Here is a 72,089-nt window from a genome sequence, read left to right on the forward strand (position 1 = left end):
TTTAAAAAATGGGCAAAGGACTTGAATAGACATTTCTCCAAAGAAGACATACAAGTAGCTAACAGGCATGTGAAAAGATGCTCAAAAAAAAAAAAAAAGATGCTCAACATCACTAATCATTAGGGAAATACAAATCAAAACCACAGTGAGATACCACTTCACACCAATTGGGATGGCTGTTTCATAAATATATAAAACAGGCATTGGAGAGAAACTGGAACTCTTGTACATCGCATTCTGGTGGGAGAGTAAAATGGTGGCACTGTAGAAAACAGTACAGATGTTCCTCAAAAAATGAAAAATAGATCCAGCTATTCCACTTCTGGGTATATACCCCAAAGAGTTGCAAAGTAGGGTCTTGAAGAGATATTTGCACACCCATGTTCATAGCATTGTTCACAACAGCCAAGATGTGGAAACAACCCAAATGTCCATCAATGGACGAATAGATAAACAAAATGTGGTATACACAGATATACAATGGAATAAGATTCAGCTTTAAAAAGGAATGAAATTCTGACATATGCTAAACATGGGTAAACCTTGAAGACATTATGCTAACTGAAATAAACCAGAAACAAAGAGAACAAATATTGCATGATTCCAATTATACGAAGTATACAGAGGAGTCAAATTCATAGAGAAAGAAAGGTAGAATAGTGATTACCAGGGGCTGGGGCAGAGGGTAAGGGAGAGTTACTGTTTAATGGGGACAGAGTTTCAATTTGGGATAATGAAAAATTTCTAGAGATATTGGTGATTTTGCACAACACATGAATATACTTAATGCCACTGAAGTGTACACTTAAAAATGGTTAATATGATGTTATATATATTTTACTAAAATAAAAATAAATAAAAAACCAATCTGTCACCAGATTGGTACAACTGTCATGTGTCAATACCAGTATCAAATAATCTTGTTCGAAGGCTGGAGAGAAAAAATGTGAAATCTTTTCAAGGTAGAATAACTTATTCTAAAAGACTCCTGGGGACTTCCCCGGTGGCGCAGTGGTTAAGACTCTGTGCTTCCAATGCACGGGGCCCAGGTTTGACTCCTGGTCAGGGAACTAGATCCCACATGTGTGCCGCAACTAAGAGTTCACATGCCACAACTAAGGAGCCCACCGGCTGCAACAAAGACCTAGTGCAACCAAATAAATACATAAATATTAAAAAAAAAAGACTCCTGGATACAAGATAAATATGCAAAACAATTAGCAACAAATCACGAAAAAAGGTATTTTAAAAATATATTTTGTAGGTTCACCATTCTTAAGATGTAGAAATACATTAACAATGGAAGAAAAACCGAGTAATATTCAAAAATCATAACTTTCCTTGGGCCCATCTCAGAGCTATTACAAAGGAACCAAATAAACTGAATTCTAAAGGGTAATAAACCCATCCAAGCAGAGAAAGGGATGCACTGAGCATGTCATATTATGCTGATCATGGAAGAAAAAGGTGGGCGCCATTGGAGATAAGGAAGAAGAAATGAACTAAAATTTTAACAAGTTTTTAAAGGCCAAGTGTGGGCTAGTGTGTCAATTTTGACAGCAGAGAGGACCAGAAAAGGAGAACTCACACTCACTTGCAAGCTCTTTTCTGGGTTGGGCCTCCAATGGTACAGACCAGGAGGATGGAGAGAGCCACCCTTGGCGGCACATGCATGCAGGAGTGATAAGCTGCTCTGGGGGAACAGATGTGAAAACCCACCTCCTTCCCAGGAATCCTTCTCTCCTCCACAGCCCAGGCCAAAATCTATTCTAAAGCCACTAAGGAGGACATGAAGTATGCTGCTGTAATGTTTTTCTACTGTACATGAAGTGGTATAATATATTTGAAGGTAGACTGTGACACATTAAAGACATGTATTATGAACTCTAGCACAAACACTAAGTAAACCAAAAAAAAGTAAAAACAAAAGAATAAGTCAGTAGGAGAATTCCAAAAGAAGGCAGTAAAAGAGGGGAAAAGTCATCCAAAGAACAGATGCAACAGAGAAAACAGCAAGAGTATAATAGATTTAAATGCATATCTACCAACAATTACATTAAATGTAAATTGTCTAAACACTCCCATTAAGAGCAAATGATTTTTCTTAAAAAATCCGACTATATGCTATCAACAAGAAACCCACTTTAGGTATAAAGACATGGACAGGTTAAAAGTAAAAACATGGAATAAGATATGCCCTGTAAATTTTAACCAAAAGAAAGCTTAAGTGGCAATATTAATACAAGATGAAACAGACTTTAGGACAAGGAAGTGTCCTTAGGAGTGAAGAGACACATTATATAATAAAAAAGAGGTCAATCCATCAAGACATAACAATCATAAATGTAGACACCCAATAATAAAGCTTCAAAAGAAATAATTCAAAAATCGACCAAAAAAAAGGATTCAAAGTAGACAAACTCAGAATTTAGTCGAAGACTTTAACACTCCTTTGTTGGTAATTGATAGGGCATACATAAAATCAGTGAGGATATAGAATACTTTAATACTACTATCAACCAACTTGACATGCTTGACATTTACAAAACATTCTCCCCACCAAGAGCAGATAACACATACTATTTCAGTGAATGTGGAACATCTACTAAGAGAGACTATTCTGGGATCTAAAACAAGTCGCAATAAATTAAAAAGGATTGAAATCATATAAAATATGTTCTTTGGCCACATGGAATTAAATTAGAAATCAACAACAGAAAACATTTGGGAAATTTCCAAATATTTGGAAATGAAACAATGCACTTCTAAATAACATATATCAAAGAAGAAATCACAAAGAAAATTAGAAAATATTTTAAATAAATGCAAAAATACCAAATTTACCAATATACCAAATTTATGGGATGTAGATAAAGCAGCATTTAGGGGGAAACTCATAGCTTCAAATGATTAGACAAAGAAAGATCTCCAATTAATAACCTAGTAAGCTACCTTAAGAAACTGGGGGTGGAGAGGTGGGAGCAAATTAAACCCAAAACAAACAAAAGGAAAGAAGTAATAGTAAGAGGTAAAATCAATTATGTTAAAAAAAAATCAATGAAACCAACAGCTGATTCTCTAAAAAGATAAATAAATCACTAGCCAATCAGATCAAGAGAGAGAAGATACAGACCAACTGGAATGAAAGAGGAGACAACTCTATACAGATCCTCAGACATTAAGTGAACAATAGGAAATATTATGAATAAATTTATACCAGTAAATGATAGTTTGGTAAAATGGACACACTCCTTGAAAGTGACAAACTACCAAAAGCTCACTCAAGAAGAAATAGATAACCTGAATAGCTCTACGTATGTATCAAAAAAGTAAGTTCACAGCTAAAAAGAAAGAAAATTCCAGGCTCAGATAGCTTCTCTGGAGAATTCCACCATCGTTTAAGGAAGAAATAATAACAAGCCTACACATGCTCTTCCAGAAAACAGATGAGAGTATACTTCCCAACTCATTTTATGAGGCCTCCATTACTCTGAAACCAAACCCAGACAACAATATTATCAGAAAACAAAACTACATAGCAACATCCCTCATGAACACAGACATAATATTAAAAATTGAATCCAGTGATAAAAATGATCATTACCAAGTAGGGTTTATCCCAGAAATGCAAAGTTGGCTCAACATTCGAAAAGCAATCAATATAATTCAATATATCAATAGGCCAATAAAGGAAAGTCATGTATATCTCATCTCCATAGACAAAGAAAAAGCATTTGGCAATATTCAACATATAATAAAAACTCTCGGACTTCCCTGGTGGTGCAGTGGTTATGAACCCGCCTGCCAATGCAGGGAACATGGGTTCGAGCCCTGGCCCTGGAAGATCCCACATGCCGTGGAGCAACTAAGCCCATGTGTCACAACTACTGAGCCTGCGCTCTAGAGCCCGCGAGCCACAACTACTGAGCCCGTGTGCCACAACTACAGAAGCCTGGGCGCGTAGAGCCTGGACTCCACAAGAGAAGCCACCGCAATGAGAAGCCTGTGCACCGCAATGAAGAGTAGCCCCTGCTCACAGCAACTAGAGAAAGCCCAGCACAGCAACGAAGACCCAATGCAGCCAAAAATAAAATTTTAAAAAAAAACAACAAAAGAAACCTCTCAGCAAACCAACAGAAGGGGACTTTCTCAACTTGATAAAGAAAAACTGATAGCTATCATCATCCTTAATGGTTAAGACTAAATGTCTTCTCTTTAAGATGGACTAAAGCAAGGATGTCTACTCTTATTACTATTTTTTTTTTTTTGTGGTACGCGGTCCTCTCACTGTTGTGGCCTCTCGCGTTGCAGAGCACAGGCTCCGGACGCGCAGGCTCAGCAGCCATGGCTCATGGGCCTAGCCGCTCTGCGGCATGTGGGATCTTCCTGGACCGGGGCGCGAACCCGTGTCCCCTGCATCGGCAGGCGGACTCTCAACCACTGCGCCACCAGGGAAGCCCATTACTCCTTTTAAAAGGAGTGTTTTGCAGGGAGCTGAGCCGTTATAGAGGCAGTGTGCACCTCGAGCAGTGAGAGTGGCACTGCCTAGCTCCTTCCTTGGAAACTACACTCAGCATCAAGCCACCAGAGCTGTGAACTGTGTCTGTGAACATCTGCACTTTACCTCGATTTATTTTGTACATGTTAGCAAGATATGTCCTAACATAACTGCTTTTTCACTTTATGCCACTTCGGCTTATGAAAGGTTTCACAGGAATGCTCTACTTTCAGTGGGGGAAGCCTGTATATGGTCAACTAATTTTTGACAAAGGTGCCAAGGCAATTCAGAAGAGGAAAGAGTCTTTTTAATAAATGGTGGTAGAATAAGTGGACATTTATGTACAAAGACAAAAAAACTGTTACCTCACATTACAGACAAAAATCAACTTGAAATGGATCATAAAACTAAAATGTAAAACTAAGCTATAAAACTTCTGGAAGAAAATATAGCAGAAAACCTTGAGTTAGGCCAAGATTTCTTAGGACACAGAAACCACAAATCATACAAGAAAAAAGCTGATAACTAAACTTCATTACATTAAAATGTCTGCTCATCAAAAGGTACTGTTAAGAAAATGAAAAGACAAGCCAAAATATGAGAGAAAATATTTGCAAAACACATTCCTGTAAAGGGTTTGTATCCTGAAATACAGGGAACTCTTACAAGTAAATAGTAAGAAAATAGCCCAGTCAAAAAAGAGCAAAAGATCTGATAATTCATCAAATGATAGATATGGATGGCAAATAAGCACATGAACAGATGCTCAACGTCTAGTCCTTAGTGAACTACAAATGAAAATCACAATGAGATACTACCTATTAAACGGCTAAAAATTTTAAAATGACATACAAAGTGCTGGTGAGGATATGAAGCAACTAGACAGAACTGTGTTGGTGGGAATGCAAAATGGCAGAGCTACTCTGAAAAGCAGTTTGGCAGTTTGTTAAGAAAAAAAAAATTAAACATATACTTACTAAACAACTTAGCAAACCCATGCCTAGATATTAACCCATGAATAATGAGAACATATATCCACACAGATACCTATACATGAATGTTTACAGCAGCTTTATTCCTAATGACCAAAAATTAGAAAAACCCAAATGTCACTAACAGATGAATGATAAACAACAGAATACTTCTCAGCAATGAAATAGACTACTTGTATGTCTACAAGGATGAGTCTCAAATGCATTATGTTTAATAAAAACATCCAGACACAAAAAGCTCCACTTGTTTACACTTATATGACATTCTGGCAAAGGCAAATCTACAGGATCAGAAATCAGACCAGTGGTTGCCAGGAGGCAGTGAAAGGGGACTGACTCCAATGGGACAAGGTAAAAAAATCTGGCATCATGACACCTAACAGTGCAACTCAAAAGGGTGCATTTTACTGCCTTTAATTTATACCTCAATAAGCCTCAATATAAACTTGATATTTAAAAAACGACAAAGATAAAAGAAGATAATCTACAATAGCACCAAAAAAGTATCAGAGATTTAAAGATTTACTTAAGAAACAAATGAAATTACCCTGAGATACATATGCAAAATGATATAGGTACATGATCATTTACTGCAAAATTCTAATGGCAAAGATTGGAAACCTAAATCTCCTTTATTACTGAAGTTGTACAATCCATTTATTGAGAAGCCAAAAATAAACTGAAACATCTATGGTTTCAATAAGGATTTTCAACAAGGATTCCAAATGAGTTTCAAGGAGGATTCCAAGACCATTCAATGAAGAACAGTCTCTTCAACAAATGGTGCTAGGACAACTGGATAAAGAATGAAGCTGGAACCCCACCTCACTTCATATACAAAAATTAACTCAAAATGGATCAATAACCCAAATGTAAGACCTAAAACTATCAAACTATTAGAAGCAAACATAGAGGTAAATCTTCATGACCTCAGATTTGGTAGTAGATTCTTAGATTTGACACCAAAAGCACAAGCAACAAAAGAAAAAATAAGATAAACTGGACTTCATAAAAATGAAAGACTTTTGTGTATCCAAGGGACATTATCAACAATGTGAAAAGACAACTTAGAGAATGGAAAAAAATATTTACAAATCTAATAAGAGTTTAATATTCAGAATACATAACAAACTCTTACAACTCAACAACAAAAAGACAAATGACCCAATTTAAAAATGGGCGATGGACTTGAATAGACATCTCTCCAAAGAAGATATAGAAATGGCCAACAAGCACATGAAGAGATAACATCATTGGTTGTTAAGGGAATGCAAATCTAAACCACAATGAGATACCACTTCACATCCACTATGAGGCCATAAAAAAAAATCCCCAAACAGAAAACAACAAGTGTTGGAAGAGGGTGTGGAGAAATAGGAACTCTCATTTGTGGTCAATGGGAATGTAAAATGGTGCAGCCGCTGCAGAGAACAATTTGGCAGTTCCTTGAGAAGTTAAACATAGAATTACCATAGGACACAGCCATTCTACTCCTAGATATACACCCAAAAGAACCAAAAACTAGTATGCAAACAAATACTTGTTCATAAATGTTCATAACAACACTATTCACAACAGCCAAAATGTAGAAACAACCCAAATGTCCATCAACAACAAATGAACATATAAACAAATTGTGGTCTAGCCAAAGGATGGGTTCTCATTCAGCCATAAAAAGCAATGAAGTACTGATACATGCAACAGCTTGGATGAACCTTGAAAACATTATGCTAAGTGAAAGAAGAAAAACACAAACCATCACATATTATATAATTCCTTATATATGAAATATCCAGAATAGGCAAATCCATAGACAGAAGACAGATTAGCGGTTACCAAGGGATGGGAGGAGCAGGAAATGGTGTGATTTTTAATGGGTATAGGTGTTCTGCTGGGCAGATGAAAAAATTTTAGAGGCAGTGGTTGCACACTGTGAATGCATTAAATGTCACTGAATTGTACACTTTATAATGATTAATTGTATGTTACGTGATTTTCATCTAATAAAAAAGAAAAAGATGTACTGGTCTATCCAATGACATATATATTTATAAAAAAGAATGGGGGCTTCCCTGGTGGCACAGTGGTTAAGAATCCATCTGCCAATGCAGGGGACACGGGTTCGATCCCTGGTCCGGGAAGATCCCACACACCGCAGCGCAACTAAGCCCGTGCACCACAACTGCTGAGCCTGTGCTCTAGAGCCCGCAAGCCACAACTGCTGAGCGCACATGCCACAACTACTGAAGCCCATGCACCTAGAGCCCGTGCTCTGCAACAAGAGAAGCCACTGCAATGAGAAGCCCGCGCACCGCAACAAAGAGTAGTCCCTGCCTGCTGCAACTAGAGAAAGTCCGTGCACAGCAACGAAGACCCAACGCAGCCAAAAATAAATAAATAAAATTTAAAAAAATAATAGGCAAAAGATAAATATTCTGAGTCTTTAAAAAAAAATGAATGAAGCTATTATGTATTGATATAAAATTACAAAAGTAAGTCTTTAAGTTGGAAAAAGTTGTAGAGTATGTACAGTAGGGGAGAATTTATAAATATGTACTTATTTACTTGGATATGCATAATACACATGAAACTGGTTATACTGGTTGCCTTCAGGGAGCAAAGTTTGAATCCTTGGATGGCTGGGGACAGGGTGAGAAGCTAATTTTTATATAAGCTGTTGTACATATATAGTATGAATATATATATATATTTTCTGTATATATCAGACTCATAAATAATAAACATAAAAATACACACAGGATAACTAGTTTATGAATGACAGTGGAATAATTTTAGTTATCCCTATAGAAAAATCAATTAATAACTCCTACTTCACATCAAAAATAAATTTAACGTGTACTAGAGACCTAAACGCAAAACACATTTTAAAGTACATTTTAAAGTACAGAGGAGAATCTTTATATCCTCAGGGCTGAGGAAAACTTCTTAAAGTAGTTATGGAAAACACAAACCATGAAAGTTTAATAAATTTAAAGTAAAAACGTCTAAATAGTAAAAGACATTATAAATAAAGTAAAAAGACAACCTGAAGTGTGACACCAGTTACTTGTGATGCACATGACCAAAAATAAATTGTAGGATCCAGAATATTTAAAGTACTCTCAAAATCAAGAAAAAACACAAGAGAATGGATAAAGGATATAAATATGGACTTCACAAAAGGCCAGTAACATGAAGAAATGCTTATCCTCACTGGTTATTAAGGACGTGCAATTAAACCACACATGAGATTCGTTTCATATCCATCCAATTGGTAAGTACAAAATCTGACAACTGTCAGTAAAGATGTGGAACACAGGCACCCTTGTATATTGCTTTTGGGAGTTTACATTGGCACAATCATTTGAAGAGTAATTCTGCGTTATCCAGAATAGTTGAAGATCCATGTAGCTTATGACTTAATTCTATTTCCTGATATGTACACTAGAGAAACTCTTGCACATGAGCATAAGTAGACATGTACAAGAATATTTATAATAGTGGAAACCTGAAAAAACCCTAAACATCCGACAGCAGGAGAATGACTACATGGCGTTATGTAGTATCCACATGATGGATTACTCTAAGCATAGAGCTATATGAAGGTAATCACTAAAAACAATGCAGATTAGAAAAAACAAACTATCAAATGATATCAAAATTTATATAAAATTCAAAAGCATTCTGTAAAACCGTACTATTCTGGCAATCAAACTTTTCTGGCAACATACATTATTATAAAAGGCATACAGGGGATTTCCCTCGTGGCACAGTGGCCTGCCAATGCAGGGGACACAGGTTCAAGCCCTGGTCTGGGAAGATCTCACATGCCGCGGAGCAACTAAGCCCATGCGTGACAACTACTGAGCCTGTGCTCTAGAGCCTGCAAGCCACAACTACTGAGCTCGCGTGCCACGACTACTGAAACCCGCATGCCTAGAGACCGTGCTCCACAACAAAAGAAGCCACCACAATGAGAAGCCTGTGCGCCACAACGAAGAGCAGCCCCTGCTCGCCGCCAACTAGAGAAAGCCCGTGCACAGCAACGAAGACCCAATGCAGCCAAAAATAAATAAATAAATTTATTTTTTTAAAAAAAAGGCATATGGAATGATAAAAATCAGAATAATGATTATCTTTGGGAGGAAGGAAGAGGATTGGTAATCAGGGAAAGGTACACAAGGCTCAAACTCTTTCATTAATGTTTTATTTAATTAGACAAGATCTGAAGCAAATAAGGCAAAATGGCAAATATGACCAAAGGGGGTGCTGGGTACATGAGTAGTCATGTTATGCTCTATACTTTAATGTACACTAGAATTATATCGTAATTGAAAATTAGAAAAAAAGATCAGAAGAAAAATTTCCAAATGATAACTATTATCTCCTAGTGGTAGGTTTATAATTTTATTCTTTTCACCTATGTATACTGTCTAAATCTTCTATAGTAAATGGGTATGGCTTTAATAATGGAAAAAAAATCAATGATTTTTTTTTTTTAATCGATATTTTAAAACTCACTTGGGGACTTCCCTGGTGGCGCACTGGTTAAGAATCCACCTGCCAACGCAGGGGACATGGGTTCGATCCCTGCTCCAGGAAGATCCCACATGCTGCAGAGCAACTAAGCCCGTGCGCCACAACTACTGAGCCCGCACAACACAACTACTGAAGCCCTTGCACCTAGAGTCCGTGCTCCGCAACGAGAGAAGCCACTGCAGTGAGAAGCCCGCGCACTGCAATGAAGAGTAGCCCCTGCTCGCGCAACTAGAGAAAGCCCGCATGCAGCAACAAAGACCCAATGTAGCCAAAAATAAAATTAATTTAAAAAAATAAAATACTGTTAAAAAAAACCTCACTTGATAAATGCAAGTCTGCTCACTGTCCACTAGAATCCATTCCTTTTCATAATAAACACACTCACCCCTCTCCAAGTTCCAAGTTTTGGCTGTGCACAAGACTGCCCAGCTAGAGACGGCCGTGTAACTTAAGTACTTGCTAATGGAAAATGAAAAGAAATAGGGGTTTTCTCTTTAAAACTAGTCATGATCCCCTCCCCCCACCCTAGCTGAATCGGGAGTGTAATCCCAGCAAGCCTGAGTCTAACCATGCACACAGAAACAATGTCCCCCAGGACGGTGGAGCAGTAACATTTTAGGAATCTGGGGCTCTCAACCACTTCATCAAATACTGCAGCCCACCTGCCCTGCAACATTTGCCTCCTTTGGCCTGTATGAGACAGCAACTATCTTATCTGAACTACTTTATTTTTGAGTCTCTGTTGTCCCAGATTAGCCAGTATTCTAATTAGTTATGGCAGGAAAGACCACTTAAGGGTTGTATTTTCCATTTCTTCTACTGAAATTACCATTTAAGAACAAAGAACTATCCACCTTTCTTTAGAAAGGCAATCTAAACTACACTAAAAATCAGTGGCTGAAGCTCTACCAATTAATCTAGAAATTCAACACAGTATTGTAAATCCCAACAAGATTTTTCATGAAATATCAATATGACACCCTAATGATTAAATTCATATGCAAGAAAGGTACAAAAATAGCCAAGAAAAAGTATCAAAAGAACAGAGGAGATTCACCTTGTATCAAAATATATTTTAAACGTACAGGTATTCAAAGTGTAGTATTAGCACATACATGGTCAAACAGATAAATGGAACAAAGTTCACAGACAAACTCATATATATATGGAAATAAGCAAAAGCCATAAAGGAAAAAACTGAATAAAATTGACAACACAGGTTATAACTTCTATGACCAAACAGACATATACACACACCAAAAACACCATAAACAAAATTAACAGACTAGCAATAAACTGGGAGAAAATACTTACATATAATGTATGATAAGTATACGAACTATTTTTTTAAATGCTAATAAATCAATATAAAATTACCCAACTGAAAATAGGTAAAGGACATAAACAGGCAATTTATAGGAGAAGAAATACATATTAACAATAAAAATGGATGCTTAATCTTACTGGTTATCAGGGAAACACATAAAATGAAACTCCATTTTTCACCCATCAGATTAACCAAAACTTAAGTCTGATAATGTCAAGTGTTAAAAGAGAAAAAACCAGTATTCTCAGACGCTACCCACCATAGTGTATTAGAGGGAAAATTAGTTCAGCCACTTTGGAGGACAATTAAAATTAAAAGTGCACAGAACTGGACTTCCCTGGTAGTCCAGTGGTTAAGCCTCCGTGCTTCCAATACAGGGGGTGCAGGTTCAATCGGGGAACTGAGATCCCACATGCCATGTGATGCAGCCAAAAAAAAAAAAAGCACAGAACTTATCCAGCAATTCCACTATTCCACTACTTGGTATTACTCTTGAAAAAGTCATGCACATATGCAGAGACATATAAAAGAGTGTTCACTGGAACACCACTTATAAGAAAAAAACCAGAAGTAACCAAAAATGTTCACTAACAAAAACGGCCCAAGAGCCACTCCACAGAAGAACATAGAGCAGATTGAAAGAACACAGTAGACACATACCTACTAACAGGAAATGTTCTCCAAAACGCAACCTGAAATTTTAAGTGCAAAATGCAGGCCTTTTGAAAAACATGTTTATATTTCTGCATTTTGCCATGCCCCCCCAAAGTTATGTTACCTTCATACTGGATATACTTAAATTAATGATCTTAGAAAAGGGTAAAAATTGTTATAATTGTACAGATATGCCATAAAGAAAGGTTAAAAAAAAATCGGCATTTGTAATCAAATTTGTACTTGCTCTTTTCAGAAACAGACCTGCAAATCACCAGTTCACCATAGGGCTGAACTAAGCAACCACACACAAGCTTTCAACACAGATGAGTTAACTGCTCAGTTTACACGTTTACCCCATGTTTGGACTGCCTGAGTCCAAATGCCAATGTCAGTTCTGAAAAAGTCAGCCACTTAGTTTTCTGTACTAAATTAAGTACCCTAATCAATTTGCAACTTACAAGTGACCTGTGAACTAATAAAAATAGAGCTAGTGCTTACATCTCTAATTACAAAACAAGTCAAGCAATATAATAAGCAACTGAAAAAATGCAATAAACTCAAAATAAGGGTGTTGAAAGGACAATAATCAACTTGGTCTTAAAAAACTTTCAATAAGAAAGTTGAGGAACCCTAGGCAAATGTATGGAGATTAAAGTCCAATATTTATTCATACACATTTTGAAAAGTTAGTGAATGGAAATGAAATTAGGATTTGTGCTACCCCAAGAATACATGCATACATTTTTAGGTTGCTGACAGAAGTGCTGAACTGAGAAGAAGCTGGGGACACAAACAAAGATGGCTTTGGCTATAGACTACTGCACTCTAAGTCCCAAGGAATTATTAGCAATCATTTGCTATTTTGAACTAATTGTTTCTTCTCTTCCATAAAGCAGATGGTCAAGACTCGGTAGCATGGTTTCTAAGATGTGCTCACACATCAACAACTCTCCTTAACTGTTCCACGATCTGCCTTCATGGTAGCAACAAACTACACAGAAAGGAAGAAAAAAAGATGGTAACTTCATCTAGCCTCTCCAAATTTCCAAAGGAGAAAAAAAAATTGATGTCCAAGTGACCGTGCATTTCAGTGTGGACATTTTTAGAATAGTTTGTGGCACTCCACATCACACTGACTGGGGCATGCCTCTCATTGCTGCTTCCCAGGTGCCACACCTCAGGAGATATTTTAAAGGAGCATATTCCGTCTTCAAGGAACATGGTACACAAATGGTTTGGAAGGGGAAATACTTTTATAATGTCACTGTCAATAAGAAAAGTCAGCGCTTTCCCTTCCATCAAGAAGTCTGAAAAACTGTTAACCTATTTGAACAAACTAGGGTAATTCACAGCAGAAACGAAATAATTAGCCAAAAGTTTGTTGTTGTTTAACTTTCTAAAACAGAAAAGATCATTTAAAACATTTCTTGTCCTACCCAAATGATGAAATACAGAACTAATGCTTCAAAGAGTAACTATATTAATGAAACATCAACAAGATACAGATAAACATTTTAATTGATTAAATATATTATTTTCAAGATCTTTTTGAAATCGCACTTGTAATATACTAACCAACAGCCAAAGGCAATAAAAAAGTTTAAAACCAAAAATGTTCTGACATGAACATGTGACAGGAATTGCCGCTATGTCAAGTAACATACACTGCTCCCAAGAACAATATTTTTGGAGGATAATTCATCTTAACATGTGCAAGGAAAAATCTGTAATCAAAGGCTGGAAGAAATATATATTAGTGCCTGCTTTTTAAAAGTTTATTTTACATTTTAAATACAGTGTTTTCTCATTAAAAAAAAAGCCAGGAAGTGCCTAACCCCAAGGTTTCTATACCATGTACACATGAGAGCTGATGGACAGCTTGACAAACCTTCTGGTGTAACAGTACGGACATCCATAAGCTGGGACTACTGAAATCAAAATTAAAAAACACACATTAAGCATCGCTTAGGAGAAAATAATCCAGTTTCTGAACAACCAAAAGAGAACAGAGTTAGATATGTACAAAACCAGGTACTGAAAAACAGAAAGAAATGCAGCACACAAAAAACAAACAGCCCCATATGTAGTGAATTGTATACACTGCAGCTAATCAATGGAAACCCTCCTACGAGAAGTGATTTGTGATTTGAAATTTTAAAAATCTAAGTATTTCAGTAATAACATATAATAACAGCATTATGTGTATATTGCCATCTTTGTGATTTTTCTATCTATACCACCCTCCCTTCTGAAAACAAGAATCTCCAGACGAGTCAATCACTCATACAAATTTGAGGCAATTAATCCATATTTGTTTTCAGTAAGGAAAACAAAGATGTACCTCTTTCCATCAATGAAGACATAATACAGATTAAAGCTATAAAAAAATTTAAGTACCGGCATACGCATTTCCAACTCTTTCTCGTAATTCCCAACTGGAATCATGTAGGGTGTATGCCTAAGTAGTATCAAATCAAAAGAAAACGGACTGTCTCTGGCAGTGATTTCCATATTAGTGCAATGTTATTCCCCATACACTGAGTTATATTTAAATGATTTTATATATTTCAATTCAGTAGGTGTCATTTTAAGTTTACAAAATCCCTAACTAGATGCTTGTGTAGAAAACAGTTTCAATTTGAGATGCTCTATAAAGCCAAATCAAGGCAAAAATGAATTAATTTTGCATTGCTCCTGGTAGTTATGAATACCAGATTAAGAGAAAAGGGCCAAGAGTTTGTGGAGGCTTGCTAAGAGGGATGTTTGAAGTGTTCTATGCATCTTGATACTTCAATTATCAATCAGGTTTGAACATTCTATATTAAGATTATTCAGAAAATAATTATCTGTAACATAACTCCGAACTAAATAGCTGCACCCAAAGCAAAAACAATCTGGGTCATTCGGAACAAGATCAAGTTGAGGCAATTTCTTTTTCTATTATAATCCGTGAGGTCTTAAGTTTTTAAGTTTTAAAAATGGTGACCTTCGATCAAAGTCAGATGTACCTCATGTAGACTATTAACAAAGGATTTCAACTCAGAGGGCACTGCAAAGGAACTAAGTGCTCTCATAAAACACAGAGCAGGCAGCAATGCACTAACCATCAGCCAGGTGGGGTCAATGCTGAGCTATTTTATTTCGGAGACTTTAAAAATTTAACATGTAGCTCATGTAATGTCAGTATCCACTTGTGACTCTGCTGGTCAGCACCAAAGGGCTGGATGAGTCTGAGGAGTCCCTTTAACCCCAAAGTACTAATGCTCAAGAGTTTCAAGGAAATCCTGATTCCCAAGAAGAGTCACAAACCATCAGACCAAAATCAATAGGGTAAACACAAACTGCAATGCTCCACAAAAGTCAAAAGATATTTTCAAATTAAATGCCATCTTCTGCCCAACCCTAGACTCCAGACTCTGTAACATCTTTATCTAGTATAATAGACTCTGTAGTAGACCGATTTTGACCTCCACAAAGAGTACGAGTTGTCAAACTTGAGGAGGTAGACTCCTCTCCCTGGATATTGGTGGCTGCCAGCATACACCTCTTCATGACAGTCCCGTCGGTACACAGGCACAATCTCGTCCAGTAGAGGCTTGTTGGCATTCTTTTTGGCTTTCTCTTCAGAACTGATGTTTTCTGTGAGAAAGAATAGAGACATGTCACTGTGAACAGATCCAGGAAAACCACATTTGCCTCAAGCATCTTAAACTCCATCCTTTCTTTGAGAAACTGCTCATTAGGAATTCTCTCAATCCATGCTACAACTTTCTGCAGGCAAACATGTGTTGATTCCTTCTATACCTGAGCAGCTGCTATGTGTACCAAGCACTGTCTGGGCCCTGGAAGCCCAGTGGCAAACATCTGGTGGTGGCAGCAGTCAGCATCCTCTCTCCCTCTCTGTACTCAGACCATTGCTCCTATTTCTGAGCCCCACTTTTCCCCATCCACTTCCACTCAATTCCTAATTCCTCCCAACAGGTGGAATCTCACTGATCTGAGTGAGACCACGGAAAATGTTACTCTGATCCTCCTCTTCTCAACAATATGAAAGTCCTCTCTTGTTTTAGGAAGGTGGGAAGGGAGCTTATGAGGACTATTATTTTCTATTTATCTGAAATATAAAGAGTAAAATGAGAAAGCCACACTAGAGAGGTAGACATTCACAGACACTCTGAAAATTCAATTATTTTCACTAGGCCTGTGAAACCCAGGGATGATCTCAGTGGCAAAAAATAAGCTCTGATTCTAGGTTTGCCCCAGTTAATAGTTTTCTGAACTGTAACGATATGAGGTTAGGAAGAAAAAAAAATACCTGTAGAAACCTATAGGAATGAGAACTATGAACCAGTTTAAAAGTCTCAGTTTAACATATTAAATATAAACAGCTTCAAGGAAAATAGATCAAGGGAATACTCAGCATAGACTTTAAAAGACTTTCAGGTTTACAACATGACAGAATGAATTACAGAGACATGAGTCAATTATGTGACGCCTGTCAATGGGCCACTATTAGGAATTTAAACCAGGAAGGTGTAAGAAACTCTCACAGTCTAGAGGAGCTTAAGGAGATGTGGTGACTGTAATGTGGCATCCTGAATGGGATCCTGGAACATTAGGAAAAATTAAGGAAATGTGAATAAATATGGACTTTAGTTAATAATGTATCAATATTGGTCCATGAGCTATGATGAACATACCACAGTACAATGCAAGGTGTTAATAACAGGGGAAACTGGGTTGTCGGGTATATAGGAACTCTTTGTATTATCTTTCCAATACTTCTGTAAATCTGAACCTATTCTAAAATGAAAAGTTTATTTTAAAAAAGTAGATGAGGGCTTCCCTGGTGGTGCAGTGGTTGAGAGTGCGCCTGCCGATGCAGGGGACACGGGTTCGTGCCCTGGTCCGGGAAGATCCCACATGCCGCGGAGCGGCTGGGCCTGTGAGCCATGGCCCTGAGCCTGCGCGTCCGGAGCTCGGCAACGGGAGAGGCCACAGCAGTGAGAGGCCCACATACCGCAAAAAAAAAAAAAAAAAAAAAGTAGATGACACTTATAAACGGGCCCAAGTCAGATTTGCTTTATCACAGCAATACTACTTGAAAATTAAATGTCCTCCATTTGCAAATGCGAAATACAAGCCATTCAAATTATACACTATTGCCCATAAGAATATCCATGAAACAGATTATCAGGCCCCACTAATTCAAGATCCAAATTTTGTTCAAAATCTATAAAACTAAAGGTTACTGGGATAGACGAACAATGCATCTTTCATCAATCTAAGCAAAGACTTGAGCCCTGGAAACAATCAAGTGGAGAACTACAGCAGGATGATGGATTACCATTATGTTTTCTTCAGAGAAAAAAACTCCTCCATCTTTCTACCTTTCAAGACCTAATGGAGAAAAACTAAAGCAACAAACAAAAAAACTGGACTCCCCTTCCATCTTAAACCAAGCTAAAAGGACCCCCCATAAAATAAAATACACAGTGTGGATAAGACATGGTGGCACAGTAGCCTCCATAAGGAGGCATATGGCTAAAAGCCATTTGTGAGATAAATCTTCAAAAAGGAGACAGGCTCACTCTTAGGAAACAATCCTGGGGAGCAATAAATCCTCAGTGTTGCACTTTTTTTTGGGTTTTTTTTTGGCCACACCACACAGCTTGCAGGATCTCAGTTCTCTGACCAGGAACTGAAAACCCAGGCCATGGTAGTAAAAGCCCGGAATCCTAACCACTAAGCCACCAGGGAACTCCCCTCACTGTAGTTACTGTTAATGTAGAGGTTTTAATGGGTTAGTTTTAGTTGCAAATCATTTTATGATTAGGAACAGCACAAGGACAGGTAATGCCATTTTCCATTTGAGGGCTATCATACATTAGAGCAAAGGTCAAGGATGTCTTACCTCTAGTCAGGCACTGGACCCCAGGCATTTTTACCAGTGCTCTTCCCAACAGCAATAACCCCAAAATGATAATCAGCTGAGGGCTCAGACTAGGAAGTAATCTCCTTTAAAAGCTACCTGGCTTACAATCCAGGAGAAATATATTACCTCAACCCATTTCTTAACAGAGAATTCTTCTTACTATTCACAAAGTACAGTAATTTGCACATGCAACAAAAACTTCCCTTCCCTTGACAGGTATACACTAATATGTATAAAATAGATAATAAGAGCCTGCTGTATAAAAAATAAATAAAATTAAATTTAAAAAGAAAAAAAAAACCAAACTTCCCTTCCCAAACATTTGCAAACCATCTGATTTTAATGAGTCCCCATGTGCATCAGAAAGGCTAGTAAATGGCTTAGTTACATCCTGATGTTGCTGAGGGGCACTTAAGACAATGGTAGTGGCACCTGCCCTGCAATCTCAGGTCTCTCTCTCACCTTTTCTTTTTTTTTTTCCTCATTCTTACATTTTTTTTCTTTCTGGTTCCGTTAGTAGCATTTATGGGCAATGCTTTACCTTGCTGGTGGTACTTAGAAATAAAGATTTGCTGAAAACAAAATGCCATGTAAGACAAAGTAGCTCCTAAATGACACTGGCCCATGTGTGTGTGTTGCCATACACGACCTTAAAGGGCCTAGACTGTCTTGGTGATGTAACTGAACTTGTATATCAAAAGCTGATTGAACTTTTAGCCCCCCTCCATGCACCTTCCAACAACTACCTCTTTAAAAATATCCCAATGGAGTCTCTGTGATTACCAACACTCTTCAAGAATAAGCAGTTTGTTTACAAGTCACCTGAAAGGTTAGTTAGGGCCAGAATTGAAGGTGCTTTTCCATTCTCCCAGTCAGGGCACTCTTTCCATATTACTCTCAGTCAAGTCAACAAATACTTAAGTGCTTACTAGGTGTGTACAAAAGCCCTGCGTTCTAACTTTTCTGGATAACAAAACTGAAGAGACCATCTTCTCAATTAGTAAGCAATACATTTCACAACCTACTTCCTAGACCAAGATAGTTTAGACGGTCATTGGAAACACTCTATTTTGTCTAGTTAGAGAAAATAAATCTTAGAAAAACAACCTAAAAAGCTGATATCAGAAATATAAATTTAAATAAATTCCAGAGTTGGCAGAATTTCTTGCTTGCTCTTCTAGAATTTTTCAAAATGGCCTTGCACATTTGGCTTTTCAACACACAAGGCTGGAAGTAAAACAGCATTCAGAAAGCGGTAAAATAAACTGTCAAACAGACCTTCCTGGTGTTTAAAAAAAATTCATGTTCAGGCCCCAGTCCCTTAAGAGGCTAGTTTCTCTCACAATCTTTTCAGCCCAATGTCCCACTAACGAAGCGACTGATTCCCATCCAGGAAGTGTTAGTTAGGAAGCATATGGCTGGCTGACATCTGAACTGCTAGCATTTTTGCCAACACACAACCCAGCTACTAAATATGGACCAATGGCTCTACCTTCTTCCTCCTCGTCGTCATCGCTGGACTCACTGACATGCACGCTGACAGCAGTGTTTGGAGAGTCTGTCCATTCAAAATACACCCCAAACCCAATGTCATAATTGTCTGTAGCAAATTCCCAAAACAGATATGATCCTTCTTCATGGGTGGGTACTCGAACAGTGACTACTTCTCCTCGGCCCACTGTAATCACAGAATCCGCATCCTGCCGAATCTTCTCTTTAAAGTCTTTGATCTGGGGTCGTGTCCACATGGATGGAGCTGCTATTACTGGAAGAGATTCTAAAGGCAACAGGAATTACAAAGGCTAAAGAGGATGAGCCTTCACCAGTAGACAGCAACATCTGCACAGGATGACCTGCTCAGACACGTGAGGGCACCAAATGCAATCTGGTCTACCTCAGATTGAGGACTTTAAAAGCCTCCCCATGGAAGTCTCCCCGCAAATTACTACATTTAACAATGCCACAGGTATTTAGAGGTCATCATACCACTTTAAGTAATAAATGCAATCCATAGTCTTAAGGAGGATTTTTCCCAACACTCTAATTGCATAAGGGCATGACCATGAAGAATGACCTTGGAAACTTCCTAGCTGGAGATAGGGAAACATGCTAACAAAGAAGAGAGATCTGGACTTGAAATAAATTCATTTTTGGATGTGAACAAAGAAAGCTGGGCTTTGACTTCAGTCTCTCTGTCAGAAAAAAGTCTTGACCTCAGAGTAAACCAAAGTTCTAGGGGAGGGGCTATTCTAAAAGAACTCAAAGAAAGAGAAAAACTTGGATAGGAATGGAACCGCTAGCGAATGAGTAAAAATGGGTGAAGTCTTGTTACTGAGCAGTATCTACGTGTACTCAACAGGTTTTCCAGAGTTATTCACAGAGCCTTTGACAAAAGATTCATTTGAAAATACTGGTGAACTCTTAATAGGAAAAAAAAGGGGGGGCTGTGTGAACCAAGGTATTTCAAGGTCTTTTCTGAAACTATTTTCTGTTACTTGTTCTAAAAAGAACAAGGAAGAACTCTGAAATCAACTTTCTTATGAACCACATCACCATCTCTGACCACCGTCACTGAAATGTTCTCTTCTTCCTTTTTACTTAGTGAACTCTTACTCTTGCTTCAGATCTCTCAGCTCAAGTGTCCCTTCCCCCAGGCAAACCTCTGGTGACCTCTCTAACTAGGTCATATCCCCCATATTATGTGCTCTCACATCATAATAGACCTTTCTCTCCAGCACAGTACCTACCATAGCCACAATGCTCATTTTATGTGTGTAATTTTGTTTCACCACTGTAGCCCAACACTCAGAAAATCTTCAACCAATTGCTGAATGAATGAATGAGCTGTCCATGAAAAGGTAAGCAGACCTTTGAAAACCTAAATTCTTATTGGTAACATGGTACTTTTGTCTCAAAAATATATTGTAAATATATGGTAGCCAATCTGCAAGATGGCCCCCAGTGATCCTCTCCTGTGGGTATTCATGTACTTGTAAAGTTACCACCCAAAATGCATCAGGACCAACAGAATATGGCAGAAGTGCGGATGTATTACTTCCAAAGCTAGGGCATAAAAGACACTGACGCTTTTGCCTTGTTTTCCTTTGCATCATGTGCTCTGGGGGAAGCCAGCCACTGTGTTGAGATCACTCAAGCAGCCATTTGGAGAGGCTTCATGGGGCAAGGAATTGAGGCCCTCCTGCCAACGGCCAGCACGAACTTGCCAGTCATGGGAGGGAACCACTTTGGAAGCAGAGCCTCTAGTCCCAGTCAAGCCTTCACGTGACTGCAGTCCCAGCCGACATCTTGACTACAACCTCATGAGAGACCAGAGCCACCACCACTCAGCTAAGCAGCTCTCAAATTTCTGACCCGCAGAAACTGTGAGAGATAATAAATGTTTATTATTTTAAGCTGCTAAATTCAGGTACAGTGTGTCACACAGCGACAGATAACCAATATATACAACAAGACAACCCAAAGTGTCCAAAGGACATCTGATTTGCTCTTCTAAACTATTCAAAGAGTCACCAGAAGCACCAGATTCAGACTAAAGAGTGAAAAAGCATTCAATTCTCACAAATATGTAATTGCTCTCAAAAGCAAATTAACCTGACTTCCTGACTTTTGCTTTTCATGAAGTCTGAATTACAGCATGTGGATGGAAGAGCACATATGCCAAACCATACCTTTTGGTCCATTCTCCAGGGCTTCTTCTGCAGCTTCTGGTTCAAGCTCTTTTTCAGAGTTGTCAGTGTGGGTTTTGGCCTGTCCATTCACTGACATCATATCACTTGGCGTAGTTGTATTCACTTTTGATGATGCAGGCAAAGAAGCCCCAGCTACTGCTACTTCCTGTTGTTTCTGTAATGCTGCCTATAAGTCAAGAAAAAGTGAAGATACACTGACCAGGAGGGCTAATAAACCGGACATTTGCCCTGAAATGCATTTTGACCCTATGTTTTTGCCCCATCAAGTAGCTCCAAGAAATTACTAATAAACTTTATCAGTTTTTACCCTATCTATAATGAATATTAGTATCACAATATCAAACTGATAGCTAAAAATGTCAAAATATTAACGTGGACAAAAAAACTGTAACTGAGGATCACATTTTTGTGACCTGAGGATCACTAGAAAAACTAACCAGGAAAAATTAAAGTAGGTAGAAATAGTCAACCCAAAATAAAATTATTATAGGTAAAAACTGAACACAGTAACATCTGTTCTCAAAATTGATAAAAGAAAATCTTGATAAAATTCAGATACATAAAATTTGAATCAGGAAAATTAAACTTGGTAGAAATAAATGGTCACAGAAGAAAATTCATAAAGGCGGAAGCTATAACTGGTGAAACCTGATAAGGGCCCCCAAAGTAACCAACAAATCCAAATATGGACAAAAGTAATCAATAAATTAAATCTTCACTGTAACCCATATACAGAAAAATTCTTATCACGATTAAACTACAAACTGTTAATCATGTAAAAAATATTGACCTAAAAATTAAACAGGCTTATAAAATGGAGTCTGAGGTCAAAAGACTTTCTTAGGGCTTCCCTGGTGGCACAGTGGTTGAGAGTCCGCCTGCCGATGCAGGGGACACGAGTTCGTGCCCCGGTCTGGGAAGATCTCACATGCCGCGGAGCGGCTGGGCCCGTGAGCCATGGCCGCTGAGCCTGCGCATCCGGAGCCTGTGCTCAGCAACGGGAGTGGCCACAACAGTGAGAGGCCCGAGTACCGCAAAAAAAAAAAAAAAAAAAGACTTTCTTAATGAAAATTCATCACTGTTTACATAATTATGATTAAAATATGTATATTCATAAACATGAAATCAAAATGTCCTCTGAGTCAAAATGGAGAATAAAAACATCTTAAATCTCAAGGACAACTACTTTAGGACATTCCTCTCCTATCAAGATGAATAAATATTAATACTACTAGAAATGCCTAAGTATTACTTGAGTAACTTTTGGGGGAACTGTGAATTATAATGTACATATAGAAAAGTATACAAATCATAGATGTACAGCTTGATCAATTTTCATTAGCCAAACATACACATGTAACCAAAGCCCAGATCAAGACATTACCTGTGGGTCTTCCCTGGTGGCGGCGGTGGTTAAGAATCCGCCTGCCAATGCAGGGGACATGGGTTCGATCCCTGGTCCAGGAAGATCCCACATGCCGCGGAGCAACTAAGCCCGCGAACCACAACTACTGAGCCTGCCTGCTGCAACTACTGAAGCCTGCGCACCTAGAGCCCATGCTCTGCAACAAGAGAAGCCACTGCAATGAGAAGCCCGCGCACCACAAAGAAGAGTAGCCCCCGCTCGCTGCAACTAGAGAAAGCCCGCGCACAGCAACGAAGACCAAACTCGGCCAAAAAATAAATAAAATTAAAAAAAAAAAGATATTATCTGCATGTCACAACCCTTCCTGGTACCCCTTTCCAGAAAGTCCCCCAAGGGTAACAACTATTCTAACTTGTAATATTACAGATTTGGCTTTGCCTGTTTTTGAACTTTACATACATGAAATTGTATAATATATGCTCTTTTTTGTGTCTGGCTTCTTTTACTCAACATTTGTTTGTGAGGTTCATCACAAGTAATTATAACTATTTTGTTTGTTTGCATTGCGACAGGATATGCCACTGTGAAAATACAAAATTTATTTATCCAATCTACTGTTGAGTATTGGGGCATTTCAGTAACTTTTTAAACTAAAAAAACTAAGTTATAATAAGTAAGCATACATTTACAACAGTTAAAAAAAAGAAAGAAAACACAGGGAAAAAAAGCCTTTATAATATAATTTCATGGTTTAGGGATAATGATATATTTTGGCATATCTGTATATACATTTCATTTAACATATCATTTACAAACCAGTTATTTAAACAGCAACGCCTCTCTCTGCTGCTAGTGCAGGTTGGCAAAACACTTAAGAGTTTAAAATACCTTCTTCCAAGGCCTAGATTCTCAGTAATTTCCACATCAGTTTTCTAAAAGAGTACCAGCTTCAAGAAAAAGGGCATATAACCAAAACAAGTCAGCACACTCAGAACATTCACTGCATGACAGGAAAGCAAAAAAAGCATTTCTGTTGATGATCAATTGGTCAGCTCAACTGGTCCCTCTCCATTTCAAGCCTTTCTTGAAACTCTCTAGCAGAATGAACAACTCCCTATCCCAGGATCCCACTGCCTATGAATATACATCTATTACATAAAATAGACTGTAATCATGTATTTACATAATCTCTCTTCTATACTCCAGGAAGTTTTTAAAAGAACAGAAAGGCACAGGAACAATGTAACAAACACCCATGTAACCACACCCCCAAATTAACAAGTGTTCCCATTTTGTTATTTTGCTCAGTATTTATATAAAAATTAATACTTTATGGGACTGAAGTTCCCCTTGCTCCTTCCCCAGTCCCTCTCCTTCTCTCTTTCCAGAGACAACCAATCAATTTGATAAACTTGAGTTTGTTCACTGCAATCTAAACTATGGCTTTCCAATTCTGTTTCGAAGATTTTTGGTTTTCCCCTATATGACTGACTTTGCCGTGACTAAGTGATAGCAACCTATAAGCAGGACAGTGTGTAATGAGCTAGCCTATTAAAAAATTATCTCAACGTCCATCAAAGAAGCAGGAAACGGGGAATGACATGCTAAAGTAGAAACAGGCTTTAGAGGACAGAAAAGAAATCCCTCCAAAATACCACTTATCTTGTAACTCTAGTTTGACATCCTTTTCCTCTTCTCATGGATTATACAAAACCTGCAGTGCCTTTTAGCTGCTCACTAAATGCTAAAGACTCAGGGGAAAACGTATTTTAGGTGAGGATATTAATTTTCAAGGAATTTAAAGAGCTTGGCAAAACAACAAAGATTACTTCACCTAACAAGAAATATGGAGCAACTATAATGCAACACTTCTTTTTTTTAAAAAAAAACATTTTATTAAATTTACAGAGCAACATAGTTTGTGTTTTTTGGTTTTGTTTTGTTTTGTTTTGTTTTATTTTGGCCTTGCCGTGTGGCTTGCGGGATCTTTGTTCCCTGACCAGAGATTGAACCTGGGCCCCTGGCAGTGAAAGTGCCGAGTCCTAACCACTGGACCGCCAGGCAATTCCCTGCAACACTTTACTTCACTCAGGTATTTGGACAGGTAGTAACTGCTTTATAAGTGAAAATTAATTAAATACGTAAACTTAGCTACGTTAACTTTAAGGAGGCATTTTATGCCTCTGCAAGATGTAAAACAATGAATGTAAAATCAGTTATCTTCCCTATGTACCAAATACTTTCACAGAGTAACTATTTTCTCATTTTATTCCTCTGATAGTCCTGTAAGGTTAACAAGACAAGTACCAGGATTTTATAGCCCATTCTTACTGACTGGGAGAAAAGGCGGAAAAATCAGAGCAATAGGTAACTTGTCTGAGATCAAACAAGATAATGGCGAAGCCAGGACAGAATCCAAGTGGTGTGTGACCTCCAGTCGCATGTCCTTCCCCTAAACCACATATTCCTATGTGGAAGCAAAGCCTGTGGGGGCACTAATCACCCAAGTCCTCATGGTTCCAGGACCACTATTAGAATCTACGTCAAACTCACTGGAATAACACTAGGTCCATACAAATCCCAAATACATTTATGACAATATAATAGTGGCCACTTCATTTATTGCTTCAATATCATATGCTTCTTTTCATAATTGCCAGTGCAATGTTAAAATCTCCCTTAATAAAGGTCATCTAAAAGTTACGTTATACCTGAGAGGCTAACTAATGCAAAATTCATCAGCAACTGTTAAAAAAGAACTTGCGTTCCAATGAAACTAAAAACCCTGTCTATGGCTGAATTCGGGGGTTATCTATCGTACCTGTTGCTGTGCAAGCTGGACTTGATACAACTGCTGCATATATTGCTGATAGTGTTGCTCCTGCAACTGGCGGATGAGAATTTGCTGCTGTTCGTAGTTCCCTGGATACTGTTGGGCTGCATACTGCTGGAACTGCACGGCAGTCTGCGAGTTTAAAGCTGCCATTATCTGCTGCCTAAAAACATTAAAAAATATACACTAGTCTGACTACAGGAGATTGATTGTTCATGACAAAATAAAATGTCCTTGTTATTGATTTTTATAATGCATAACTCTTAAAAATGACTAAGGTAGTAATGTATACCAATCAACATGTGTCCTAGGTCCAGAGAAAGAATAAGAAAATAAACTTGGCCCCTAATCTTTCACATAGGTTTTTCAAGGAAAATTTGGGATGAAGAGGGAGAATAAGCATATCATCATCACCACCATCATCATCACCATCATAACTGCTAACATTTATTGTGCCCTTACTATGTGCCATGCAGTGTTCAGAGCACTTCCATGTACTAACCCACTTAGTTCTCACAACCACCCTCTGAGGTAGGGTTTCACAAAGCAGGAAATGGAGGAGTTCAGTAACTTGCCCAAGATTACACTGCTAGTAGATGCCAGAGCCAGGATTCAAGTCTAGGAAGTCTGGCTCCAGCCTATACTCTTTAAACATGATGTTGTAAAAGGATGGGTTGTCATCTATGGCAGCGATGAGATATTTAACTGTTGGCCATGGTTTCTCTACCTAAATACATGAAAAGGCAGAATAGCTAAAAGATGTTACAGATGGCTCTGGCAAGTATAAAGAAAGCCAGTGAAAATCTGAGTGCCCTTGGCATTTAATGTAAAGCCTGCCTTAAAGAGGAATACTGAAGATAATAACTGGGCACACTTGGTTTAGAGATACTGATTTCTGTAAACTATTACTCTTCTTTTTTTTTTTTCCAGAGGAACCACATGCTTAACTCAGTCATGTGACCAAACATAAACACCTCAAAGCCATCTCTTAACAGATAATAACAAAGCAGAATCTCACAAACTCCTGAATAGAACATGACACTGGGTCCATCTAGGGCACCCCTCTCCCCTCAAAAAGAGTAGCAGTCATAGTCTCTCTCGAAGGCAGACTGAGGCCCTGGGTCAGTTTGAAGCTTTTCTGAGGAACTACTCAGAAATAATGGGGAGAAAACAATGGACCCGCATGTCCTCTGGTTTAATCTATATTCCATGCCACATCTAGAACCCTAGGCCTTCTTCCCAGTGTTTTATGGGCGTTAATCCCTTTCTCCTTATTCCCACAGCTCCCTCTGGAAGAACCAATCCCTTCTGAGACAGCTGCTTTCACAGCCCTTACTGAATAAGAAATGGCTTCAGCTCCCAAGTTCTGTACTAGGAGGCTAGGAACAGACACCCGACACAGGCTGAACCAACTAGATCCTTTGGCCTGGGAATTTGTAACTGGGTCTTTCATATGCCAGCCAGTCTCTGTCAGATGCATGAAAACAAAGACCACATAAATCTTGGCTAGGACAGCCTTGCACATGACAAAGCAGAGTGACAATTTGCAGAGAACAGGAAGAATGAAACAGAGACATAGCTGAGAGAAGCAAAGACAAGAGACTGTGTGGACCCAAAGACAGAGAGCAAGCAAGCAACCTCAGCTCCTATTCTAGTGCCTGGGTTCTGGGAGCAAATTCCAAATCCTTCTAATACATTCTTCATTCGCAACCAAATGATGCTTAAGATGAGGCCTTCCTTGGTAATACATCATTGGTACAAATGGCAAGCAGCTAATGCTGGTCGACTTCCCAGTCAAACAAATCAGAGAATTATTCCAAGGCACACAATGGTAAACGGTCAAGCACAACAGTGTGGCAATACATTGCTCGTTGTGAAACACAAGCCACACAACACGCGTACTTTTGCTGCTCCAGCCGAAGCCTCTCTTCTTCTATCCGCCTCCTCTCTTCTTCCTCCCGTCTAAGTCTTTCTTCCTCTTCTTGCCTACGTTTCTCCTCCTCCTTTTGCAGACGTTCTCTTTCTTCCTCTTCACGCCGCCTTCGCTCTTCCTCCTCCTTCCTACAAGGTAAAGGACAGAGGGAATGAACCCTAAACAAAGAATCCCGTTTAAAAATAATTTAAGACTCTTTCCCAGTGAAGACTGACACAAGCTTTGTAGAGAATCATGTGATAATTTTATCACAATTTGAAATACATATACTTCATGAGGAGAAATTTATCATATGGAGTCAATCTCAAAATATACAGATCACAGCAAAAACAATGACTGCTTCACAGCAACAGAAAAAGGAGTCCATCAGTAAGGTACCACTTAAAACATTACGATACCCTGAAACCTCCCTTCTAAGATATGCTCACAGCACCACAAGTTTTTCCTTCATACTACCTGCTGTGGTTGAACTTAAATTTGTGTGATAAAGTTAGCAATACATCTGCCTTACTCATTAAGTACATGCTCCATAAGGGCAGAGACTGCCCATCTCACACTGCTATATCCTCAGGGCTTACCACAGTGTGGGAAAGAATAAGCACACAATAAATGTGTAGAGAAATGAATAATCCACCCTGAAATGCCATGTAGCCATAAAAAAAGAATAGGACTACATGGCCCAATATGTAAAGACATTTAATATATATGTTTAATGGAAAAAGCAGGTAAATAAATAGAAGAAGGCCTGGAAAAATATACCTTAAATCTGTCCGCTATTATCTACGGAGAGGAGAGTGAGACTAAAAGTAAGGTGGGAAGGAAGGTTTTCAGTTTGTGCTTCATATACTGCCATAAATGGAAAATCATTTATATTGCTTATATTCATGTATAATTTCTGAAATTTAAAAAAAAATTAAAGCTTTTAATTTAAAAAAAGAAAAGAACAGTTGGGGATCGAGGTGCAGCCCTTACCCAGCTCTTGCTCACCACCACAGCCCCTCTCCCGAGGGAGAGCAAACTCTATTGCGCTAGGAATGGAGGCCATATAGGCTGAGAGTTGTGAGGAGTGCAGGGAGGTTGCAGATGGGATGAAAGAGAAGACTTCTGAGGGGTCTCAGAGGAGACACCATTTCATGGCCCTCCATGAGAAGTGCGTGCGTTACCCCTTTTCTCCCCAAACTTCTATAAGTGATTAACACACCAGAGCCACAACCAAGTCTCAAACTACAGCAATAACATGACCTACTTTTTATATGTCACAGATAGTACACAGGGCAAGATGTTCCATAAACCAGAGCTTAAGCTTCAGGAAAGAGGAAGTCTAGTCTTAAATGCTTTAAAAGAATTCTACATGGACCTCATCTCATGACAAAGGTGTATTTTTAAAAGGAAAAATACAGTTTTACATGTTGAGTAGTAACTTAAGTATTCAATTTATCATTAAAAAAGAACTTAAGGGACTTCACTGGCGGTGCAGTGGTTAAGACTCTGTGCTGCCAATGCAGGGGGCCCAGGTTCAATTCCTGGTCAGGGAACTAGATCCTGCATGCTGCAACTAAAAGAGCCCACATGCTGCAACTAAGACCCAGTGCAGCCAAATAAATAAATAAATATATTTTTTTAAAAAGACCTTAAAAAGCAATATATACTACTTCCAAAGACACAGCTACACCTCAGTGATCCAATATCACTACACAATGGACTGCAGCACATAAATCAATTCCAGTAAAGGAACCTCATTCCATTCTCATAGGAATCAAACTTTTTCTCTGGCTAAAAACTATCTTCCTTTGGATAAGTATCTTCTGGAAATGTATTAAGGTATTTTCTATTCGCTTAAAGAGAAATAAATTATACCCAATACTCTGTCTCTTGGTAACTCAGGAGTTATAACTGCAAGCATAAAAACTGTACACGTCATAATACAGTGATAGAGAGTTTACTTTCACATTAGCCCTGACTGCCACAGTTTTATCATTCTTGCATCTATTTTTCATGGTTTCTGTCTCCTCCCTCACTGTTAGGCTATTTTCTGTTCTAATGTTATTTCCAATCCAGGTTAAGGTGGGAAACCAGAGAACCAACTGTTTCTAAAGTAAGTATAATACAGTCTGAGGGAAAATTGGTGTTACAGCATTATTTTCATTACCTAGAAATTTTGGACTGTCCAAGTTCTTGAAAATATAACCTCTAGATAAATAAAGTGCTGGGGGACTTCCCTGGTGACACAGTGGCTAAGACTCCATGCTCCCAATGCAGGGGGCCCACGTTTGATCCCTGGTCAGGGAACTAGATCCCACATGCATGCCGCAACCAAGAGTTTGCATGCCACACCTAAGGAGCCTGCCTGCTGCAACTAAGACCTGGTGCAGCCAAATAAACAAATAAATACGTATTAAAATAAATAAAGGGCTAACTGTAATTCTGTTGAGTTCACAATCATGACAGAGAATCCCATAAACATACAAACAGCACGTTCAACAGCTCCCCATGCAACCTCTGGAAATAATAAGCCATCTGGAAGCCACAGCCAATATGAAATGCCTATATGAGGCCTACCATGTAGCACAGCTAATAACCATGATATGGAGTATGTATATTCTAGAAACCCAAGGGAGGCAGCAGCAAAGGGTGTATCAGACCAGAGGGTAAGGAGGAAGGGAGTGGCTGAGCTTACTGTGCTTGCCCAGAAACCTAGTGTAGCAACACAAAAGGAATGCTGCCATGATGGATGGGTGGTTACTTTTAAAGGTATAGCCAGACGGAAGCAGCCAACCCTCTCCCCTCAAAACTCATAATAAAAACACCTGCTCACATCAGAAAGTTTGAGCAATTGCCATAAGAAGTGGGGATCCAATGGAACTAAGACACCTGATTTAAAACATTCCATAAAGCAAAAGCATCAGTATACTATGCATAGGCTGCTCAAGGATAAAGTATTCTGTGCCTTCAAACTTCACCTTTTTTTTTCTTGCTCTTCCTTCTCTATTTTGTGGGATGCAACATACGTTGAAAAGAGATGGCAACACCTATTCAGGAGCTTGACAAACTCTACCATGGCGTCCTCTTTAGACATGTTTCCCAGGGCTGCCCATTCTCTCCTGTGAAGAATAACAAGAAAAGTTACTTCCTCTTCTTAATAGAATGAGAATTTGATTTAATTTAAACCTAAATATGAACAAGTCTCAATTATAACTAAAATGAAGAATGATTCTACTATAAACAAAAGGTTCAAAACTTCAACAAGCATATAGTGATTTACTAAATTAGATATGCCACATACAAACCAAACTTACTGTTGTAAACCACAATTTAACTGCACTGCTGACAATTTCCATACCAGTAAAAGGTATCAAAGTTTTACTTTTCTTATATCATAGTTTAGCCTTAACTGAATAAAATGCTTAATATATTCTTTCTTGTCACAACTCTGTATGTCCCAATAAGGGAATCAATTACTACATTGTAAATGGCTTTTTAAATATCATTTAGGAAGAATCAAATGAAGCTGTACTTGTCGTATGTTCATAAACAGATGAGTAAACTTCTTCCACAATATTTAGCCATAAACATCTCCGAGCCAAAAACAGATAAACGTCTGAAGACTCCAAAAGCTGCAAGCAAAAATGTTTGTTTAGTTCTTATTCTAAAGCTAACGAGCCAGTTATATACATCTTAATCAATTTACTTTGTACCCTATTCAACATTACTCTCATTAACTTCATTATACAATAAAACACCGTTACCTCCTGTCATTGCCCAACACATCAAAGAATCCAACCTCAGGACAAGTGTCTGGATTATATGGACCCATAAGAACCTGCTTAGGCAGTGCCACAAGCTTCAGTTTTTCTTCGTAAGTTGGATGAAATGCTTTGCCATCTTTTTCTTTAAGAAAAATAAATACAAAGAAAACAATTAGCACTGGCAAAATACATAATTTTCAGGATTATATGTTGAAATTTTGCTGTAAGGTATATCACAAATTGCCTGTGATATATATAAACCCCACTATAGGGAGATTTTAATTTCAAGTACTAAATTTTAATAGTCAAAGCCAAGATAGAAACACTTTATGCTGAATTAATTTTTTAAAAATAAAGCTTAAGTACTGATATTTATGTTAAAACTACTACAAAAAGTAAATCAACTACATTTAAATTGAAAAAAAAGCCGCTACTAAAGAGAAACCAATCTGTCAAGCTACAGTAGGGACACACATGCTAGTGTACCACTTGACATATTTTACAAATGTTAAAAATGTTCAGCAATCATTTCTTAGTTTAAAAAATAATTTTATATCAAGCACTTTTAACATAAGAGACAATTACATATACTTTGAAAGGCTATATTCAAAAAGTATCCATCCCACTGAGGCACTATGATGTGGTAGAAGCGTCTTTGGAATCAGACAGCCTAGGTTTAGATCTCATCTCAGACACTTCCTAGCTGTAGGACCATTTAACCTCTTAGTCTGTTTACCAATAAAGTGAAAAGTCCCCTGTTACTTCAGAGGTAACAGGATAGTATTAACGGTAATAACTGTTAGATACTTTTACTTCCTTCGTATTATGGCTGGCTCTGGCAGATTTCCAATGGGCTATTATGAGAGAAGCCAATTTGACCCGTAGAGACTTAACTACCACCGACAACATTCCAAAGTAGTATGAAACTGGGTAAATGGGAAGTCCTTATAGAATAGTTCTACTTCTTTGATAAATGGTAGGATTAATTACTGGTTGATTCTAATGATAATAAGAGATTACCAAATTTCAAAACAAACAAAACAGGAGGTAGAAAGTAGTATATTTTGCCTACAAATTTTATCCATGTACACAGAGGTCACCAAAAGAAAATCACTGATGATGAGAGAAGAATATGGTTTAAAAGGATATGAACAGGAAACTCAGAGGAGAAAAAAACCAGAAGTTGCCAATAAGCATGCCAAGATACTCAATTTCACTAGTCAAGGAAATGGAGAGTGAAATCATTAGCTACTAAGATGCTTTCTGCCATCAGATAGGTTAAAAAAATGCCATCAGATAGGTTTAAAAAAGTTAAGTAACATCAAGAGTTGGTAAGAACAGGACAAACAGGTACCCATTCTCATACACTAATGTTGAAAGTATAAACTGTTACAGTTATCTTGGAAGGAAATTTGGCAATATATTCCAAAATTATAAGTAGATGCTCTATGGTCCAATAATTCCAATTCTCATCATCTACCCTTGATAAGCACTCCCAAATACACAAAAGGAGGTGGATATAGGGATATTCTTGCAGCACTCTTTTCTTGTTACTGTAACCAAATTAAAAGTTCATCAGTAAGGGAACAGCTAAATAATGTGTCATATTCAGCCTGTGGTATAAATGAAACACATAAAGGGAACACTGTTAAATGAAAAAAGCAAGCTGCAGAAAACTACATACAATCATAGCACAAAATATATATCCTCAATTCTAAGTACTTCTGCTACCCACACTTTAACATCTCTAAAATCAGACTAGCTTTTACAATCTATTGTAGTTTACAGTTATCATTGGCAGTTTTTCTTTCTTAAATTACTTAAATAAGATTTTCTTTCTTAAATAATAGTAAGTCTTAGAATTGATGAAATACATCATGTCAACATACCACATATATATTCTATAGGTACATTTATATGAATGTAAGTGCAAAGAAAAAGATCTAGAAGGAGTCACACTAAAAAGATAAGAATGAGAAAGTGGGAGGGGGCTAAGATCAGGAGTGGTGATCATAAAATTGAAAACTGGAAACATTTTATAGTTCTTTTTCTTTTCTTTAAGCCACACCGTGCGGCATATGGGATCTCAGCTCCCAGACCAGGGATCGAACCCGTGTCCCCTGCCCTGGGAGTGTGGAGTCTTAACCCCCAGACTGCCAGGGAAGTCTCAAAACTAGAAACATTTTAATCTTTCAAAGGAAAATATGTGGAAGAACAAACTAAACTGTTAAGAGGTACTGCCTCTGGGGAAGTGATTGGCAAAACTGTGGGTGGGAACTGAAGAGAATTATACATACGTACTTCTATCTGCATTTTTTTCAACAAGAACGAATTCATGTAATATTTGGAAAAAAGACAAAACTGTGGCACTGACCTTACTTATGTAATAAAAATCAAAACAACTCAGAAACCTGCGGACCTGCCATCTGTCTTTGCTACTGAGCAAACAGTATCACTAAACAATTAGCACCAAGAGTAGGAATTTCCTCTAAAGCTTTTAGAACAGAATTATCCATAGGTCTATATTTACCAACTAAAACGCAATCCTCATTTTAAAATCTAACTCTTAGAAGTCTATTTCAATCAATGATGGAAATTATAAGCCCTTTTTTATATTCATTCATTCAACTTAATAAATATTTATTGAGCCCTTGTACGCAAATCATTGTGCTAGACACGAGGATTCATAGCCCTCCTGGAGTTTACAAACTACTGAGCTCAATTAAAAATGTATAGCTTGGCAATACAGTATATAATTGTGTTTAGGTGTGTATTTCAGGTATATATATACTGTAAACAAATTATTAAAAATTATATTGAGATAAAGGAACAATTATTTTAGAGTTAAGGAAAAAATAAAATTATGTCAGAGGTAATAAGATGACTTGTTCCAACTCTTTAGGTTGGGCCAGTAGTCACGTTTAATTCGAACATAGTATATAATCAAAATAAAGCAAAACAGATGAGAGCTTACAAAACTGAAATACATCTTTACATTATCTTTCATGTAAAACACAACAAGCCTAGGGACTTCCCTAGTGGCGCAGTGGTTAAGAAGCCGCCTGCCAATGCAGGGGACACGGATTCGAGCCCTGGTCCGGGAAGATCCCACATGCTGCAGAGCAACTAAGCCCGTGTGCCACAACTACTGAGCCTGTGCTCTAGAGCTTGTGAGCCACAACTACTGAGCCCGTGTGCCACAACTACTGAAGCTCATGTGCCTAGAGCCCGTGCTCCACAACGAGAAGCCACAGCAATGAGAAGCCCTCGCACTGCAACAAAAAGTAGCCCCTGCTAGACACAACTAGAGAAAGCCTGTGTGCGGCAACGAAGACCCAACGCAGCCAAAAATAAATAAATTAGTTAATTTTAAAAAAATAAATAAAAAATAAAACCCAACAAGCCTAAAAGAGGTGCTCCTTATTTCATTCACTTCCCAATGAATCTTTTCTAAATACAGCCTTGAACAATTATCTTAGCAAGAAACACGGTGTTATACCTGTTCACTGCTGCATTATTTAAAATTAAAAACCTAATTATTCAACAATAACGCAATGCTTGTAGTAATCCACTGAACAGATTATACAGCTATTAAAATAACAATATAAGGGCTATATAGCATTTTAGAGAATATATTTATGATGTATTAATTTAAATAAGTAGAATAAAAAATTAGATACTAGGTTTATAACTATGTAAAAATGGGTGATTACACATATAGATCTTTCTTTTTAAAAATTACAGTTAAGATTTTTCTTACAAAATTAGCTTATCAGAACTCTGTATTCTAAGATGTTAGGGTGCTAAAAAATGTGAAACAATAGTGGCAACTTTTTACCAAAAAGCCTTTCTCCAATTTTAAAGATGCCCATAAGCTTCCTTTACCATCTACCTTAATTTTGTACATATTAATCACCAAAAGTTTTCTTATGCTAATTATGTCTCAGAGAAACATAGCACAGACAACTTTCTTCTTACTTTCCCCAAAAGTGATGATCTGAAAAACAGCTCCAACCTTGATCTTAGCCTATTAACTGAAAGATTATTATTTAGAAAGTTTTTGTTTTTTAAAACCAAAAAGGCACCAACCTAACTATTCATTTTATTTTGAGCCTTATAAAAGAAAAATATGCTGCTGGTCATTCAAGAAAAAAATAGGTGTAGTGAGCCTGGGAAACAGTGGAGGTAGAGTGCATAGCAGAATATAACTTCCTTGTTTTGTTCAATCAGGATCCCTGAGATCTTGTTTTGTTTTTTCCTTTAAAAAAAAAAAAAAGTCTAAATTCTATGAAAGTGGTTGCTTTGACCCAAATAAACGTCAATAAAGATAAAGTCAGATGGAAACTTTATTCACTGGAAGACCGAACACTTTTCTGAGTAGTCATGTAATACAGCAATTTTCAAACATACACACACAAGAATTCTTATTTGCTTTAGGGAGATGATCTGAAGCTAACAGATAGGACTAGTGGGTATGAAAAAAATATTTTAAAAATATGACTACTATAAAGTTATTCTAATGGAGGGAGGGTCCATTTCTTATGAGGTGATAAATTTGCTCCTTTATTTCAAACTAGAATCGGGGCCCATGGGAGAGGGTGAGTCAACAAGGAAACTGTACCCGTTATTCAGCAAGGTGTTAGGCTAACCTTGACCCTAAAAGGTGACTCATCAACGGGGGGGGGGGGGGGGGGGTGTTCAGGATTGTTGGATGTCATTTTAACGTCTGCCCTTTTTATGCCTGACGGAATTAATTTTTCAAAAGGGGAATATGTTTTTAAGTGTAAGTTTCTGTCAAGCACTCATAAATTTGTTCACCACCATGAATGCCAGCACTAAGCACACGCTTTGTTAACAGGCACTCACCACACCAAAACCACACCCAACAAATCTCTCTAAAGAAGAAACTGACTGTACAGGTCAAGTTCTGTGAAAATGAGCAAAACAGTACATCCAATCTTGCGAATTTTACTGGCCTTTCCATAGAATCTTTTATGCATTTGCTAGTTTTAAGACTTGCTCTATAATCCTTCCTTTAATACGTATTACTGAATCTTCAATTATTCTTCATTATTCTAGCTGGGAACTAAATCTGTCTTAAACACACACACACACATACAAACCAAAGAAATGGAAACACACCAAAATGTTAATACTAATAATTATTTCTGAAAGATTGGATTACAGATTTTTTCTTTATTCATTTTTATTTCCTCAGATTTCCAATGTGCATATGTACTTTTATATCAAATACACATATGCTTTTTTTCTTTTTTAACAAACCTTTTTAAAAAGTCAAGGCAACTTATTTTTCAGCCTTTGGGACGAGATTAACAGATCAATTATTCTCTCCTGAGGAATATACAAAACCCAGAAGGATATACTAAGAATCCCAACCACCTTTAGTACAGGACAGCCCACACCATGTTGACATTCTAAACTTCAACGAAAACAGAAAATGAAAACCCTTCACAATCAATATCATTAGGCAGACTATTATAGTATCACAAAAAAGTTACTTCTCTCCTACTCTTCAGATGGCTCTAGTTCACACACCACGAAGGTTTGTTTTATTTAGTTTTTCTGCGTTAGATGAGAATAATTTTCTCCTAAATTATTTCTTTTTTAAAAAATATATTTTATTTATTATTATTATTGTTTTTTAACTTGGCCTTGTGTCACGACTTGTGGGATCTTAGTTCCCTGACCAGGGATCGAACCCAGGCCCTGGCAATGAAAGCACCAAGTCCCAACCACTGAACAGCCAGGGAATTCCCTCTCCTAAAATTATTTCTGGTTCCAAGGGCATTAAACGTAGTTAGCAGGAAAGAAGTTATAACTACCATAACTGCAATAGACAGAAAAGCCTTGCTGAAACTCAAAGATCTTTAGCCAAGACCATATTCCCAAAGGAAAGCTCTTTCAGTCCTGCCGGTAAGGAAGAGAGGCATCATCCTCGGTCCCTGCACTTACAGAGTTAATTAGTACAAAGTCATTAAATTCAATCAATTTGGAAAAGCGCTTTCTATGGCAACAAAAAAAGACAAATATAAATTATGCTGGCAAGAAGCGGCAGAGCTATTTTTCAGATGCAAGTGTGTGAAAACACATCAATGAAAGGCAGGAAATGACCATCGATACTACCTGGAGAAGCGTGCGTACAGAGCTAGCCACTTTCAATCAAGTGGACTAAAAGGGATCACTTGTTGGCATCTGTCCAGCAACAATTATATTAAAAAGTTTATTTTCTATAAAATTGAAGACCAAAAGTCAGGTTAAAAATCTATTTTACCTAAAGGAGACAGACTAAAGCAGGGATTGGCAAACTAGACCAATTCTGCCCACAGTTGTTTTTTAAGGCCTGTGAGCTAAGAATGTTTTTTATCTTTTTTAAGAATTGTTAAACAACAAGCAGAAATAGACAAACAAAAAACAAAGAATATGAACACAGACCATATACGGTCCTTAATGCCTAAAATATTTACTATCTGCCCCTTTACTGAAAATGTTTACTGACCCTGGACTAAAGGAAGAAATAAATGCAAAAGCCAAATGATTTCTAAATATTTTAAAAATTCGAATATAATTAAAAGGATTGAAAACATAAAATTCAACTTCCAGTTAAACATGGTGAACTGAACACACACAGTTACATCTGATCCTCAATGAAACCCCACTAAAAGGAAAAAGGAAGCCAATTCAGAGAACCCTGGAAAGGCTCAGGAACTGAAGGTACCAGGTTCTTTAAAAGCTGAAGTCTAGATAAAAATAGGGGTTTTGGTTTAAAAACTATCTAGGGACCTCCCTGGCAGTCCAGTGGTTAAGACTCCACGCTTCTAATACAGGGGGCTCGGATTCGTTCTTGGTTGGGGAACTAAGATCCCACATGCCTCGGGGCGTGGCCAGGAAGTAAAACAAACAAATAAATACACACACATATATATATGCATATAAATAAAAACTATCTAAAAAGCAGGTACCCCTACCTCCCATTTTGTTTGGCAATCCCAAGCAGGCAGATGGCTACCTTGCCCCTACTTAGCAGAGGTCTGGATGTGTACACTAGAGAACACGAATCACAGATACTCCAGGTAGGAGAACACCAGCCTGAGAGTGAACTGCAGGACTAAAAAGAGAAATGAAATGAAAGTTACGCTGGTAAATGGTAAACAACTTCCACCCACCCTCCCTTCTCCTGTCTAGTGCCTAAATGCAGGCCAACTAGATTCATACACTCCAGGCAGGAGACAGGAATATTTTCATGAAAAACTGGCACAAAATAAAAGACTTACACATACTAGTTTGAAAGACACTGATGTCGAGGGTTCCCCGATGAAACTTCTGCCTCATTACCTACAATAAAAGCTTGTACTCAAGGTTACAATTGGCTCTCCAGTGCCTCATCCTTTAACAAGAATGAATACCCAAGGATCACCAGACATTTGAGAAAGCTCCCAACATGGGGGGAAAAAAAAGGCTGAAAGAAATTTCCAACAGGAAAAGAGAAAGTCTAAAAGAAAATAAGGAATTCCAGGAGAAGGAATTCCAACACCACAGAGAGTTGAAGGTAATTTTCAGGATGACAGTGGGCAGAGACTCACAAGGTAGAAAGCTAAGACTGAATCAAAAATTTGAGGATATCTAGGAGAGATGTCTCTTAAAAAAAAGAGTTTACCTGAGGACAGAGAAAAAAATGATAATTACCTCTAACTACACAAAAGACAAAGAGTTTGCGTAAGAACCAAAATATAATCAAAGTGCATGATCTGTCTCAGGTATGAATAACACAAATAGAAGCAACTGACACTGATTTAATCACAAATGTGATATTATAAAATTAAGAATTTGGGAAGAAGGAAGAGAGAGGCATACATGTATAAGCTACTTTTTTCTTTTTCTTTCTTTCTTTTTTTTTTTTTTTTTTATTAAAGAAGCAGGGACTTCCCTAGCGGTCCAGACTCCACATTCCCAGTGCAGGGAGCCTGGGTTTGATCCCTGGTCAGGGAACTAGATCCCTCGTGCCACAAGTAAGACCTGATGCTGCCAAATAAATAAATATTTAAATAATAATAATCAATAAATTAAAAGCAGCAGCAGGAAAATGGAGACAAATACCAGAAGAAACAGTTAAAATAATGGAAAGTGGTTGCCTTGGGGGAGAAGGTCTTGGAGATGGGAAAAAAGAGAGACGGAGTTGGTTATTTTTCCTTATAAATTTTATAGCACAACTTGACCTTTTAAATTGCTTTGATAAAAAGGTAAAAGGAGTAAACTCATATGCTCAATTTCAGTAATCAGCTCAGAAGACATTATAACATGTGGTAGGCATAGTAATACCCCCCCCCCAAAGATATCCACATCTAATCCTCAGAATCTATATCCCAGTGAATATGTTAGGTTACAGGAAAAAGGGGAATTAAGATTGCAGCTGACCTTATTCTGGACTACCCACGTGGGCCCAAAGTAATCACAAGAGTCCTTATAAATGGAGGGAGAGCAAGAAGAGTCAGACGGAGATTTGAAGATGTTAAGCTGCTAGCTTTGAAGATGGAGGAAGGGGCCACAAGCCAAAGCATGCAGCTGGCCTCCCGAAGCTGGAAAAGGCAACAGATTCTCCCCTAGAGCCTCCAGAAGGAACAGAGCTCTGCTGACACCTGGATTCTAACCCCGTGAGACCCATTTTGAGCTTCTAACCTCCAGAACTATAAAACAGTATGTGTTGCTTTAAGCCACTAAATTTGTGGTAACACATTTTCCCAATAGAGAAATGGCTTCTAGATTACATTTCTATTAAATTCATAAGTATCTAACTTTACAGTTCTAGTAAGACAGCATAAATAATTTGATAATAGCGTTATAATCACAGTTACCAAGTCCAAAGCTCTGAAAGATTACCCTTCCATCTGAAATTAATCAAACAAAAGGTTATTAGTCTCACATGTCAACTGTCAGAGTAAGTTTACTGAGAAATATTTTTCTCTTCTCTCTGGAGGTGAAGATAGAGGAAGGTAACAAATTATTTCAATGTTCCTTCTAGCCTTTATTTGATGAAATGAAAGCCAATAAAATCTATGGGTTGGAAAGGATATTAAAGATAGACGACTGAACTGCACAACCAAAGTTCAAATCCTCTCTACATAACCACTTGCTCTACAATAATTTGTTACTGGACACACTATATAAAAAGGTGTATATTGTAACATCAATAGTCTAAAATGTGAGGGAGGGAGAAGTGAAAGAATAGAGTTACTGTATGCTATGGAAGTCATCAGTTTAACCTATATTTTTATACTACAGTATAGTATTTTATAGTATAACTATATTATATAAGCCGCACGGTAACAACAAAGAAAAAACCTGAAGTAGATACATAAAAGATTAAGATAAAGAAATCAAAGCATACCCACCTAGTTACTGCTAACGTATGCTTGAACACTTCCTGATGATGGGAATTCATTGTCTCAAACAGCCTATTCCATGTTTGGATAGCTGTGATTTTTATTTTAGGTCTTTATTCTGAGTAGATCTGTCTCAATTTTATCCACAGGGTCTATTTCTAGTCCTTGGCATTAAATAAAACACATCTAACAGATCAGACCTCAAAAAAAGCCACAAAATACTATACATCATATTTGCCCTGAGTTCTCTATTCTTTAGGCTAAATATTCCCAGCTTATTCACTCATACATACCTCCTAAAGACCCAGCTCTGCTATTATACTAAGTATATAACACAGACACAGATAACCTTTCTTAGCCTCAGTTTTGCTATCAATAAAATGGAGATAATAACTTCTCACATTTTTTGTGAGGGTTAGAAATAATGTGTTCCAAAGTCTTGATACAGTGCCTGAGTAGAGCAGACACTCATTAAACAGCAGCTATTACGATAATGATGGCAGGGATTCGAATTCCCACACTATACAAGTTGCTCTCTTCTGAATGAGCTCCATTTTGTCTTTAACCCTAAAGAATGATGCCTCAAACTGAAAGCAGTATCCAGGGACTGTCTGAACTGTGTGGAAGATAGCAGGACCACCTCCCTCTTCCCTCATTGCAGATACAGAATTTCCCCCAAAGCAGCCTAAGCTCAAATCTGTTTTCTTTCATGGCCCTATCACTGTTGCCTGGCAGAGAATACACTTTGAATAAAATCCATCTTCTAGAAATATTAAAATTAAAACCACACCTCGTCCATGTTCAATTGAGAAATAAACTGATACATTCTTATACTTATAATAAAGTATAATAAATGCAGTATTTCTGAGTTAATGAGTATGAAACTCTGGAAACTGTCTAGCATGTACAAAGTGCTTAATAAAAGTTGATCTCCCCCCCATTAATTCAACACACTCTCTAATAAATTCTTGGTAATCTCTCCTCTTCAACAACATAAGCAGTCACAGAATACCAACTGCTAGGTACTCTGCTAAGAGTTTATATATATATATATATATATATATATATATATATATACACATATATACACACACACACACACACACAATTCTTATAATTCTTACAACAATTTGAGTAAAGGAAGGCAGATTTTAAACAACTGAGTGGCAAAACTAGGAAAAAGTACCCCAGGTAGTGTTCACTCCAGAACTCAACTTCCTAAATACTGAGCCAGAGTAGCTCTCGTTTTAGCTAACTGATAAAAGTAAACATTACCTCCTTCTGGTTGTTGGTTACCAAAGTATACTCACTTTGTAAAAATTCATCAAGCACCATTTATGATTTATATACTTTTCTGCACGTGCAGTAAATAAAGGGGAGGCCTCAGGCAAATGTTAAATCATTTACACTAAAATATACACATATACAAAAATATATACAAAAAATACACATATATAAACATATCCTTGAATCCAGTATTCAAAGGAAAGTTTTAGTTCAGCTCAAATCTAATATGAAATAGCAAATTAAAAAAGCAGATGTTTAAAAGGCATTACTATTCTTGGCGGCTATAATTTTCTTTCTTATAAGTGTCTCTTAGGTCTATTACATCCTCCTACGCTACACATGTATACCTAAAGATAAAGACAATAAAGAAAGAATGGAAAAATAAACTCAAAATTTAATAGATATTCAATAGTAACAATTAAACTTGAAATTATCTGAACCTAGTCCACTTAAGTCCAGGAGGCGCACACTAATTATTATGTTACCAAAGAATAAATTACAGTTGTACAGTATTTTAAAACATTAATGGAGCCATTTATAAAAGTTCTTGGAGATGCATATGTTTCAAGAGGACAAAAGGAAATGGAACTATTCAGTATGTACATATGATTGCTTCTCTGCTATCAGCAACATAACACAGTGTAATCTACAGCAATGCTAGTGGAAATTCATTAACAATTCCACAGAGAAACTGAGTCCTAGACTTAAGTTCCTCCAAATTCAACTACAGCTTCCTTTCACACATCACACCCTCAAAAACTTATCACTCCCCTCACACACACACACCCTAGATCTGTCTACTGAAATAACGACCAATCCAGTAGCAATGAGCGTCCACTGCTAACACCTAGATTACGGCTCTTCAAATGCCACTTCCCACTAAAGGAACCATGTCTCTTTGGAGAAATGGCTGATTCCTATGGAGGCAGGAAATGTATACGATGAATCTGGAACATCTCATCATACCAGATACCAAGGAAGCTATAGAAGACTACTAGTCATGTCAAAGGAACTTAGGAGCCAATCGTAAGAGGCCACCACTTGCTAAAGATCATACAATTTGAGCCTCAATAATAAGAGCCTAAGTAAAAAAAAAAAAAAAAAAAAAGGTTTACATGCATGAGTATATAACATTTTGAAAACTGTCACCTTTTGAGGCTGCTAAGGGAGACAACTCATTATTTTGAAACCTAATAATGGGAAAGAAGCATTTTCTTTCTTATTTAAGCTGTACCCCAAACCAAATAGCATGTGAGGAAAAGTATTACAGTGAAGGAAAGACAATTAGAATATTACCATTTTTCAATTGCTAATGAATCACACATCCATTTTCAATTTACCAAGAGTAAAACACAATCATTATGTTGGCTAAATGCAGGCCTCTCAAAAGGTCTAATAATGTATTAGTAGCAATGAGATTTAGCATTTATCAATATTTTTGATGGGCACATTTACTTCAGTCCTTTGGAGGGGATTTTTTCGTAACAACCAAAATTGGAAACTGGGTAACAATGTTATGCAGGAATTTAGAGCAGATGATTCTCCCACACTTTACCTTTCCAGATCTCTGAAGAGATTCTCGATAAAGTGACCATGAGCAGAAAAACAATATCTTTCCATTAGCTCTTAATATTTTCAAGCAAATATATTAAAGAAGTTCTAAAACGTGGTAAGGCAACAAGGTAGGTAGGAACACCATCAAAAAGCAAGGTTCCTATTTGCTTTTCATCTCCTATAGTGGGAAGAACTGCCTTTGGAATCAGACAGACCCAGGACCCACTCTGCCTCTTACTACTGGTAACTAACGGGCCTATAGGGCAAGTTTCTCAACTAAGAAACCAGGATAACACCCCCATTGAAGGGCTTGTAGAGGATTACACAAAACAGTATATATACAGCTCTCAAAATAGTACCTGATATTTAGTGAACATCTGGCTCAATAACTGGTGGCAATTATCACTCTGGAATTTTAAATCAATGCAACCATCTACCAGCTTAATGGAGTGAGGCAACAAAGTATTAGAGAAGGAAAAACTCACCCCCAAGAACTCTAAAAACTGAAACACAACTCCCCAGGTTAACTCTATCCAAGAAGTATAAAGGCTACAATAAAGCCAGCTGATTCATTCCTTAACCTAAAGAGATAAGGAAACCAGCTTAATCTTCCTAAAGTAGAACTGGGCAACTTTGCTCCTCCTTTTAAAAACCTTCAATGGTTCCTCACTGTCTGCTGTCAAAAAGGCTATTTACAATAGCATTCCAGTCCTTCCACGGATCTGACACCAACTTACCTTCCCAGCTCTCTCCATCAAACTACAGTACCTACTTTCTATTTGCCATTTCCCCGACACGCTTCTTGCCCTTTCATGGCTCTTGGCCTTCCCCCTTCTCTGGAATGGCATTTGCTCTCTGGATCCTCCACATTGTATTGCAGTTGCCACTGGGTCTTTAACTCCTCTTTTGGACTCTAAGTTCCATAATAGCAAAAGGGAATATACTATTCATTTACAGTGGTAACCTTATATAAAACTTGATCCATAATAAGGATTCAACAATGTCTGGAGCTTAGATGGTAAAATGCTAACTTACATTTTCCAGTATTTTCATCTATTATTTTACTTTTATCTTCAAAAACTAAGAGGGTTAGCTAATTGACACAATGGGTTCAGTCACTGGCCTATGATCACTGTGACAGGGATAGAATGAGAAACAGGGTTCCTAATTCCCAATCCAAGTTATTTTCAATGGAAAAAGATACCCATGCTTTCAAGATTCATATTTATTCCACAGTAAAAGATAAAGTGTAATGTTATTTCTAATTCATGTGAGATACAAAACCACAAAATAGTGATTTATTAAAGTCCTTGCAAGACTGATAAAAATGACAAGTATTATGCTGGAAAAATTCACACATTAAAACAAAGGCAGCCAACATTCGACTCACCCTACTTTCCATAATTCTTCTGACTGTTTTTAGATCCTTCCCCCCAACCCCAACTCAGGAACCTCATATACTAATAGCTTCTTCATTGCTAACATGTAATGATCCATGCAGAAAGGGAGCTTTTGATTGCTAGACTGTTATTTCCCCTTTTAAGTACCTGGATATTGCTTTGAGAGCTTAACTTAGGAACTTAGTAAATCATAACTATCAATGTAGCTTTCTTCTTTAAGGTGACTGATAACTAGGTCCCAAATTACAGGTTCCCCTAGGAGTCCTACCACTCAACAAACATGTTAAGATAATGTTAGGTTTAGAGCACTAAACCTTAAATCTGAGATGTCAAATTTCATTTAATCCAGCCATATTATATCTCTATATATAAACAAACTGAGTCTGGAAGACAAAAGTTAATTGTCTAGGAGTACATGGTAAATAGAATCCAGAGGGATTCCCTAGAGGTCCAGTGGTTAGGACTTGGCGCTTTCACTGCTGTGACCCGGGTTCAATCCCTGGTCGGGGAACTGGGATCATGCAGGCTGCGCGGCACAGCCCAAAAAAAGGAATCCAGAGCTTCCTGACTCCCAAGCAATGCTAAATTTACTGCACATTAAGAGTGTTTTAGGGACTTCCCTGGTGGTGCAGTGGTTAAGAATCTGCCTGCCAACGCAGGGGACATGGGTTCGAGCCCTGGTCTGGGAAGATCCCACATGCCGCGGAGCAACTAAGCCCGTGCTCCACAACTACTGAGTCTGCGCTCTACGGTCCGCGAGCCACAACTGCTGAAGCCCGTGCACCTAGAGCCTGTGCTCTGCAACAAAGAGAAGCCACCTCAATGAAAAGCCTGCACACCACAAGGAAGAGTAGCCCCCTCTCGCCGCAACTAGAGAAAGCCCGCCTGCAGCAACGAAGACCCAACACAGCCAAAATAAATAAATAAATAATGGGGGGGAGAGTGTTTTAATCTTTCAAAGAAGACATTACTACCATTTTCAAATAAGACAGACTCAGAAGATAAAATTATCCATTTATCTTTTTTTGTTAGTTATATGGTGAAAGTTAGTATTAGAAGTTCATTCTTTTCTATTCTTACATGTTATTCTGCTACAATATACTTTAATCTTATTGTACACCGGAAAAGTAAGTTCCAAGAATAAAAATTTTAAGTAAAATGTAGTTATATGAATTGTACAGAAACCACCAGATTTTTACATAAGTGGTATCATCACCTCAGGAAACTCTAAATTCAAGCCAGTGACCTAAGGGTCAAGTGATCCAAAACCCATTAGCCATTACCAATTCCCCAAGCTGGCACGGAGAGCTGAACTCATCATGCAATGACGATGAATATTTCAAGGGTAAACTTTTTAATAAAAAAATGCAATGAAGGGGAATGACCAAATATTCTGGAAAATTTATAAAAGACTTTCATTAGTTTGCACAATTAGAGTCATTTTCAGAGAAAACAAATAACTTTCGAATGTATCACTACTTTCAACGACTCAACTTCAGCTAGTAAAATATGTACTCCAAAAGGTACTCTCTCTGGGAAAAGTGTCATAAATATGCTGTTCTGGAATGTATACGGAACCTAGCAACCATGTCTAAAGTTTCATTTGCTGATGTTTCTCCTTGCTCATCTACCCCACAAGATCTAAGTATCTCTTCTCATCAGTTTTTCCCACTGACAAGGTCATGTGACTGGTACCACCACCATGTGACTACGTGAATCACCCAATTAAAAAAACCAAAAAAACCCACAAAACCCACACACCACAATCTAGCTCTAAGACAAGATTTATTACAGTTAATTCTGTGAGAAGTACAGAGGGTACTTTTAGGCCTTAATCTGAGAATTCACTCTTGGACATTGCTTATAAGGTAAAATTTTAACGATCTAGAAGTTACTAGTTACATAGTGAGCATCCCTTCTCTTCAGAGTTTGACAAGCCAAGGGGGATTAATACTTTACTTCTTTCTCTCTGCCACATCAGTACTGCCAGGTGATCAAGTCCTAAGCTCTCCAGAATGAATGGAAAGTATATATATGAAACCCATGGAAAGATTTCCACTGTGGAAAAAGGGCAAAAATCGGTGGTTCTGACGTGCCAAGCCATAACAAACAGGAAAAGGAATGCGACAGTTAAAAAAAAAAAAAAAATCCCAGAACGGGAACCTCTGGGAAAGAGAGAGATGGCTCATTCTTCCACCCAGGCTCCTGGAAAACCGAGAAGCTAAGTCAGGTAAGATGCCCCGGTAACCTCGGGGAGGCGGGACCCGGACTAATAAACCAAGGTTCCAGGCCCCTACGGGTGGGACCTAGTGGCCAAGCGGGTAGTGACAAACTTCGGGTAACCCCAAGGACAGAGCCCAGCTCCGGTCACCGCGGTCCCGCACGGGTGGGTGAGGACGAGACGGGTCCAGTCTCCCCGGGGCGGGGCAGAGGCGGCGGGGGTGGGGCCTGCTCGGCTCACCTTTGAAGAAGCGCAGCGCCAGGCCATACAGCTCCTCCAGGCCGAAGCCCCAGCGCTGCTCCAGCCGCCGCGCCTCCTCCGCCGCGCCCCCAGCCGCCGCCTCCCCGGGCTCCGGCTGCTCCCCTGCGGCGCCCGGGCCCTGGCGGGACCCGGGAGGCGAGGGCGGCGGCAGCGGCGGCGGCAGCAGCGGGGCGCCCTCCGCGCCGGGCCGCTCCTCCGGGTCCGGGCTTAGTGTGAGCCCGTCGACGGACACCTCGAGTCGCTCTGCGTTCAGCACCGCCGCCATCTCCGCCTGCTGCGCCTCCTCGGCGAGGACAGGCGGTGGCCACGTATCGACTTCCTGCTGACCTCTGACCTCCGCCTACCGACACCGGAACTTCCGCCGCTGAGTAGAATCTAGGGCTCCCGGGCATGGTGCTCCGCCCCCCCGATCCGTCGGTCGGCCCCGCTGTGCCACCACTCGCTTCGACCCCTAGCCCCGCGGGTCCCGAGCGCCCCGTGCCCACCTTCACCCAGTCCCCCTCCTGCCCTCTTTCCTCCCGGAGGGAGGGTACTACAGCCCAGCGGCCCCCGCCCCGCCGTTCTTTCCGGCGGCTCGCGGTGTCCGGCAGGGGAGGGGCCGAGCGGGGTCAGAAGGACCCCGAGTAAGGTCTGTGATGGGAGGGTGACTGCTGGTGAGCTCCCTACCCCTCCGGTCAGACCCTCCGCATTGGTAGAGAGTTGTGTGGTTGGCGGAACTCTGGCAATTCTAAGGAAATGCCGAGCAAATGCCTTTTTTTTTTTAAGAAGAAGAAACTGAGGCTGCAGAGAAATTCCGTGGCTTTTGAGACTGTCGTGGAAGGGCACATCCTGGTTTTTTCGGGAACTGAAGCTCCTACAATTTGTGGGGCCCTCATTAAGTAAAAAACACAAAAATTACGAGCAGAAACGTAGGAAAGTGAATATATATTTAGAATGAGAAAGAACTCAGAAGTGACATTTTGAAAAGTTAACAAAACTCACAAACATCACACAGATAACCATAAAATTTTTATTAACTGCCTGGCACACTTCTACAGGGCGTCCAAAAATCCAGAACATTTATTATTTTATTTATTTTTTAAAGATTGAAAAAGCTCTTGACAACATTATGTATGTTTATCTGTGTTCCTAGACTTTATGGGCAACAGTTACGATAATTTTCCCCACACTTTTTGGCTGTATACTTTTGATCAGCTTTTCCTATGATAATTATTTTGTAATGTTTTCTATAAGGAAAATAGAAAAATCAGTCTTTAGCATGGTGATCCTTTCTTTTTTTATTATTAATTGCTTATAAATTTTAGCTTCACAACTTATTACTGAATTACTGTGTATTTTTTTAGGGTTATTGTCAAATTTGGGAAAACGTGTCAAGTTTCTCTCACATATGAGCTATAATATTTCAGGACTGTCTGGCTGCTTCAATGGCAATTTTCTGCCTGGTTTTTACTGGATCTCCAGCGATTTTCAGGACAAGATTTATCTGCTATGTTAAGACAGAATCTCCTCCATTAAGATGAATAAAACATGTGACTTCACATAGAGACTCACTACAGTACAACTGCAAGTTTGTGTCCCACAAATACAAGAGTTCGAATATATTCCATTCCATACAAACAAAAATAAGTATGGTGCACTTATAATTGTATATATGACATTACTTAGATTCCTGATGAGTGAGAACCTCTATTTTAGGTTAGGCATTGAGAGATTTGATCCCCTACTAGAGTCAGAAGGATTTTTTACTTCTGACAGTCGGAAGGATTTTCTATGGGCTAGTTTCTCCTTTTCTTTCAAATCTTGTTTCTCCTCTGCTGCCCATGGCATCACATTCCTGTGCCAGGCATCACAGAGTTCTTTTGCCCTCTAGTCCTGCACCTCTGTGACATGGTGCTGGCTGAGCTGGCATAATGGGCAGTAGGTGTATTCCAGAAAGCCATTCCTACACCCACAGTGAGTAATAATTTAACAGTAGCCGGAAATGACTGCAAACCATAAATGCACGCTAGTAAACCCAAGTGAAATGTATCCCTAATTCAATCATTGTTCCCTTAGTCAGGTCTCAGAAAAGCCAGTGGCCATTCCTGCACCACTTAATGCAGAAGAGAAGTGATGGAAGTCTGAATACAATGTGACAGTGGTCTTAAATATCTTACTTTAGAAACTTTTACAGAAACATTTGATCTGGTAAATATATTGCCAGGGCCTCTCCAAGGGCCTTGGAAGTGGCCTGTGCAAGTGAGGGGCCCTGAAGCTTAAGCTTCATTGATCTACGGTAAACCCACATCTTGAAACAAACTCTCGTACTCTAAGCCCAGTGATTTTTTTTCACTTAGCTTGGATCTTTAGATTTAACTTTTTTTTTTTTTTTTTGCGGTACGCAGGCCCCTCACTGTTGTGGCCTCTCCCGTTGCGGAGCACAGGCTCCGGACGTGCAGGGTCAGCGGCCATGGCTCACAGGCCCAGCCGCTCCGCGGCATGTGGGATCTTCCCGGACCGGGGCACAAACCCGTGTGCCCTGCATCGGCAGGCGGACTCTCAACCACTGCGCCACCAGGGAAGCCCTAGATTTAACTTTAATTATTATTTTTTAATGTTTTGTTTTGTATTTTTGGCTGTGTTGGGTCTTCGTTGCTGTGCGCAGGCTTTCTCTAGCTGCAGCGAGCGGGGGCTACTCTTTGCTGCGGTGCACGGGCTTCTCATTGTGGTGGCTTCTCTTGTTGTGGAGCACGGTCTCTAGAGCGCAGGCTCAGTAGTTGTGGTGCACAGGCTTAGCTGCCCTGCGGCATGTGGGATCTTCCCGGACCAGGGCTTGAACCCGTGTCCCCTGCATTGGCAGGCAGATTCTTAACCACTGCGCCACCAGGGAAGCGCTAATTACTTTAAAGATATGCGTATCACTAGGCCTAACCTCCAAGAAGTCATAAGTACACTACATTTTTGTATTCTATCTTTAGTACTCAATAACTTTTGAGGGTGATAATGAGATGGGTAAATATAACTCTACTTCCTGGAATTATAGATTCTGTTTTCCAAGTTTTCTACAATAAGCATTTCTTTTGTAATCAGAAAAAAAAATTTTTTTTTAATTTAGTGTAAATATTAAAACCTACAGAACACACCTAGGAAGATGGACAGGTAAAATATGATACAGTGGTAATTATTGACATTTTATTGTTTTAGAGTTTAACATATTGAACATTCTTGAAAAATCTGCACATCCTCTAGATCAAACACATAAACCTCTTCCTAATATAACCATCAAAGAATGCCCTGTAGGTAGTTGCTCTTAGTGACCTAAAACAGATTAGGAAATATAATTTTCCTTTAACAACTCATGGTAGGAAATGAGTTCCAGACATTCACTACAAGAGGTCAAATTTAATGTGTATGAGAACCACACAAGGGTATCGTTAAACTGCAGATTCTGACTCAGGAGGGAGGCCTGAGAGTCTGCATTTCTAATAAGCTTTCTGGGCTGATACTGCTGTCCACAGACCACATTTTGAACAGCAAGAGTCTAGGAAACTCTTTCCACGGCTTTATGGAGGTATGACTGACGTCAAATAAACTGCAAGTACTCGAAGTTTACAATTTGATGAGTTTTAGCGTACACGTATACCTGTCAGACCATCACCACAATCAAGATGACATGTCCTTCACCCTTTCTGTAATGCCTCCCTCCCTCAAGCCATCTCAGTAGGTGTTTGTTAGAATGTGTTTGTCACAGTAGAATTTGATTTCTATAAACAGTTCAGAGAAGCTACCTCTATTTCCCCACTCCTGTCTTTTATATGTGAGGAGACACAGAACCAGCAAAAACGTATATTTTCTGAAACCTTTCAAATATCTTCCCCAAGTCTGTTCCTATACAAGAGAGCGCTTTTCAATCAACCAACTTTGTTGTGTGAATTTCAGTTAAGCTCCATCCCTTTCAGTCATTTGCCAGATGAAGTATTACCATTGCTGAAATGCTTTTGAAGTTTCTTTCCTAAAATCAACCTTTCCCTTTGTTCCCTCCACATATTTTCATCTTCTCTGAAATACGGTTAGATCACCAGACAAAGACTGGGTTGAATTATACATTCCCTGCTTTATCTCGTGAATTCATAATCGGTCCTTGGTAAAATTTTGCAGTTAGTCTAATTTAGTAATGATAATTACTGCACTTTAGTAATGATAATTATTTTGTGCTCCTTGACTGGAAGCACCTGGAGACCAAAGGCTGTGTCCCTGGACTCCCATAGTCCCTAACACAGGACAGGAAACATGGTAGGCACTCCAAATATCTTACTGAGTAAATGAATAAAGGTATAATTACATCTATTACATGCAATATCAGTTCAGCTCAACGTACATTTAGGGAGTGCCCCCTATACTAGACATTGTAGGAAGTACACAGATGAGAGGCTGTGGACCACAAAGGAATCATGGTCCAGTAGGTGAGATCACGAGAGAAGCATTTATATTACAGGCGGGCTGCCAGTACTGGAACGCGCTCACCAACTCAGCGACCTTGAGCAGGTTACTTAACTTCTGCTTCCTCCTTTGTAAAATGGGGATAATAATAGTAACCACCTCTCAGGCTGTTGGGAAGACTGGATGCATGAATACACGTAAAAGCACTTAGAAAAGGACCTGCTAGGCACATAGTGAGTGTTTAGTACATTTTGGCCACTGTTATGTACAATGTTCCATTAAAATGTAGACGAGAGGGAATTCCCTGGCGGTCCCGTGGTTACAGCTCCACGCTTTCACTACCAAGGGCTCAGGTTCAAACCCTGGTCGAGGAAGTAAGATCCTGCAAGCCACGCAGCCAAAAAGTTGTAGAAGAAAGATTGCACACTGGAGGCCCACTGGATGAACCCTGCCCACTAATGTCTTTTACTTGGCTTGCAAGAGTTGGCCCCTGTAGTGCTTTAAACCTGAATGGGTTGGGCTTCCCTGGTGGTGCAGTGTTTGAGGGTCCGCCTGCCGATGCAGGGGACGCGGGTTTGTGCCCCGGTCTGGGAAGATCCCACATGCCGCGGAGCGGCTGGGCCCATGAGCCATGGCCGCTGAGCCTGCGCATCCGGAGCCTGTGTTCTGCAATGGGAGAGGACACAACAGTGAGAGGCCCGCGTACTGCCAAAAAAGAAAAAAAAAAAAATCTGAATGGGTTGCTAGCATTTCAAAATCTGGAATATTTTTTTAACAGAATCATTACTTTATTTTATTTGTTTATTTTTTGGCCTTGCTGCACAGCTTGTGGGATCTTAGTTCCCTGACCAGGGATGGAACCCAGGCCCATGGCAGTGAAAGCGCCGAGTCCTAACCGCTGGACCGCCAGGGAGTTCCCCCCAAATCTGGAATTTTAATGTAAAAGTCCAGATTTCTGAGTTGCCTTTAAAAATTAAGAAATTTGGTGACACTGAGCCTGGCATTGATGCTAGACATCCATGAGCTGGAATTATGTAGAGGCTGCCTTCTTAAGAAGGGACACATGCTCTCGAGTTTGCGAGAATCCCCCCAGCCCATGGTGATAGACCCTGTCCTTGATGTTTATCATGGGCCTGTAGCTGGTGCTTGTGATCATTTTACACCAACTCTATTTATATTGTTACCTGCCTGGCCACTGTAGGCATTTGGGTTTGGAACTCCCTAATGCAGAAGAAAGAGAATGGCATATTGCCAGGAGGGTTTAGAGGTGGCTTCAGAGAGGAGATAAGTATGATCATTGTGCATGTTTACATTTGAAGAAAGTAGAATTCCAGGCAGAGGGAATACCATTTGCTAACTTCCTGAGGGTTAAGAGAGACCAGCATGTTTGGTTAGCCTTGGAGGAGTGACAGGAGATGAGCCTGAAGAGGTAGGAGGGGTCAGATGTGCAGAGCCTAGAAGGGTAGGCCAGAGATGGTCCTGAAGATGATGGGGAGCCATTGAAGGATTTTATACAAGGGAGTTTCACAAATAACTTGGGCGGCAGTGGAAGGAGAATCTGGAGGGGAGGCTGGCAGTAGGGAGCTCAGAAAGAAGCTGTTGTTAGCCCAGGAGAAGACCATGTGATCCTGAAGAGGAGCTGCATAGGGAGATGACAAGGAAGAGATGGATTCTAAAGAGATGTACAACAGAGCCAGCCAGAGTAGGTAAGGCAAGAGACTGAACCTGTCACTTTTTTTTTTTTCTGGTACGCGGGCCTCTCACTGTTGTGACCTCTCCCGTTGCGGGGCACAGGCTCTGGACGCGCAGCCCCAGTGGCCATGGCTCACGGGCCCAGCCGCTCCGAGGCACGTGGGATCCTCCCGGAGCGGGGCACGAACCTGTGTCCCCTGCATCGGCAGGCGGACTCTCAACCACTGCGCCACCAGGGAATCCCGAACCTGTCACTTTTTAGGTGTTGTGACCTTAAGACCATTTTCTGGACCTCTATGTCTTTATCTATAAAAGGTAGAAATTGTTTCTGCCTTGGTTCCATCACAAGATGTTGAAAGGCCTAAATTAACTTATATCTGTGAAAGTGCTTCAGAAACTGTAAAATTCCTGAACAGATAAGATATGATTGGTATAGCTGCTGTTATCATTCCTCTCAGGCCTTCACATCCAAAACACTCTTAAGGGCCACTTTCCATTATGAAATGATATATATTTCTTCAGGTTCAAAAGTAAACGTGAGTCTAATAGAAGAAGTCAGACAGGGATGACTAGTGTACAGTGTAAATCTATCAACTGTGGCAGTGTGTATACATTTATGCGCCAGACACCTAACATTCATGTAACAGCTGCAAAGGTATTAATGGACATCAGATTAATAAAAGAGCATTTTTCCTTTATTATAGTCAAAAAAAAAAAGAAGTCAAAGACATAGACATTTGTATCTAAAAAAAACGCTTCCGTAATCCCATTAATGAGATCTAATCAACATTAGCAATGAAAGACAATTTTCATTGCAAATAATAATATTCATATAATAATAATGATGATGATGATTATAAAGTAATATCCTCCACTTACAGTAAGAAGAAGTTAAATGTTTAGGAATGGAGGCCCCTGATTCCAAGGATCTGTTCAGAAGATGCTCCGAGACTAAGGCTTCTGCTTCAGGGGCTTTTCAGCCCCACCTGCTGGCTGGAGGCGGTAGCGCTGCCCCAGCCGGGCTCACTCTCCACGCGGGGTGCTCCTGGGACTGCCAGGCTCGCCGCTGCACCCGCGGCCCTGTAGCCATCTCTTGGGTCGGGGGAGAGGGATGCGGGCAGCGAGACGAGCAGCTGCTGGGGCCCCGCCTGGGAGCTGGAGAGCCAGAATGAAGCCTGGGGCTTTGGGCAGGTTTGCCCAGATGAGGAAAGTTTTTGAAATTAATATAAAAACCAAATTTTGATCAGCCATGCTAGAGGAAAGACTGAATTATCTTTCCATTCTCTCAGTAGAAAACTAAGTTATGAAATTGGTATCATATGGCGAACAAGAAGTATGCAGCCAAAAAAATGCAGGAAGAAAAATAAGCATAGAGTTGTATCGGGGAATCAAATAACAGTAATAGCTGTTGTTACGACTGTGTCATTTCAGTTTTGTCACACTAATCAGCTCTTTTAGCATTCGTGCTTCATTGTGGTTTCATTTCTCATTATAATTAAGCATTCGTTTTTGTACCTAATTTTTTTTTTTTTTGTGGTACATGGGCCTCTCACTGTTGTGGCCTCTCCCGTTGCAGAGCACAGGCTCCGGACGCGCAGGCTTAGCAGCCATGGCTCACGGGCCTAGCTGCCCCACAGCATGTGGGATCTTCCTGGACCGGGGCACGAACCCGTGTCCCCTGCATCAGCAGGCGGACTCTCAACCACTGCGCCATCATGGAAGCCCTGTACCTAATTTTTTTATCCTTTTTCTTTAAGAGCTCCCCTTCCCCCCATAACTGAACAAGCTTCAGGCCTGGCTGTGCCCTTGCTTGGGTGTACTGGAGGACTGCTCTCCAAAGAGCATAGAACTAAAGCCAGGAGACCAGACTTCAGGGTTGGCTTGGTCACTTGTGGTCCTGTATCTCGGATCCAGCCTGAGCCTCCTTCCAGCTCCAGCACACACTCGTGCCGCGCAACCTTCCTTTACCTGCACGTGCACTTCAGCTCCCTGGTGGCCAAGCCAAAGACTGACTGAGGTTTCCTGAGGGACACTGGCCGTGGCTCGGGACTGCTGCCTTCCATTTCCTTGCACAGTGCCTGGAAGTCTTGGGTTGCTCTCCAAAAAAGTGGGAACACACCAAAAAACTGGCAAGTGCAAACAAATAGGAAGAATGGAAACTGGGTCCCCAAGGGCTGACAGGATAACTGGGGCAGGGGGACACAGCTGCTTAGTGCGGTTTGGGAAGACTTCCTGGAGAAGGGATAATTTTGAGCCTTGATTAAAATCAACAAGCAACAAGAGCAAGAAGTACAGCTAAACGGATGTGGGAGAGGGAGGCTGAGCCTGGGAAAGAAGTATGTCAAGGAAGCAGTGATTGTTCTCCTTACATATCCCAATGACTCATGTGGACGAGGGGTACTTCTTCCACATACAGGGACTGGTCTTTATTCTCAGTTGTGCTCACAGGCCTGGCCCAGCCCCTGGCACGAGGGAAACAACCAATTCATGTTTGTTGAATGAATGAAAGAGCATGCAAAAATAAGGAACATTATAAAGAAATTTTTAAAAAAAGAGCATGCAGATTTCATAGCAATGCAAGGAAGTTACAGGAACAAATTTTAGCTCAATAAGAGGAAAAACTTTCTAAAAATTAGAACTTATCATTGAAGGACACCAATAATAGCTACTGAACATGTTGTATGTGTCACGGACTAGGATAGACTCTTTATGTACATTTCTCATTTAAGCCTTACAGTAGCTGCTTGAAATAAGCATTATCGTCCACATTTAAAAATGAGGAAACTGAGTTACAGAGGTTAAGCTACGTGCACAGAGTCACAAACCCTCCTTCAGAGCCAGTGGAGGAGCCTTGACTTGCAGACAGGTCTGTCTGACCCCAAAGCCACAGCTGACCGTACCCTGAAGGTTTGCCAGTGCTTCAAGCATCTTGCTGACCTGTGAGGTCCTTGCATTTCATATGCAGAATATGCACAGCCTTTCCCCTGAGGAGGCCCTGCCTGGTAAGATCTGCCAACAGGCACAGGAAAAGGTGCTCAACATCGCTAATTATCAGGGTTTTGCAAATCAAAACCACAAGGAGATACTGCCTCACACCTGTCAGAGTGGCTTTTACCAAAAAGGCAAGAAATAACAAATGTTGGGAGTTCCCTGGCGGTCTAGTGGTTAGGATTCGATGCTTTCACTGCAATGACCCGGGTTCAATCCCTGGTGGGGGAACTGGGATCACATAGGCCGTGCAGCACAGCCCCCCTCCCCCCCAAAAAAAGCAGAAGAAATAACATGTTGGCGAGGATGTGGAGAAAAGAGAACACTTTTGCACTGTTGATGGAAATGTAAATTGGTGCAGCCACTACAGAAAACAGTATGGAGGTTCCTCGAAAAACTAAAAATAGAACTATCGTATGATCCAGCAATTCCACTCCTGGGTGTATATCCGAAGAAAGTGAAAACATTAATTCGGAAAAATACATGCACCCCAATGTTCATAACAGTATTATTTACAATAGCCAAGATATGGATGCAACCTAAATGTCCATCAACAGATGAATGGATAAAGAAGATGCACACACACACACACACACACACACACACACACACACACACACACTCACACACTAGAATACTACTCAGCCAAAGAAAAGAATGAAATTTTACCATTTTGCAACAAAATGGATGGATCTAGAGGATATAATGCTTAGTGAAATAAGTCAGAGAAAAATGCTATATGTTATCACTTATATAGGGAATCTAAAAAAAAAAACAAACGAATGAATATAACAGATCAGAAACAGACTCTCAGATGTAGAGAACAAACTAGTGGCTACCCGTGGGGAGAGGAAAGGGGGAAGGGGCAAGATAAGTGTAGGGGATTAAGGGATACAAACTACTATGTATAAAAGAAATAAGCTGCAAGGATATATTGTACAGCACAGGGAATACAGCTGTATTTTATAATGACTTTAAATGGAGTATAATCTACAAAAATTTTGAATCACTGTGTTGTACACTTGAAACTAAAATAATATTGTAAATCACCTATACCTCTATAAAAATAAATTTAAAAATTTGAAAAAGAAGCAGCAAAGATACTGCTACCTCCCTCCAGGACGTGTCATAAAACTATTTAAGATAAAGTTGAGGTTGCTTTTTTTTTTTTAACTTTAGAAGTACATGTTTGTTATAGAAAATTCTGTCAACATATAATAATATAAAGAAATAATCAGGCAGAATTCTGCCACCCAGAGAACCACTATTACACAAGTTCTATTAACTGTATTAGCATTATGTCCTAATGGCAGGCTCTCCTGACCCAGCCCAGCAGAGGCTGCTATTTGAGAGACAAAATCTCCTTTGCAGTCCCCTTGTTTTGCCTGGGGCAGGGCAGGTGAGACAAGATTTGAACGTGGCCTCCCATCCAGGTACTAATGAAGTCCGGCCCTGCTTAACTTCCAATATCAGAAGAGATGAGGTATGCTCAGGGTGGTATGGCTGTAGGCTGAGCCTGGCCTCTTGATAAGAGACACAGAGCCCCTCAAAAGGGTACTAAGACATAGGCACAGGAATGTTTATTACAACAGCATTTATAATAGAAAAAAAAATTAGCAGCAACCAAAGTGCCCAGCAGTAAGAGGGAAGCAACATACATAATGGTGCACCATTGGATGGAGTTCTAGTAGCTATTTTTAAAAAATGCCCCCAAATGGAAAGATCTCAAAAATATGTTACTATGTTACAGAGCCACATTTATAGTATGGTTCTTTTAGGTTAACATTTTTATATAGCTAAAGAAATCAATATATATGGGATATATGAGGGAGGTTTTAACCTTTCATTTTCTACCTTTCTGTACTGTTTGAATGTTCTAATCTTATATGGGCATTATTTTAAAATATCACAGTGAATTCCCTGGCAGTCCAGTGGTTAGGACTCCACGCTTCCACTGCAGGGGGCACGGGTTCTATTCCTCGTCTGGGTACTAAGATCCCACAAGCCCCGCAGCCAAAAAAAAAAAAAAAAAAAAAATGTCACTGAGGATTATCTGGGAAGGAAGGGTTACGGATAATTTTTAAAATCTTTTCATTGTGTATTCTTATATTAAAAAAAACACATGAATCTTCTACTCCTGTATTACAAATACTCTTTTTTTTTTGGCCACGCTTTCCGGCTTGTGGGATCTTATTTTCCCAACCAGGGATCGAACCTGGGCCCCCAGCAGCGGAGTCCTAACCACTGGACCGCCAGGGAATTCCCTATTTTTGTATTTTTAAAATTAACCTTTTATATATATATATGTATCACTGAATCACTTTGCTGTACAGCAGAAATTAACACAACATTGGAAGTCAACTATGCTCCAATAAAATAAATTTTTAAAAAATTAACTTTTTTTCAAAGCCTAATTTAGGAATTTTTGAGGTGGCACCCGTTATGGCTACCAGGACTGCCAACCATCCTCATGCCTGGCACATACTAGATACTGAATAAATTATTCAGTGGATGAATAAATTTGGTGAATCTGTTGGAGGCAATTCACTGTTCTCACAGAGCTCAGCTCCTGAAGTCCTCCCACAATCTCTGAAGAGCAGGTTATCTTAAATGTAACCTTTGCAGCCTTCCTCTTCTACCCAAAAGCTCAAACATTTTCACACATTCAATCAGGAAATATTTATTGCTCACTTACTATATGCACAAGGCAGAGCAAAGGGCTGGTGTTAACTTCCCCAAATTATTTTCATAGCTAACTAGTTATTAAGTCAACAAATATTTATTGATCACCTATCATGTATTCCAGGTGGAGGGGCAAACAGATGTGATCCCTGCTCTAAGGGACCTAGAGGTCCAAGGGCCATGGATCTCACCCCTATCAGACCCCGAACCGCTTCATAAAACAGATCCCTTTTAGTATCCCTCTTCCTATCTAAAAGAAATCCATAGATAAAACATCATATGTACACAGTCATTTTTTATGTCCTAAATATAATATAAAGGAGAAATGCAGGAAAAGCAATTAATAACAAAACTATGGCTGTTTGAGCATGACTTCTAGGGCAATAATGAAGTGGAACCACCTTGAAAACATCTGCTATAAATGCAGATGGATAATGCTGTTGCTGTTGGTAATGTGCTTTTTGAAATTGTGAACAACGCTTGAGAAAGAAAATTAGCTCATACATAGATACTTCCCTGGAAATCTTAGTGCAAAAACTCACCGTGTTTCTTTGTAAAATTCAGGTTCTGTGCTTGGATAATTACAGACCGGCTTTTTGTCTCCATGACCGTCCAGCGGGACGTGGGAGTTGGGTAACCTGACCCATGAGTGGCAGGACATCGAGTGTCCCCGCCCTGTCCACGGATCGCCAGGTTCATGGCCCCCATGGGTGAGAAAAGCAGAAATGCTGGAGGGGAGATACTAAGAATACCAGGTCCAGAGGCTGCCACGGGAGGCTTCAGAGGCAGAAACTGAAGAGTCAGAAGCAGCCCAATCACACTGCATATCTTCAAACAACAGGAAGTCCTGACACCCAGGAAAAATGTGGTGTGCAAGCCCCAGAGCAGGGACTAGGGTGTCGGCTTTCCAGGTGCCAGACAGCAGGATTCCGGCTGAGGCAGATATAAAGGTGATAATCAAATAAAACCCCCATTATAAAGGGCCTTAAAGTAAGTACCAAGAGTGTGCCAGCTACACCCTCCCCCATGGCACAGGGCTGTGTGCAAGGCTGTATCTATTTATTTTTTAAAAAGCAAACTTTTGGGGGATTCCCTGGAGGTCCAGTGGTTAGGACTCTGTGTGTTCACTGCCATGCCCAGGTTCAATCCCTGGTCGGGATGCTGGGATCCAGCAGGCCACATGGCATGGCCAAAGTTAAAAAAAAAGAAAAGAAAAGAAAAGAAAAAAGCAAACTTTTAAAAAGCTGCCTGGAAAGCAGGGCTATGGCAGCTCTTGTGTCAGGGTGTGTAACAGGGCAAGAGGCCCAGAGAACATTTCAATAGTCAAAAGGTAGTGGGACCAGGCAATATTTTCTTCTTATTATTTCTACTCCTTCTGAATTTTATGTACTAATCCTTACTAACATTAATTATAATTAATAAACTTCAATATATGGTGTATGTTTTAAATATAAAAGATAAATATATCATATTGTTATAATATAATCATTAATATAATTATATAAATACCAATAATAATTCATTCTTAATAAAGGAATATTCTTTATTCCTACTGACTTCTTTCTAATATATTTACTTTTAAATTAATCACAAAGTAACACAGATTTGTGGTGAAAAATATTCACACAGCACTGCAGGGTATAAAGTGAAAAGTTAAATTCCCCTGCCCCACTCCTAAACTCCGCAGTCCCACCTCCTAGAGGTCAGAGTTTCTCAAGTATCCTTCCCTGAAATTTTTTCTATGCATATGCAAATATATACATGTAAATACAGTACAGAGCTTCTTTCAAAACATACACATGGGGCTTCCCTGGTGGCGCAGTGGTTGAGAGTCCGCCTGCTGATGCAGGGGACACGGGTTTGTGCCCCGGTCCGGGAAGATCCCACATGTTGCCATGGCCACTGGGCCTGCGCATTCAGAGCCTGTGCTCCACAACGGGAGAGGCCACAACAGTGAGAGGCCCGTGTGCCGCAAAACAAACAAACAAACAAACAAACAAAACCATACACATGTGCTTATAGTAACAACTTGTTTGGCAATTTGCTTTTTTCATTTCACAATATCTTGGGGACCTCTTTGCAGATAGTACATTTAGAGCTACAAATTCTTTCTGCTTGGGTCTAGATCTCCTTTGAACCAACATACCCCAGTTTATTTAAGCAGGGTAGAGGGCACAGGAAACCAGACAAGAGGCACTCACCCATGCAGTCTCTCAGGTTCACCTGGGGAAGGGCAGCGGGGCCGCATTCCAGAAGGTGGCTGTGCTGTGTCATTATCCCTTCTCCCACTGCAGGAGACCGCGTATCGCTATGCTGGGAGATTATAAATGTGCCAGAGTTGAGAGAAGGGAGGGATGGAGGCTTGTCATGGTGAGGATGTTAGACTGTGGTGTCTGGCAGACCTGGGCTAGGGTCCAGGATGGGCCACTAAGCAGCTTGTGTAAGGAGGTCTTGAGTAAGTTATTTGGTCCTGTGCCCAAAGCCACAGTTTCCTTTTTAAAAATTTATTTATTTTTGGCTGCGTTGGGTCTTCGTTGCTGTGCACAGGCTTTCTCCAGTTGTGGCGAGCAGGGGCTACTCTTTGCTGCAGTGTACTGGCTTCTCTTGCGGTGGCTTCTCTTGTGCAAAGCAGGGTCTCTAAGTGCACGGGCTCAGTAGTTGTGGCACACAGGCTCTAGAGCGCAGGCTCAGTAGTTGTGGTGCACAGGCTTAGTTGTTCCACGTCATGTGGGATCTTCCTGGACCAGGGCTTGAACCCGTGTCCCCTGAATTGGCAGGTGGATTCTTAACCACTGGGCCACCAGGAAAGTCCAAGCCACAGTTTCTTTATCTATAAAATAACTGGTGACAACCATACAATGGGATATTTTCCAGCCGTGAGAAAGGAATGAAGTGCTGATACATGCCACCGCATTAGATGAACTTTAAAATATTACATTAAGTGAAAGAAGCCAGATGTGAAAGATCACACACGGGATGATTCTGTTTTTATAAAATATCCAGAATAAGCAAATGCAGAGAGAAAGGAAGTAGCTTGGTTGTTACCAGAGGCTGGGAGAGGCGAGAAGGAGTAGTAACTCCTTAGTGGACACGGCGTCTTCCCTGAGGGTGATGAAATCCTTTGGAACGAGAAGCGATAGTTGCACAACACTGTATACGTACTAAATGCCACTGTATTGTACACTCGGAAATGGTTAATTTTGTGTTCTGTGAATTTCACTCCTTAAATAAAATAAATGGTCACAGTGATTGTACTTACCACATGGGGCGGCTATGAGAGTGAAGTGAGATAAACTGTGGAAAGCATTAAGACTTCCCTGGCAGTCCAGTGGTTAAGACTCTGCATGCTGGGGACTTCCCTGGTGGTGCGGTGGTTAAGAATCCGCCTGCCAATTCAGGGGACGCGGGTTCGAGCCCTGGTCCGGGAAGATCCCACATGCCACAGAGTCACTAAGCCCATGCGCCACAACTACTGAGGCTGCGCTCTAGAGACTGTGTGCCACAACTACTGAAGCCCGCGCACCTAGAGCCCATGCTCCGCAACAAGAGAAGCCACTGCAATGAGAAGCCCGCGCACCGCAATAAAGAGTAGACTCTGCTCGTCTCAACTAGAGAAAGCCACGCACAGCAATGAAGACCCAACGCAGCCAAAATAAATAAATAAATAAAATTTATTAAAAAAAAAAAAAAGACTGCATGCTGTGGCAGCGTGACCGAAAAAAAAAAAAAGAAAAAAGAAAGAAAGCATTGAATGCAGAACTCAGCACAGAAAAGAACTCACTATCAGCTATGGTTACAAAGTCCTTCCTCTGAGCAAAGCCTTCCAGGGCTTGGGCCCCCAAGAAAAGCCAAAGTCATTACTCTGTGTCTACTAACTACCCTGGGCCCATCACCTACCTGACCTCTTTTCCTACTGCTTCCCCTGCTTCACACACTGGACTTGGGGTTCCTGCAACCCACCAGGCACACTGCCACCCTAGGACCTTTGCATTAGCTTTTCCCTCCACAGCCGTCACCTTCAGCGTTTGTTCCAGGCCTCTCTGACCGTCCTATTTAAGAGTGTCATCTCCACCTTATCCTCCTTCCCTACTTTTTTTTTTTTTTTTTTTTTTTTTTTTTGCGGTACGCGGGCCTCTCACTGTTGTGGCCTCTCCCATTGCGGAGCACAGGCTCCGGACGCACAGGCTCAGCGGCCATGGCTCACGGGCCCAGCCGCTCCGCGGCATGTGGGATCTTCCCGGGCCGGGGCACGAACCCGTGTCCCCTGCATCGGCAGGCGGACTCTCAACCACTGCGCCACCAGGGAAGCCCCGTAAGTTTGTTTTCTAAGTTTGTGTCTTAGAAAAGAATTTTGAGGAAGAGAATAAAACCTGACCAGAAAGAGTACTAGAGAAATCTTATATTTGAGAAGTGGTTGGAATTGGGTTCTGCACACAGAGGGGGTTCCAAAAGACTCAGATATGTGGTTGAATCTCTCAGTCCCTCATAGACTCCTCACTTGGTGGGAAGGCGGGTTATGATTAGCTAACCATAGAGTTCTAGAAATCCTTTATTCTAGTGCTCAAACCTGGCTGCACATTGGAATCACCTGGGAGCTTTAACTCTGACGCCAGTGTCCCACCACACAGCCTCAGATTTATTCCATCTGAGGTGCAGTCTGGAGTCAGGATTTTAAAGATTTCCCCAGGAGACGACAGTGTGCAGCCAGTTCGGGGGGTCACATCTCTCCTCAGTTTCCTCCTTTTACACATCAGGAAACTGAGGCCCAGAGAGGGAAGAGCTTGCTCAAGGCTTTGCCTCTCTGGGCTTTGCCCTTGGGCCCAGTCTCCTCAGCATGTAACCCAAAGCCCCCCTCCTCAGGGAAATGACAGATTTTGCCCCTGATAAGGGCCCTGCTCCCTGCTGCCCTCACGCCCTAGGTGTGGCTGATTGGCATGCTAATTCTCCCCCCACACCACACACCCAGCATCACCCTCTGGGTGGCTTCACAAGTCCCTGTCCGCTGACCACTTCCTCCAGCCCCTCCTCCGAGGCTTCAAAAACTGTGGAGAAACTTAATATGGCCCCAAGGTCCTTTCATCCCATCAGTGCCTTTCATCTGAGCCTTTTAAAATGAAAAGTTTCAACTATCAAAGAACCCCCGGGAAGAAGGTAGGAGGCAGGTACCACTTTCCCCATTTCACTGCTGCCAAAACTGAGGCTCTGGGAGAAGCTGTCCGTTGCCCCCCTGAGCCCTCCAGTTCCTCTTGAGATACATCAGTTGACAGAAACCTGCAGGGGCCGAAAGAAACCCCACTGAGTCTTCCAGAAAGAGACGGCAGACCAGACAGTTGCTTCTGCATGGACGGCCTCCCCTGTCCTCTTGTGTCTCAGCACCTGGGGTGGGTGCTATACTCCTTACCTCTGTGCCCTCAGGAGCTCAAGGTCCTGGACTCATACAACCCCAGACACGTCTGAGCTGGCCCCAGAGCTCGGCAGACACCGGGGACCCTACCCACCGGGAGCTCGCAGGCCAGATGGGAGCCGAGATGAGCACACCTGAGAAAACACTGACTTTGCAAAGCAGTAGTGAGACGTGATAGACCCGGCAGTGAGGGGCCACGGAGGGCGGGAGGGCGTATGCGCAGAGCCAGAGTGAGCGCACGGTGTCCCTCTGCCTCACTTAACCCGCAGCCCTGCCGGGAATGTAGTAAGGATCAGCTCCACCGGCAGTGTTCTGCAGTGCTCATTGCCTCATCAGTCGAGACTTGCACCTGGCCTGGGCTAGCCAGCTTAAGAAGCCCTTTTGGGGGTGAGCACCTCTGCTCTCCACCGGCACATTTTGCAGAGGAGAAAACCAAAGCCTGGAGACGTTAAAGCCCTCGCCCAAGGTCCAACCACTGATCGAGGACTCAAGTGAAGACAAATTCAAGAAGCTGCACCCTTCTGGGGCTGGAGACTTGACCCAGAGCGGGCGGGAACCCCGAACTTGTGCAGTGTGCCAGCCACGGAGAACCCCTGACCCCCGCCCGCTTATCATAATGAAATGTTCACCGAGCCCCTCTTGTGTGCCGGAAACGAGGCTGGTGTTGGGCGAGTGGAGAACAAGTCAGATCCAGCTTCCGCCAGTCTCCCAGGGAAGGCGGACAATCACCCAGGCGTCCCAGGCAGCATGTAGACAGGAGGGCTGGGAGCAGGTGCCCTGGTCCTGGGCTCAGGGCTCCTTTTGGGTGTCCGTACCACACTTCTACGTGGGCCAGAACCCCAGGCCATCTAGCGCAGGTCAGGAACTGTAGTGACTGCGTGGGAAGAAAGGGCGTGGGGTCACCCGGACGGGGCTGTGCGTGGGGACTGTTGCCTGTGTCTGCTCAGGCTGTGAAATACACTCAGGCGCAGCGCAGCAATATACCTGAACAGACTCTTGCTTCGAGGAAAAGCTGGGGCTAAAACAGGGAGAGGCCTTTTAGAGTCTGAGATGGGTGCTCCCCAAACAGCCCAGCCAGCCCCTCATCATCCAGGCCCCTGCAGACGCCACTCCTTCAGCCCTCAGCCCTCAGGGTGCCTCGTGGACCCCCAAGTAAGAGATGCACACTCGGCCACGCTCTCCACTCAACCTCATCCCTCTCTGGACACGCTGGGAGGCACAGGCTGCTCAAGTTGCTGGACCTCTCCTAACCCAAAGGCTTGGAAAAACATCTTTGCTTCAAGATAAAAGCTGTGGCCGAGGCCCCGGCTCAGACCAGATCTCACTCAGGCCCTTCCTGGAGTGAGCCAAATCACCTTCTTCTTCCACAGTCAGCGTCAGATGCTTCCAAAGTAGCGCTGCCTCCAGGAAAGCGGGGTCTTCCCAGAGCTGGAGCAATCCAGGGATTTCCCCCGGGGCATCCTCGACATACCCTGCGTCTTTCCAAATGCAGCGCACACAGAAGATTACGAGAGTTTGAGAATGATCGCTGTGCAACGAATACAGATACTGTTAAAGCCTGTAAGGAAAAGTGTGAAAGTCTCTCTCCCCCATGCAACGCCACTTCCCACACAGATGGGCACACACACAGATTTTAGATTGTGATTTCTCTCCGGCGTCTGACAGATTTTATAGTGTGCTAGGCACACGGGGGCATAGTGATATCAAACAAAGAAATTACAGTCTGGCCAGGGAAACAAGATTCGACTGCAGAAAAACTATACGTGAACTTATATAAATATATGTATAGACACACACACCCATACACGTGTACCTACACAGAAAAGGTTCTACCCAAAAGGGTTGATAAATGGCTGACCTCAGAAAGATTTATTTCTGGGTCTTTTCTTTTTTCTGTGGTTTACATTTGACTCCTGCAGAAACTAGGACTCACATGAATTGACTGGAGAGCCCCACATACAAGCAAGAGCCCCACATACATAAGCAAGGAACAGTGGCAGCCGGGGCAGACCCGGGGGAAGGACGACCTGAACCCGGACTGGCAGGGGGTGGGGTGGGACTTGGAATAAACGTCAGAAGGTGGAACCAAGTTACTCCTGAGAAGGACGGGGGTTTGAGAGACGAGGACGGATGGCCTGAGGGGGAGCAGACGGCACAGGCCCTGGCTTGGGTCAGCCTGGCTCTGATTCCAGCCATCTCAGGCCTCCGGGGCCTGTCCCCTCCCTTTACCCCAGGGAGACTCGGGCAGGAAAGGCTCCGTGAGATCACATCTGCGCAGTCTCCACACGGGGAGCTCCAGGCCGTGCTGGGCCTGGTAAGCCCACCGTTAGGCCCCCAGGGGGCAACGTGGAGAACCGGCAACAGGCTGAGGCGGGTCTTCCCGACTCTGGAAAGTTCCCAGGGTGGGGTCCCGAGCTCAGCCTCTCCGGGACAGGTCCCCTCTCGCCCCTGCCTCTGCTCTTCACCTTGGGCCAGGACCAAGCGCTCAGGAAGGGGGAGCTCCCCCAGCAGCGCACACCCCCAAGGCACTCTCGGCCCCAGTGGCCGAGGTCGGAGAGGGGCCGGCCTGTAGGGGGCTGTTTTCTTAAACCCCACTCAGGGACATTTTTAGGGCTGTGGTTGCAACTGGGGAGTCTCCTCCCAGACGTACAATGGAACGGTCCTGAGCTGACCTCCGACTGGCTCTTTGCCACCAGGGTGGGCACGACTTCCAGCAACTCGTCCTCTGGGGAAGACTTTAACAACAGATGAGTCAAAATTCCCGGCGATGCCTCAGAACTCAACCCAGAGTCCCCAGAAACTTGCCCAGGACCATGGGGGAGAAAAAAGGTGAAGAGCTGTTTGCAGGAGAAGAAAAGGTGCCTCGAGAGCAGTGGAATGAGAGGCTTGATTTCCCCTCTTCTGGCGTATTAGCTCTTCCCCTGGAGTCCCTGGCCATGGGGGGGTCCCTGTCCCCAGGCTGATACCTGGTGCTGGGGATCCAGGCTCCCTGACAGGCCTTGCTTATTCCTGCATTTGTACCTGTCCTCATGCCCTCTTCTCCCAAAGTCCTTCTCACAGCCTCCCTAAAGGCTTTCTGCCCGCCTGCAAGGCTCAGCCCGACCACCCTTCATCCAGGAAGTGTTCCTGCCCCTGCCAAGCCCACCCTTGCCTCTCCCCCGCGTCCTCTCCCTCTCCCCCCAGTACTCCCTTTATCTGATAAAGCAGCATGACCAAGCCTTCTGTGGTTGTGCGATGAACACACTGACTCGGTGGCTGTGCTTTGTGCAGCCTGGCTTGTGGCAGATTCCCCAGAGGGAAGACCCAGCTACAGATCACACTCAGCTCCGGCACCGCCCCCTTCCTCTGCTTCCAGCTCCAAACGGGGTGACTGCGGCTGGTCTCCTCTCCCCTGGGTTCATACAGCGAGTGCCACCTCAGGCCAGCAGACCCTGCCTCTCCAAAGTGGTATTTCTGTCCTCAGCCTCAGTATCTATCTTCTGTTTCTTTCCAAAATACTGCCTATTGCTTTTTAAAACGTTTTATTCCGGAAAAATCTCAAGCATTCACAAAAGTAGAGAGAATAGCATGGTGAAAGATCATGACGTAACTTCAACTGTTATCATTTCATACCCAATCTTGTTTCTTCTATATTTCCCCTGTCTCCCCCCGACCCCCAAAATAGATTATTTTGAGAGCAAAGCCCAAACATCTTATTTCATCTGCCAATATTTCCATGTATCTCTAGAAGACAATGAGTCTTTTAAAAATATAACACGAAATCACCATAACTGAAGAAATATTAACAGCAATTCCCTAATGTCGTCTCCTAATGTTTAAACGTCCCACCTTGTTTTAGAAATGAATGTCTACAGACGGCATGCTGGCATCATTCCCCAAATGTTGCATTGGGTTGATATGTCTCTTTGGTTTCTTTTGGTCTTCAGGTTTTCTCTCTCTCTGCACTTTATCTGCGGAAGCAGCTGCTGGTTTGTCCTGCAGAGGTTTCCACACTCCGGGTTTTGTAGAGTGTGTCCCTGTGGGTGGTGAGGGACCTGCTCCTGTACTTCTTTTGAACTGGTAGGGAGCAGCTCTAACGGCTGAATGAAATTCTGGTTCTAAATTTTGGCAAGAATGATTCATAGGTGGCGATGTGCATTTCTACAAGGACGTAGAGTTAGCAGCCGTGACGATGGCTGCATTGGCAGGCGGATTCTTAACCACTGCGCCACCAGGGAAGTCCACTTTCAGGATTCTTATTGATGCTCAAACTGTCCCAATGTTTGGTCAGTAGGAGCCTATTCAGATGGTTTCTTGGGAGGGCTCCCTCCGTAGTGCTTAACAGTTTTGTCATTTTCAGATATGACTAAATATTTTAGACTCATACATTTGCTGTCTCAGGCCTAGAAGGAGCCATTTCCCAATGAAGCATTTTTCCCCTTTTAATAGGAAATGGTATGTAGAGACCAAAGCCTCAGTGCTAATGAGTTTAAATAATCCCAGAATAAGCAACCCAAATTAAAAGCAGGGCCCCCTTTGGCGCTATGTACAAGTGATAAACCCAAGGCAGGAGCATATTTGGGGCAATACAAGGGGGTGGGCTGAGTCTGGGTCAATGCCTGGGGTCTCGGAGTGGTGGGTCAGCTGCGTGGGGTGGGCTTCATTCATGCAGAATGGCCACTAGCCCAAGAAGCCAGGCTGCAAAGCAGAAGGCCCAGCAGTAAGGAGATTCTCCTCATGCTACTGCAGCTCGGTGCCTGGAGCACATGAGCACTGTCTGAAAGAAGAGGAGGTCAAGGTTACTTACCGTTCCGTCCAAAGGAGTCCGAGGGCCGGGCTGTGAAAAGGTAAATGCCCAATTGCTGGAGAGAGTGGATCTGTTTATTTAAAACAACCCTTCCTGGTGCACACTAAAATGGATGGGAATCCATTTGAAGGTGCCTTATTATATCCTATATCCACCAAGAATCTGTGCTTGATTGGACTAATTTTAGGTGGTATTTTACTTGCACAGATTTTCTCATCTATTATAGGCTTATAATGTATCCAGTAAATGACAATATATTGGAAATACAGACCCAGTACATGCTGGGTGGGACACAGAGTCCGGAATTGATCTTAGGTTACTTTGGGTATCTGCTAACATGTAATAAATTATTTGGGGGCAGAAAAGACAGGTATTGGCAGATTCTGCGTTCTCCTGATACCTCTCTCTTTACTTTTTCCTGGTTCAGTTTAACTTTGTGCAAGACACATGATACGCGCTAATTCAATACCATGCCACACCCCACAGAGAGTCAGGGAATTCTGAAGCTAAGTTTCATTACCCGCTTAGAAGAGAACAGAATGATCAAAATGAAATGGAGTTTAGTCAACTGACCATGTTGAAGATACTCATGGTATCATAAGCAGTGTTCTCATATCATCACTTTGGAGAAACACCATTCATGAATGCTACAGGAGTACCTCACACACTGCTCAGCCAATCTATAGGAGACTGTCCAGTAGGAAAATGAGGTAATCATTTGGATGATCCAGAGTTCTGTTTAAACAATAAAAATGAGATTCTAGAATTCAAATCTAGTGTATGATTTTGTATCAACTGAATATCTCTTTGTATCTACATATAAAAAATTATCATGGGGGAGTTCCTTGGTGGCCTAGTGGTTAGGATTCCAGGCTCTCACTTCCGTGGCCCAGGTTCAATCCCTGGTCGGGGAACTGAGATCCCGCAAGCTGTGCAGTGTGGCCAAAAAAAAAAAAAAAAAAAAAAAAAATTATCATGGATCTAGAGATTATCATACTAAGTGAAGTAAGTCAGACAGAGAAAGACAAATATCATATGATGTTGCTTCTATGTAGAATCTAAAAAAATGATATAAATGAACTTATTTACAAAACAGAAATAGACCCACAGACACAGAAAACAAACTTATGGTTACCAAAGGGGAAAGAGGGAGGAGGGATAAATTAGGAGTTTGAGATGAACATATATGCACTAATATATATAACATAGTTAACCAACAAGGTCCTTGTAACTATACTCGATATTTTGTAATAACCTATCAGGGAAAAGAATCTGAAAAAGAATACTGATATATACATATATTTATATATATAAAACTGAATCACTTTGCTGTACACCTGAAACTACCACAATGTAAATCAACTATACTCCAATAAAAAATATCAAATCAACTATATCTTCAATTAAAAATAAAATCAAAACAAAGAGGAGTATAGGCAAACAGACTGCGGACAATGAAAATACGAACGATTTCAAAACTTAAGCTACAAAATCTAGCACTTACCAAATAAAACATTTTCAGATGAAAAAAGAAATTATCAAAGAAGAGTGATTTGCTGGATGATGATAGAGAGCTTAGCTGTTAAATATGATATAGAGCTTAGCTGTTAAATATGATAGCTACTAGCCATATGTGGCTACTTAAATTTAAATCAATTAAACTGAAATAAAATTTAAAATTCAGTTCCTTGGGGGCACCAGCCCCATTTAAAGTGCCCAGTAGGTACATTGCAGAAAGAAATGTCAGACAAATGCCAGGTGTGAGGACCAAATACTCTGCTAGTGGTTTCAGTTTTTCTTTTCAAGTGTGTAGACATAAACTTGGAACATTTATGGTTTCCTTTCTCTGAGGTTGAAATGTTCTTTTAACTTTATTGCATAGCTATGTGAATCGGGGTCGTGAAAGACATACAGAAGAGTCTTTCCTGCTCAGAGGCTTTTGGGTAAAAATCACTGAAAGAAGAAAAGGAATCATCCTTTTAAAAAACTCAACACGCTGGGTTCAAAATCTGTTTCGTGTTTGTTATTTGAATTTATACGACGCTGACTAAACAACAAAAAAAGCTTCTTAACATTTTATCACTTTCCTGGCACATTAATACCTTTTGGGGGTGTTGTCTCTCAATCTCTTGTAACCACTGGTTCTGAAATAAACTTCAGAAACTGAAGAGGCCTGGGCAGAAGAGGAGATGAAATCAAAGCGAGGCCAGGATCAAAGGGGCAAACAGCTCTCGGATCTCAAGGTGAAAGCAGAGCCGTCGACTCCCCTCGGTTGCCTTTTCCTGGCTCTCCCTTTAATAAACACCCAGGGCTCCAGGGCCAGGCCTTAGGGCAGCCCAGAGGGGAAGAGAGTACTTAGCACTTGGAGAGGAAAGGCAGGCCTCTGTGATGTCTGGGGGAGTCAGTGACAGGAACCGTGGTGGGAAATGTGGAGGAAGCAGAACAGGATGGTGACCCCAGA

At 40.7% G+C, this 72,089-nt stretch overlaps 1 protein-coding gene across 1 annotated transcript; it reads right to left on the minus strand.

The window, feature by feature from the left end:
• Window positions 1-12,665: 12,665 nt before the first annotated feature.
• Window positions 12,666-47,961, minus strand: ACBD3 (acyl-CoA binding domain containing 3). The gene is made up of 8 exons (XM_082862940.1): window positions 47,637-47,961; window positions 31,537-31,678; window positions 30,751-30,891; window positions 27,760-27,918; window positions 25,846-26,020; window positions 21,638-21,824; window positions 19,441-19,725; window positions 12,666-15,652 (listed from the first exon to the last, which is right to left on the minus strand). Exons 1-8 carry the CDS (start codon window positions 47,920-47,922, stop codon window positions 15,441-15,443), a joined length of 1,587 nt encoding a protein of 528 aa, XP_082719066.1. The 5' UTR covers window positions 47,923-47,961; the 3' UTR covers window positions 12,666-15,440.
• Window positions 47,962-72,089: the final 24,128 nt, after the last annotated feature.

The sequence above is a fragment of the Leucopleurus acutus genome (genome assembly GCF_964270905.1).
Source record: "Leucopleurus acutus genome assembly, chromosome: 2".
NCBI lineage: Eukaryota > Metazoa > Chordata > Mammalia > Artiodactyla > Delphinidae > Leucopleurus > Leucopleurus acutus.

Bases quoted from the DNA above. Each gene is read 5' to 3' on its own strand.
- ACBD3 (XM_082862940.1), bottom strand. From the start codon at position 47,922: ATGGCGGCGGTGCTGAACGCAGAGCGACTCGAGGTGTCCGTCGACGGG. The intron at 27,919-30,750 runs GTGAAGTTTGAA...TTTACCTTGTAG, and splicing joins GAAGAGCAAGAAAAAAAAAG to GAAGGAGGAGGAAGAGCGAA. The intron at 26,021-27,759 runs GTACGCGTGTTG...TAATGTTTTTAG, and splicing joins CTTCGGCTGGAGCAGCAAAA to GCAGCAGATAATGGCAGCTT.